This window comes from Xiphophorus couchianus, chromosome 1, assembly GCF_001444195.1.
Source record: "Xiphophorus couchianus chromosome 1, X_couchianus-1.0, whole genome shotgun sequence".
In the NCBI taxonomy this organism is placed as follows: Eukaryota; Metazoa; Chordata; class Actinopteri; order Cyprinodontiformes; family Poeciliidae; genus Xiphophorus; species Xiphophorus couchianus.
The window spans coordinates 4,619,880-4,691,968 of NC_040228.1; the positions used below are offsets into that span (position 1 = coordinate 4,619,880).

Genomic DNA, 72,089 nt, shown 5'->3' on the forward strand with positions numbered 1-72,089 from the left:
CAACAAGAAATAAACAAGAAACAACATTTTCCCATGTTTGCTGTAGATTAATGGCTAATCCTGTCTGGCGACATAAAGAATTATAACAATGGAGTAGCCAAAAAGAATTTGGAATTGAGAGAATGAAGCATTTGCACTTTGCAAAGCCATTGATAAATTTCAAAACTACAAAAAATAACATACTTTCTGTTTATTAGTATTTTGTATAAGTGGCAGTCCTAATCGTAAGAATCCCTTCACTGTCGCAACAGGAGGAATTCTGTCACCAGAATCTTTATAACATAAAACGATTGAGTGAATTGTTATTGCAGAAATACTCAAGCTGCAAAAATTGTTTGAATGCTGGATCTCATTCTTTTGCTCATGAGCTATTGCTTCTGACCATAGATGAAGGTATGAAATTGGTCTGGTAAATCTTGAACTTCACATTTTGGCCCAGATCTTTCTCCGCCCCAACAGACTAGAGTAGCATTGGCCTTCTCCTGTTCAAAGGATTTTTGTTCTGTTTTAGCCAGAAAAACATGGCTTCAGATTGTGTCAGACAAACTGAAGTTTCCTTCTGTATCCTGTGTGAAGAAAATAGGAGGAAAAATTAGGAAGAAACTGTAAGATTAGAAACAGTGACTTACAATATCAGTGACATGAACAGAAAGTCAACTTCAGGCAATTCATTTTTTGAGAACATCAAGAGAGACTTGACTAACTTATTAAAACGTACAACAATAAAACTTACATTTGCTTTGATTAATCGAACTGAACACTATAAATTGTACAATCAATTTGAGTGAATTCAGTTAGTGCTCATGGTCAAAATTAGGTCCATTGTCTTTTCTTTCTATTTTTTACAATTTGCTCTTTTAAAGACACTGACCATGCGAGCAACTATTGTTAAAACACAATCCAGTAAGTATTAGACTCCAATAAAACTCTTGACTCTGTTATTAATGTTTTCAGAGCGCTTGTTTTTGCATCATCGGTGAGTACCAACAAGTTGATAAATACCATTGTAGAAATTAGACTTTATGCCCCAACTTTCACTGTGCAAAGCAACTATGAACACTTTTCCTTGACACACTGCATGACTCTGTCCTGACTGGTTTTAAACAATGACATCTGAAACAACACCTACATAAAAGTCAAGTTAAAACATCCTGTCATTTTTTTTTTATATACTAGAAGATATGTACACTGAGTAGGCATACCGTTATGATCAGTGATAGGCACATTTTCGCTAATAGTGGAACTCATTTTTCATTTAGAGCTTTGGTGATTTTTGCTAACATTGAAAATATTGTGTAAGTGTCAAGCAGCAAAAAGAAGCTAACACCTAGTTTCCACTAAGCGGTATGGAGCGAGTCAGTACTGTACGCTGTTTTGTCCATCTCCATTGTAAAAGCTGCCCATACAACTGACCCGTACTGCAACATTCTAGGTCCATAGAATAAATGTGCAGTGCAGTCAGGGAGGAGCTACTGGAGTAGCACAACACAGCCCATGGACTGAGGTACAGAAAAACATCACTGCTATGGCAAGCAGAAGACATGTTATGCTTGTTGTACTAGTATGACACAACGTTAGGCCCTTGGGTTTTACCCTGTCTGCCTAATGAGAGTCCAAATGGGGAGAAAAGCTCCTCTGAATACACCAGCCTGCGAACTGTGCTGCAGCTCTCAGTGGAAATGAGGTGCATGGTGATGTTCAGAATACTGCATGTGGAAAACAATAGTAAAACTCAATGTTTGGTTTCACCTTACAAGATTACCTGCAATTAATCACTTCAATTATTATTACTCCAGACTTTAGAACTTTGTGAAAAACCTTCACTTACTCACAATCAGTGGGTTGCTGGTTTGAACCCACATTTCATCCGCCTCAGTTGTTGTGTCCTTAGGCATGAAACTTCAGCTACCTTGCCTGCTGGTGGTGGTCAGAAGGCCTGGTGGTCAGAAGGCCCACTCAACATATAGGTTCACAAATGTGACACACACATTTGGGGTCCTCTAGACTTGATGACTTTCTAAATAAGTACAAGCCATTTAACATTTATCTCCTCATTGAGGAATAAGGACTCTGTCAATAGTCTTATATTTGTTTAGTTATTATTTATAAAGTTACAGCCCCAGTAATTAAAGTGTTAAATGTTAATGAATCCTTGAAAACGCTCTTCTTCTAAACTGTTACAGAATGTTTGTGTGGCCGAGAGCCAAACTGTAATTTTTGCCACTTTTCTCATAAGCAAATCTCTCTGATTGTTTTGTCATAAACAAGCTGCTGATTTGCTTGGAAAATAAATGTAAAAGAAAAAAAGAAATCACACTAGTCTGAAAACTCTGTGGGTCTCTCAGCGCTCCCTCTTCCTTTATCCTCTGTTCAAATTATTTTGTGCCTTAGCTGCAAAGTAGCCCAGTTGGTTTCAATCCTTGCTTTGCTAAAAAAGAAGAATCCAGAGATCTCTGCACATCTCTCCAGCAGCTGCCTGGAATACTCGGCAAGAAGTGCTTCACTTGATTTAACATTTCTTTCAACAGATGCGGACATTTGAGTTTAGGAACGACTTTATTTCCAGAGTGTATAATTTCTGACATGGCTATGCATAAAGTACAACAATCAGTCACAGCCTCTTTTGTTCAGCTATGCTTTCATAGGTTTTTTTTTCATGAACACTGAAAAGTGTCAGAAATGAACATTCTCCCTGTGAGTGTATTTACAAAACCCTGCTGGAAATCAGAGGGTGAGCTGTACAACAAGGACCTCCTACAGGCTGAGCGCTGGGCAACAGAGTTTTGCTTGACCAAAACCAGGACATGCAGGACGGGTAAAGAGCCTATGATGAAAGGGGTTTTCCTCCACAGACTTTACGCCCCTTTACCCTGCTTTTCTTCATCTAACATCAAAGTCAGTTTTATCCACAGACGCTCACAGAAGATGGTTACACCATGGCTGCCGTTGCACTGACAGTATTGCCGAAGGCCGTGTTTACAGAGTCTCTGAAGTTTATACTTAACATCATAAGAAACAAAATGTTCACCTTACTGAATGATTGAACCAGTTAGTATCTCTCACTTCTTCTTCAAGTTTTATGCTATCACGTTTTTTTTGGCACAACTTCATGCGTTGCTGGATGAAGTCACGAGACATTGTGCAGTTGGAGTCAAATGACAGTGGTCTCTGGGTGGGCACTTGGTTTACCAGGACAAATGATGATCACCACAGTTCCACGAAGAGCACCGTGACCCAACGTCTAACAGAGGTTTCCTTCTGTAGCCGCAACACGGCAGCGAACAGTTCCGCGTTGTCAGTACGTTGTTTCTTTGATGATGTTGGTGGAGAAGGTGTGGTTGCTGGAAATGCTGATGGAGTGGCGGGTCAGGGGGTGCGGCTGCTTCCTGGGTGTGTGGCGGCAGGGCATGAAGATGTAGCGCAACGTGGTGAAGAAGATCTGGCGGTAGGTGGCAGACACCAGGTTGTAGAGGATGGGGTTGATGGCCGAGCTGACGTAGAACAGCACGTTGGTCAGCATGTAGAAGTAGTGGTAGAAGTCGTACATGTTGCTGCAAGAATAAACAGAAGAGAGAAGGAAGGAAAGCAAAAATGTGAAATGTTTGGTTTTGACGCACCAGTTGTCCCCCTTCTCACCCTTTGCTGAATGACATTTGACCTCAGGTGCACTTTTTGAAGTTTTTTTGGGAACTAACGGTCTGCCTGAACATTCTCTCACTTCACCGCCGTCCGACCATGATGTCACTGACCGTTGTGCTAAGAGAATAAACATGCTAAATATTTAGCTTTAAGCTTAAAGCTAATAGTTAGCGTTAAGTTGAATATTTTGTTTGAAGTCAAATATTCATCAAATATAGAAGTCAGCTAATATTTAGCTCAGAGCAAAATATTCAGCCAGCTCCAACTATTTAGCTCAGCGCAAGCTTTGCATGCTAGCTATTCACTTAGAGCTAAACATTTAGCTAACATGCAAATTCACTTGCTGATGACTGGAAGTGGACTACCAAAATAAAAGCTGGGGCTTGTGAACCAGAGGTAGGCCCAGCCATCCTATGCCAAGTGATTGCTTGTTCCCATAGGGAGGTAACTTACCAGTGGAGCACACCTCTGGAACAAGCAATTTCTGTCTTTAGTGAAATCATTTCAATGCTCTGATGAAGTGGCTCTGGTACCAATCAGTTGGCCCTGGCTAAGTGAGCAACGGTCCCAGCCTGACCACTCCTGTGAACATTATCTGGCTCCACCGCTGGCTGGTGAAGAGTTGCTCATGTCATGTCTTCATGATTGTTCCATTTCCTCTCAACATTTACAACATTTCAACTTAAAACATAGCATGAACCGTCTTAATGGCGGTACAGATTTTTAATTAATGGATCTCTATAGCAACAGTAATTACACCAGTCTGCCAGCAGGAGTTTGTATGAAGGTTTGTAAGACCTAGATTTTATTTTGATAGTCCACTTCCATTTGTTGGCAAGCAAATTTGCATATTAGCTAAATATTTTGTTTAAATCATTTGAAACTGTGACATTTCTAAATGAATCAAAGACCTGGTAAAAAAAAAAGACTTTGGCAAATGAACTCCCATTACAGGCTAAATAATCCAAATTGTTGTTAATATTTGACTGTGTATCTTTTGTAACACCATACATGATTCCTAGCTGAAATATGTATGTCATTAACAGACTTCTGTACAATCTAGTGACAAACTGATGACATGATCAAACTCATGAGAGTACATCTGATGCGCACAAAGAATCATTAACGGCTCGCCTTTGGAATTTCAGTCTTTTTGACAAAATAGCTGAGAGACCTAAAACACAAATGTATTAATATAATTACCAAAACTAATTATCTTTCAAGTGATCTTTTTGCTCTGATTACCAAAGAGATGACGCTGCGTAAACCAAAAATGCACATTTCTAAGCCCGTGGTCCACTTCCAAAAACACAAGCCATTATTGAAAGGTTTTCAAGATTTAGCCTTGGGATTCCTGCCAGCCACTAACTATATTAATGCTGTGAAAGCAGGAAACCAATGGCAAGAAGATTCTGCACGCTGGAATCTCACAGATACACAGTCACGTACGTCAGCTTTCCAAATCCATGTGGTACAAATCTAATCTCCAGAGGAATGAAAATAGCAGACACATCCTCTCTGTGAGGATCACGGTGAAAGTGTTGTAAAAGAAGTAAATTCATTTGATGCGATCTATTTATGTTGTACCTTATAAATGCTACAAAAAGGTTTAAAAGGAATGGAAAACCTTTAAGTGACTGAATGTATCTCCGATAGAGACTGATGATAAGGAAGCAGGAGATTAAGCTACAGAGAGAAGGGGAGGACATTAATGGAGGAAAAGTTACGTAAGCCCAGACGAATGCTGAGAGATATCAGTAAAGAGAAGAAAATATCATGAGAGTGTAAAATATGATGATAGAGTACACCGTTCACATTTCTTTTTAATTTTGTTCCATTTCAGATCATCAAACACATTTGAACATCTAATAAAGATATTGATGATTTGATTGTATTGCTGTCTGGCTAATTGCAATTGTTCTGTTATGTCAGCTAGTCCTGGCTGTGCTACATGCTGTATGGAGACGTAGAAAAAAGAAACGGTTTTAATGAAGCTGATCAGTGACGTAAGGTAAATGTCAGAATTTATTCTGCAAATGTGTTTCCATCGGCCTTTTAGAACATTAACAACATTGGCTAGAACATTGGCTTTTGGAAAAGCCAAAAACCACCTCAAGCTCACATAAAAACGTTTTGCAAAATTGAGGAGGTTATTTTGAATTTTACCATTTCCCTCGACCCTTCCTAGTGCAATACTTCGAAAAATGTGCATAAAGAAAACTTCGATGGAAACACGGTTAATGACATCTATCAGTCTGGAAGGACTACAAAACCAGTTCAAAGGCTTCACTAGTCCAGCAATTCAATTCAATACGGTTCGCTTAAGTTACAGAGCACTAATTCACAAAAGATAGTTGCCTGAAGTCACAAAAACAAAGAAAAAACATCTAATTTAAATTCAAATAAATACATTCAAACTTGATCTTTGTTTTGAAAAAATGCAATCAGGTATAGTTTATCACTTCAACTGGTAATGAAAGTTTTGCAAAGAAAGCTAGCAGATTGCATTGAGACTTGCGGCAATCATCCCTTCTGTATGAGCATGTGGCCGCAGTAGACAGTTGATTGCATCAAGACATTAACTGTATAGCAATCAATCATACTGAGCGCGCAAGACATGATGATAGAGAGAACTCCCCTCTAACAGGAATGGACCTCCAGCGGAATCATGCTCGACGTGAGCGGTCGTCTGCCACCAACGGCATGGCAAACGACCTTCCAGATAGAAAAACAGAGCATAGACACAAAAAAACACAAGCACTCAACAAGGATGGCCTTCTATGCTAATGAAAAAGTAGAGAGGTAGTGGCAGGAGTAGCAGAGAAACACAGACGCAACAGAAAACTGAGGAATGAGACAAGGTTTAACAGTGAAAGACAGTATCACAAGTCATGGATGCATGAATTATGTAAATAAATAATTACTGTCTCAGCCATGGTAAATACCTTCCACCAGCCAGTGAGAAAAACACAGTTTTGTCAGGGCTTTCCCAGTAATCTGGCTTGGCAAAGCACAGACACAGTGGGTCCGTCTGGCACCGGTCTGGTGTTGGGTCAGTCTACATGTGCAGAGGGAGTTTAGCCACTTCTGCTCAACAATGGTAAGAGGAAAGGGTGAGAAATTTGGACAAAATGAGAACAAAAAATTTAAACCTTGAGAATTTTTAACATGATGTACAAAAACATCTAAAAAAGATCCTTGTGTATTTTACCGTTTCATGGTCATTTATGCTTTACGTCTATTGCTTCTCTTCACTGTGTATGTAAGAGCAGATGAGAGTGACTAATATTAATATTCTCAAATGCGCTCCGTTTGATTTAATCAGACAAATTATATTTTGATGGACTAAAACTAGAGAGAAAGAGATGGAAAAGGCAAGTGAGAGAACAAGAATTGAATCTAATCAATAAGATGTAGCTCTCCTGCTTCCATTTTTCAGACGCTTTTAACCGATGACTCTAAAGGACTTCTTTAGTCAATACTTAAGTTCATTTGTGCATATGTTCTTTTAAAATTATGAATATAAGCAAACATACGTGGGTCTAAAAACACTGATGCCCTGTTGGCGAATAAGCTATTGGAGATGGAAGCAAAAGAGACTGAGGAAAAAAAACCCAAACCAAAGAAACAAACAAAAGACTACTCACTCTGACCAGTCGGAGATGTAGCAAAACATGAGGCGACGAGCGTGATAGGGCAGCCAGCAGACCACAAAGGCAACGACCACAGCTCCTGAACACAGGACAGAGTTGGGGAGAATCAGATGCCAATAAACAGAATGCATACATAAATCTCAAACGACAAAGTGAAAAGTCTCCCTTTTAAACTATGAACAATGTTCGGATGATTGGAGTAACAGTGTTCAAGAATCAGCGATGAGCAAAGCTGTGATTGAGGCAGTAATAATAGAGATAATTATGACCTTCAAGCGTTTGATTAAAAAGAGAAACAGGTCACACCCCCATGTCCAGATGCACCAAAAACCCCGGAGCCTGCCCTTCCAGAAAGAAAATTACTTGTAATTTGTATTTGATTGTAGATTAGCTCAAAAGGCAAAGTAATTTGAAGCCAGCCGCTATTTTTGAAGTTTGAATGCTATCCAGAAGCACAGTGCAGTGATGTTCACTTATACCCCTCGAACAAAAATAGATTCAAGTCAGAAAAAAGTTTCAAATTATGATGGCATGATAACTAGAAAGGATTACTGTCAAATGTATTTGATGAACTGCAAAGAGCATTACCGTCATTTTCTCTTGTTCCTCTTTTTATTATTTAATACAAGAATGTTCTGCCAGTGTCAACCTCCTGCGCCACTGACAAAAACCTTTTTACATCAGCATTCATTAGGGATAGGGGACACAAATGCAACTACTGTGATTTTCACAAACATATTTTGTACAAAACTTCATAAACATAAAACAGAAATATATAAAATGTACTTAAATTCCCAGACAAATCATCCACTAATCCAAAGGTGTCCAAAGATTTTCTGGGCCTTCTATGGATTACAATAAAATCCCCCATGAATAAGAAAAAAAAAAAATCAACTGGGCACACACATCGTTCAACCAGACATAACGACATTGTTCAACTTTGTCTGGTCCATTTTGTACTTTTATAAAATATAGGTACAAAATACCTATATTTTGTATTGGTTTATACACATATTTTGTTTTTAAACTCCACTGAAGTTTATTTCACACTTCAGGTTGCAACAAAACACACTACAAACCATCTTTACAGTGAAACACTTTTGTGTAACTGTTTGGTTTTTTTTCCCCATTCATCCATACCGCTCCCCACGCCCTCCTGCAATGGCACTGCGCCACACATAGGGGGTGCGCCCCACACTTTGGGAACCACTGCACTAATCTATCCATTTATTGTCACCCACTTACCAATTGCAGGTTCACAAGGAAACCTTAGAGATCTCTTTTCCAGTTGACAACTTCCCCTACACCTTTCACTTTCGTCACCAGACCAGACGGTACTGATCCACATAATTATCTTTCAGTCCATTCTACTTTCACTCACAAATATCAACGTCTTTAATAAAAACACTGATATGTAACACAAATAAAATTAGGCATGGAGGAAGTAGAGGGAAAGTAACATACCGCGTATGATGCTGCCGTATGAACTCCACACCATTCATTTTGGCATGCATAATGTCCGTGCAAAAACATCAGCACTGACATCGTCACATCCTGAGCTTTTATAAAGATTTATAAAACCCATTGGAGATGCAGCAATATAAGGGGTTTGCTCCACAAACAGCTTAGCTTCCCCACCTTTAGACTCCACCTAATACCTGTTAGGTGAAATTCCCTGGACATCCAGCCAGCAGTCTCTGTGTGTTCTCTGGCCTTTCATGTCGAAATAACAAAAAAGATGCACTGCGTTCAGAACTCAAGTAAAGCAAAGAAAACAAGTTCATATTGGTTACGGCTCTGGGCCTTCTGGGCTGGGTTGCAGGTGTCTTGTTGTCTGTCTTTGTGCTCCTCCCCTTTATAGGTGCTGCTGATTTGTTCATTTGGAGCACAGAGCATTTAAACCTGGCCGTCTCCACCTTCTGGGTCGCCTTCGGTGTCCACTCTGTTCTTGACGCTTGTGGTGTTTTGTTGCCAGGCCTCAGCTCCCCATCCTTTTGCACATTTGCGTTTGTCTTTGTTTTTGCACCTCAACACTTGCATATGCACTATAACACATCCAAGCATTTGCATTACGCCACTGATACTGACATCCACAATCCATTGTTGTTTGTCTTAATAAATATTCCTTTTTATGCACTTTAACCACTGCATGGTCTCCCGTTTTGTTATGACTTTGAGCCAGTCGGAACAATATTCATTTAGTGACATCAATACTAATGTTTTAACTCAGGAAGAGTTCAGAATATATATAATATAATATTTTGTGGAATAACCATGAGGTTTTAAAAGGGGTTCAGTGCAGTCATCTCTTAATTTCTTCCAGAATGTATCATATCTTTGTCTAGATATGAATTAAAGAAATAAAATGGCACAAGTCTTGCTGGACGTATCTGCATCCTATCTGATTTATTATAGCTGTTACTCTGAGTAGCCCGTCCTTCCAAAGCAAATATCCTGGGACTATTTAGGATTTGAGAGCCAGTAATCACTTAAACATTAAGCACTCCATCTCCAAAACTTAATAAAGACAGTCTCTAAGAAATCAACTTCCCTGCCTCAGCTTTGAAAGCAGCTATGTAGGGGGCATACACTCTAAAATGTGTTTTTGGTTGCAGCTCATTTTATGGACCTATTTACATTAATCTCACTTTATTCTAAGTTTTGCTAACTTTATTCATTTAGTATGTTTAACAAATTTGGTTGGTACATTTGATTATATAAAGTGATTTGCTAGTAAAAATGAAACAAAAACGTATAAATTCAAATAGGGAAATAGTTGAATATGATATAACGTTTCCAAAGTGTTTTCCAAATGCCATCTCTGTAATAAATAGGTAAGCATGCCATATGGTGGATCCACCCATTAGAAGAACTTGCTGTCTTTTGTTTTACTTTAAATCACCTCTCAAATTCAGTCTTCTTTTTTCAGTAGGACCCAAAATCCCCCCCTGAACAGAGCAGCGTTTCTCAGTTCCACTGGTTCTGCTAGCTTCCTCTGGCTCTGTTTTTGATACTCCCTACAGATTGCAAAGTCACAGCTCAGGTAATGTGTAGCGCTTGCTAAAATGTCAGCACATCTCAAAAAGCCAATTGCCTCTTTTTCTACTACCTTCAAATACCAAAGAACATGAGCTGATAAACGTAGCGGAGTGCTTGAATAAATGCTCCTGAGGTAAAAGCAGTGGAACCTGAGCAGCATGAATACCGAACGTGCTTCCATGTGCAGCCCATCAAAAAAAGGGCAGGAAGTAAATGTTATTTCTCAGGATGCTCACAAAGAGATTGAGATTGGCAGGTCACACCTCAGCATTTGGTACGTCACTATCATTCCCCACCAATTGGTCTCAACTGGATATTCAATCAACACATACAGAGTAAATGATGTTGAAACTATGGCAACCCATGCTCCAGTCACACATCTATGTCAAAATTACGAACCTCTTGATGCACCAGAACAGCTTGTCTGCTATTCATTGTGGGGTTTTTGTACCATATGGCAAAAACTCCAACTTGGTTTGAGTAAGTGTTGAGTTAAGAGGTTTGATGGCTCCATTTTTGTAACTGGCACTCAAAGCAATTTTATGCTTCAGAGCTTAACAGCTGTCCCTTGAAGAAATTGAACAGCCTGTTGGTAGATGAACCTGACATAATAACTATTACCTTCTTTCTCTCTCTGTCTGCTGGATGTGTTGGTTTATGAATAGTCCGTATGCAGAATTGCACTACACAACTTGTTGGTCTGCTAAATTAGAGGCATTTCAGGGTTTCCCTCCGTATATTAAAAACTCAGTGGGCTTTACTTGCCCCCCACCAGGCTAAGCATTGTTTACTCATTTTAAATAGTTTTTTTTTATACAGTGATAGCAAAAACAGGTGGAGCGCTAGATAGTGTGGAGGTTAGAACGTCAAAAAAGTAACCTTCCATATACGGTGTCATATTTGTCCCACCAAATAACTGATGTGAGTGCATATATTTTTGTGTACAAAGAGTAATGTATCGCATGTGGATTCACATCTCAAGCGCTTGCTCAGTCACAGGATTCTCTAACAGGAGTACATCAGAAATAAAGGGACTGAAGAACTGGGGGTGTTAATATTAATGTTAAAAAATTTCTTTAATGTTTTTTTTTTTTAAATGTATATCTAAGAATGCTGTGTGGGAGAAAGAATTACAATTTCTGTGAGGGAAAACCCCGAAGGGATTAATAAAACTTTGTGTCTGCGCCTGATAAAGTTTGGGTCAGTGAGCGACACCGTTATTCAGTAACAGACAGAACTCTGTTAGCTAGTCAGAGTATTCATCGGCAATAATGCTTTTGCTGTCCAACATTGATCAGCTCTCTACACGCCATATAAAAATACTGTTTCATGTTGTAGTTTTGGATTTAATCATGCCTCAAATTCATTTGACTCGCATTCCCTATCATATATTTTTCTAAAGCACATATAAAACTAATCCACTATTTTTTTTGTTTTGTTTTTTGCAAAATCCACCCAAGTCACACTTGAAATTTTCATTAAAAGGCTCCAACTTGTTTAATCTGACAGGAATCTTAGCAAATCTAATGTAAATTCAAAAGGATAGAAAGAAAAGACGTGTTATGAAAGCTCCATAGCTAAAATTCAGACGTCCAGCTTTATTATTTTTTGTGAAGGGTTTGTTGTGATTGCTTGGCAATTAAAAATCCAAAATGTCCAATTGAATCTAGACAAACTGTCTTGATACAGGAGACAGTATTAGCAATTATAAAAAAAAGTTAATTATTAAGATCACTCAGGAATATATGTTCATGTATATATATATATAGTTAAATTCTCATAATTTAGAAAAGATTTTTAGCAAACACTGTGACTTTTAGTTGACAAAGATCCTAGCTGATGTTATAGGTAAATGTGGAAATTGGACCAAAAGGTGAATAAAATGACGCATTTGCATAAACACTTGCTTAACTGGGAGGTCACAGCATTTTTTCATTTTTATACCTCTACTCGCAAAAAACAAAAATATTTATTTTAATTGCAGATAATATATGTCACACTGAAGGAGACAAATGCTTAAAATGTTTTTTCTAATGGTCTCCTTTGTTGCATCCCAAAAGCCTGATATTTAGTTGTCTTCATAATATCTGTAGACCGGTAAGAGGGTAACTGTGGTTGGGACAGGAAGCAATACTCATCCTTAAGGATTTCCTCCATAAATTAGCATGTGTTTGGATTTGAGGACACAGGAAGAGGCAACTTCCCTGCAAACAAACACAGAGAAAGTGCAGCTGAGATTGTCTTTCTAAAGCTTACGGGCATTGATATCATTTTCTGAACATGTTTATTATTGTCTCAGATAATGAAGTAAATGGGGACTGTTGCTCCACCAAAGACATGTTTCTCTAACATTACCCTGGATATTGAAGTAACTGAGAGGAAGTGAGGCCCGACCTGCTCTGAGGACAGAACAACACACTTGTTTTCCAACACAATTATCTCCTTTTCCTAATAAAACAATTAAAATCCATCATAGATTGACGAGTCCATCAATACTTTTCTGACTGGTGAACATACTTATGTAGCCATGCTCTTAATTGAAAACTAAAAATGTTAAAGTAAGGAAACACTAGAGACAGGATAGCAATCTGGATTGACAACAAATGAATAACAGTAAAAAAGGCACTGCTAAAAGATAATAGAATAAATAAATGGAATTCTAATTAATTTGTATTCAGACTAAAACTAACATAGCTAATGTTATAAATAATAAGAGTGAATGTAGTCCTTTAAAAAAAAAAAAGAAGTAATAATGTAAAAAATTAATGGCTTTTGATACAAAAATATCAAAAATTGCTGCAGCCGTGACTAGAAGCACAATAATAAAAGTATGCTTCATTGTGTGTTTTGTTCAGAAAGCTGTCTGGGAAAAACCTGAAGGGTCAGCAAAGTTTAAAGGATAAAAGCAAAGGAAGACCATTAACACGTTTTGAAATCCGTAAAAGCATCTTCAAATCAATCCTGAGACAAACAGAAAGGAAGTGCAACAAATTGGTAAAAGGTGCAAATATTGTTTGTTCTCTGTGGTGATGCTCAACATTGATTTGGCCGTGGTTTGAAGTGAGCTCACTATGTTTTTCTCGGAAAATGAGACAAAACATGGGCCAGTCCATTAGGTAACACACTCGTGGTGCGACCGTGTGTGTATTACCTAATGCAGCTGCTTCCCTGAATCATTAGGAAGCTATGAAGTAGGTTCACTTGTTCATAAAGCCATTACTCATAATCTTTGCATTGATGCTGCTGTAGTTTTGGCAACAGCACAACATAACGTGCAAGATCATTGTTTTCTCATTAAAGTTGAAAATGATCAGGAAAAAAAGCACCAACTCACTGCCACAAACTTTAATAAATGCATGTTTTTAGATCTTATTGACTTCTTACTTCGGTTAGTAAGAACTGAGATAAAAAGCGCTATATACTGTAAATAATATTCCCATTCTAGTTGACGACTGGAGCCCATTTTTACTGTATTTCTGTCCTAGCCAATAATAACAATAATACTCAGTTGAAGCTGTGAGAGTCCATCTGAAATCACCCATCAATCTAGAAAGCAAACTGATTGCTTTAAAAGAGGGAAAAATCAAAGTGTTCTTGTGTTACCAATGGTTACCTCCAAGAAAAAGCATGGAGCTATAATTGGTTTGTATCAAAACTGCCTCAGATGAAGGAAACTGCTGCAGATTGTACTTCAGCTGAAAGTTTTCTATCATCAGGAACTATAAGTTAAGGTGTTTGCTTGACGTGAGGAAGGATTCAGAATGTCCAAGAGAATCTGTGGGGAAACCTTGCTTGAGAAATCTAAAGATAATCATTTGTCTTGAGATGAATAGATGACATCGTCCACGCAAACTGGATTGAGCCAAAGTGTAACTGATGAATCTAAATGAACCGTCCGGCATTCCGGGTTATTAATTTAACCAGTTCATTGACATTGATCAACTGCTGCTGATTGAAGTTTTGCTCTGCCTCTCCAACAGTCGGGACACTAAAAGACTAGACACGGTCAAGCATGTGAGGAGAATGAATGAGTTTAAAAAAGAAAAGTACATAGATTCCATGAAGACAACCAAAAGGGAAAAAAAAGGAAAAAAATGACCTCAATAATTCAGACTGTTTTGTCGAAAGATGACTGATCGGCAAACGCAAAAGACCAAGATAGAGAGACTCCGGTTTCTGTCTGTCCTTGTAAAGAATGAAAGGAAAGAGCTTCTGTAATAATTCTATTACTTTCTTTTTCTAACAAATTAAATTACCTCTCTTACAGGTTAGAAAGAACTTGGCATAATTTCCTGGAAATCATAAGAAGATATTTGGACTGGTCTACATTCAACTGAGACTCAAAGGTCTACGCTAAGAAAGTCCTTGATTAACTTAAAGGTGCTCATTTAAAGAGGACATATGCAAAATCCACTCTGTTGTGTACTTTGAATATCGAGGAAAGCAGAAAAAGTTTAATTTAGTTTTGTCTAGATGCTGTGTACATTTCTTTCTATTCTCTTTTGGGTCAATCCATTCAGTTTTCTTGGTTCTCTAATATTCTTTGAACTATTACGTCTCCGTAATTGAACTATTCCGCTAAGGAAAATAATGGACTTCCGGCTAGCCAATTTCACAAATCCGTCATTTTTGTTTCTCCCAGTGATCGAAGTTCAACGTGTTCTGTGTCTGCTGTTTTTAATTTTCTGTCACACTGAAGTGTTTCAGATAAAAAAAATCACTTAAACATAAATATGTACAAAAAAGCAAGTCTGTTCCAGTGTACAGCAACAACTGCAAGTGCTGCATCCCCAGAACTAGAACCAAACTTGGAGAAGCAGCATTCAGCTTCTTTGCTCCACAAATCTGGAACAAACTTCCAGAAAACTGCAAAACAGCCGAAAAACTGAGTTACTTTAAATCAATATTAAAAATCCTACCTGTTTACAGCTGCCTTTGAACCACAATGAATGAAATGAAATATTCTCCAACAAATATAATGCTTATTGAGGATTTTGATAATGGCAATCCTCTTAATGTAGGGTTTACAACTGGTTTGCTCAGTTGTTGACTGCATGGTGTCTTTTTTGACTTTGTGTTTTTATGATTCAAAGCACTTTGAACTGCCTTGCTGCTGAAATGCGATATACAAATAAACTTGACCGCCGGCAGCATGCATGCTTTTCCCGCTCAGCATGCGCAGAGTTTATTCCCCTGAAAGTTTTGCAGCTAAATTTGACTCCTCAATCAGGCACAGCTAAAGGAGCAGTCCGAGTAATGACGACCACGACTCGCTGTTTGAGACATTCTAAATGCTGTGAACAGAAAGAGAGAGGGAACAGAAAGCAAAAGTGAAAACATTTTGACGGATACTTGTTAGTCCTAAGAACTGCACAGAACTCTGCTCTTCAGAAGCGTACGTTTTTGTTTTTTTCCCCCCACATACAGTCATGTAGCTTTCTTTACGCAGTCGAATCTTTTCTCATCTACGTCGATCATGGGAGAAGAAGTGGAGGTGGTGGAGGAATATAAATACCTCTGTGTTTGTATGGGCAACAGACTGGACTGGAAATGCAACCGCAAAACTGATGGGACAACGGAGATTGTATTTCTTAGGAACACTTAGGTCTTAAAAAGGCTAAACAACCTGGTGACAAATACTGGTTTGGTTCTTTTCTTCAAACTACACCGGAGCATCTGGAGATTATTGTGCAAAGAAGAATTATTTATGAAATTAAGAAAATTACAGTCAACCATGAGCATCCTCTTCATGAGATTACAAAGGGAGGCACCGATCCATTTTTCCGTTGAGTAAATCTCTGTTCAGCAACAGGGGAACATTTCATCCCTTTCCTTTTCTATCCAAACTGATTGTAAACACAGCATTGCAGGGAGTGAACATAGGAAATAACATTCCAATACTCTGTCATTTAGTCATTCGCAGGAACAAGATTCTGTAGTGGGCGCCTAAGCCTCACCGCTAACAGCATCATTAAGATATGCACAAGATGTTGTTTAATGTGTGTGTGTGTGTGTGTGAGTGGGGGGGGGAGGGGCTGTAGGGGTGTGTGTGTGTGTGAACAGATGCAACAGCTGGGGCAAAACCAACCGATCCATCAATATGCAGGTCAGCAACTGCGTTTCCAACATTGATCAACACATTATTCCCAATGTGCCAACAGACGCAGGGAAGGTTCGTATTATTTCATTTCATGCAAGTGTTACAGTTTCCGTTCACTGTGTTTACACAGCGTGCGGGGGCGTGCATGTGTGTGTGTTCATGAGCTCCACTCAAAGACTTTGTAAATACACTTCGCACGTCCCGGTGGGAAGAACACACAGCAAGCAGATTTAAGCACTGACTACACACATGCATCAAAGCAGAACAGAGACGAGACCGGTGAAGATAATTACTCGATTGGGCAACAGCTAAACACGTCATTTGGGACAGTTATTAATCTGCCTGTAAATGTGCTGCTGATACATTTCTGAATAGAGTCAGCATCTGTGGAAAAAACAGAAATATAACAGCAAATAAAAAAAATTACTAAGAGTTCAGATACCAAGAATGTACCAAGAATGTTATCTCATCCTAATTAGGTGACGACATTGGTTCAAAACAGAAAAAAATGAAGAATTTGTTTCCTACTGTTCTTGTTTAGCTATTTTTCTAAGCTGACATTGCATGATCAGGAAGATACAGGAACTAAGACGAACCTGAAGCTGGTCTCCAATTGCAGCTTTCGATTTGGGAAATGGCTAAAGGGCGACTCCACCTAATTTTTCACTACCTTCAGCATCTTTAAACTACTCTAGCTAAAAAAAAACTACAACACTTAGACCCTACAAACCTGCACTGGATTATTCTCAACTAACTTTTTTCATTTGCTGTCATGTTGCAAATGGCAAAGCTGTATTTTATAGAGATTTCTTGCCAAAAACCAACTTAAAGCAGAACATAATGGTAGCCTGGTAAAAAAAAATCCAAAAAAACCTTGTCTTAAACTTCACTTCATCCAGAGGCTCTCAGCAGAAACGATTGTGTCCTGGAAACATAGACTCTGTTGGAGTTTGAATTTTTACCTAATTGCTAATGTGACGTATGTGATGCACCAGTTCGACGTTAAGAAGCTTACTATAAATTGCCTGCTCTGTACACAACCCCCCTCCACTGTGAAGAGAGAAATGGCAATCTGAACGAGGCGGCTCTTGATGATAATTCAATATTTGGAAGCGTGGCCAACACGGACTGAATGGCTTCGTTCACTTCCTCCGCTGCCATTGCTAAAGCTACAGGCAGACTACAGTTCTAAAACAGTGCAGAAAGTTGATGTCATCGTTCATGACTTCTCCTTCTGTTTGCTGATTGGCTCGGTCAAAAATCGACTGAAGACGTCCGAGTCAAGGGGAGAAAGCCCAGACTGGGCTGAAAACCAGAACTTTTTCTCGAGCGTAATTGCACAGGGCACAACAATGGTCATGCTAACATAATGGTGAAGTGGATAAAAAATATTACATGGTCTCTGACAAGTGTGCCGTCTGCTAAATTCAGCCTCCCTGGGGAAATTCATGATTGAGCCACATCTAGTTGCAGCTACAGCTGCAGGTCTTGAGGGATGTGCCACATTCAGAGAGATGATTTTTGCCCACATTTCTGTAGAAAATAGCTCTCACATTTTCAGCTGGTCATTTAATCATGAGAATACATTATAAAGTACAAATTGTGCAGTCACCAAATGGCTCTTAAAGGTCTTATATTTCCGAACAAACACATTACCTCTAACAAGGTAACCAACTGGCTGGTTGGCTAATGTGTTAGTAAAAAAAAAAAAAGTCTTCCTCTGAATAAAATTAAAAGATTAGACCCTTTCAGCATGTTCTATTTCAAACTCTACCTCACGTCTCCTTGAGGTAAATCCTTTTAACATGGACCTTAATTTTGTTCCCACTTCTTATGCAAAACGTGTTTTAATTTGGTTTAATTAAATCACAGGAACAGCATAAGTGTGAGGCATTCAAATGTCGTTTCCATCTCATTTCGGTGTCGGTGTTGATGCGAGTCCACAGCTGCTCGGTGAGGTCAAACAACCTGAAGTAAATTATTCTAAGTTTGTTTGCGGTAACAGATTAAAAGGAAATTTTAGAGTCGTCCGTGATTGCTGGGATTTTGCAGGAGATAAGTGTACTGCTGCCAAGGTGAGATTTGAACATCAACATATTTCACCATAGATAAATTGGACCCTTACTCACTTTTACTTTACAATCTCAATCTTAATACAATGAATGTCAAAGGGCTCCTTATGAGCCTTCCATGGCCTTTGCTTCCAGGTTTTTTCTCCAGATTCGTCCTGTATATGTCGCTTATTCCTTTATGACTGATAATGAAAACTGAGAAGCAGAGGGTGTGCTTGGCCTTGTACATCTTCTCCCAACCGCAGGAAATCAATTTCTCATTTCACTCTGCAAATTTACAACCCTTTTTTTTTTGTTGGCTGTCATTGTTGCTAAATATGCAGCAGTTACATGTTAAAGTATTCTCACTCGGACTAAAAGAACATTTTTGAAGAGCAGATTTAATTATTTAATTTCAAAAATACAGTTGCAAAACTAAGAAAAAAAAAGGTTTTTTTTTTGTTTTTTGTTTTTTCATTGACATAGATGGCCAAATCCAATCCAGAATTTTGCACAATTGTATGCAAAGCACTTTCTGGGGGTTTTTTTATTTTTATTTTTATCAACGCATATATAATCAAAGTCTTTCGAAATAAAGATTTGTCTCTCAAACGGTGCTGGCAAGCAAACGTTACATCTCTGTGCTGTTTAGCTACATTTGAACGAAGCATCTTGATTGTGTTTTGTGGGGAAACTATTTTTATGTCTAGGTTTTAAAGACACTCAAAAGTGATATAGTAGAGTAATAAAGATTAAAAACAATAGTTGGGTCTTGAGTAGAGATTTAAAAGTGAGTTTATAAAAACGCCTTAGTTCCTCTGCCAGAAGACAAACATTTTTATGTTAGCTTGCAAGGTAGACCATATTTAGGTTGTAGATTTAGTTTTGGATTGGTAAGAGACAAATCTACAATCAGAAGCCAAAGAAGTTGTGAAAGCTGCCATATACATGAGAATGTCTTTGCCCTGGTCTGTTGTCAAAGCTAACTGCTTTGTGAACCAAGTGCAGACATGGAGCAGAGAGTAGTTATTACAAAATAAAAAAACTAGTCCAATATGTTATTAGCATCTTAAAGGAGGTCTGAAGTCTTTGTGGATTTTGGCGATCAGTGGTTGTGGTCTCTTCAAACACCAGCGATCCATAGAGGATTCCTGGTCTGAATGCAGGTTGAACAGTTACTTTCCTGTGCCCAGAATTTCAACAGGGCTTCTCTGCAGACAATACAGAAAATATAAAAGGAATTCATGGGCCTGTGACAAGGAATCTTTGACTGCTTCGTTTTCACCCACCTGTGAGAGTAGCGATCACACAGACATAGACTTTATTGTTATTCAGCTGCACATTTACAATATATGTGTTGAGAGAAATTTTGCTGAATGCCAAAAAATGAAAATGCCAAAGATTCATTGTAGAGCCAGTTCTTACCTTACTTACATTTCAAATGGCTCCCACCATTTTCTCACACTTTGATTGCGAAACATTTTCAACTAAAACTTGTTATACCTTAAACTTATGATTTGCTTTTGATAACTAAAGGTGAGCACAAGAATTCAAAAAGACGCAGTTGCAACAGTTGAGACTTGAAAGGAAGAAGAAAATCTGCCACCTGACGACAAAAGTATTTTTGATGTATTCAAACGACTTTTTTGTGGATTTTTAAGTTTTAGCAGTTTGTACTTACGGAGGACGAGAACTCCATGGCGAAGCGACTGAGCGCGGTTGGATTCCACTGTCATGTTCAGCATGGTGGGATTTCCTCTGGTGATGGACATGCGGTGGTCTTGCTCGGCTTCCTGGAACATCCGCAGCAGCTGATTGGCTATGACCCCATTGAGCACGGAAATGGCAACCATCGGCAACACAAAGGACAGGAATGCATTTACCTGTTTAGGAAAGGGCAACATGTTAAAGACTGGTTGAGTTAATCTGGACAAATACTAGGTGACGTTATCATTACTCAGATAACAGTTAAGACCACAAGTTTGACATTAAATAGGACAAACCTTTTTCAGTACCAAGTCAGTAAGCATGATCAAAATAATCTATACTGGCTATAAAAGGGAGAATGGTGAGGAATATTTTACATACACCAACACATTTACATGCACTAAAAGTGCCATGCCTTTAATCAAATGCTGGAAGTTTGTTGAAAATAAGTTGGTCTTTTCAGGTCAAATTAATGTTTCGAACAGACAATGGCTCTGTGTATACAGTCAAATTAGTTTGCAAAGTGGCTTAAGGACAACAAAGTTAAGGTTTTATGAATAGTCATTACAAAGCTCTGATTTCAGGCCAATAGAAAATTTCTGGGCAGAAAGCAGGAATCTGGAAGCCAGGCGGCCTACGGCGACTTATTTATTCAATTCAATTCAGTTTATTCGTATAGCGTTAATTCACAACAAATGTCTCAAGGTACTTTACAAAAAAATACATTGCTTCAACTCAGTCATACACACAGTCCAAACAGAGCAGTAAGCTATCAAAGTAGCTTAAAACATTTCTATACAAGGAAACGCAGCAGATTGCATCGAGTCACTGACCGTTACACCAATTGTTTCAGGAGGAAAGAGTACAAATTACAGCAAACTACTTTACACTGTGAAAGGATGCCCAAAATGTTTAACACAAGTTATTTAGTTTTAAAGGCAATATTATTGAATATGAAAGAAATGTACGTCGACTTCTGACTTTAGAAGATAGCAATAAAAATAAACAAAAAAACCCAACATGTCTCTTTGTTTTAGCATTTAGCTGAATGAAAAAAACAAATTTCTTAAAAAATTAAGAAATGTTTTTATTGGTTTTTCTTCTTGCTGGCTCCTTTTCAATCAAGTTTATTTGTGTAGCACATTTCAGCAACATTGAGGTTTCAAAGTGCTTCACATAATAAAAATCACAAATATAAAGTCAAAAAATATAGCATAACTAACCATTGAGAAAACCAATAAACATTACATTTTGATGAGTGCCATTGTCAAAATCATTAACACACATGAACTACAAAAGGTTCCTTTTATTTCTGCCACTGCTGAAGACAAAACCCCTGATGCGATCAAATACAATAACCAATGAAGCAGCGGCTCATCACGCTTTTATTTTGAAAACCGACACGCAAAATGAAGCAGTCACTTGACCCATGCAATGCGAGGCCTCGTTTGTTGCCAGTCACGTGGTTTTCAACGAGACAACACAAGCCTCGAAACGGGGTTTCATCGGACACGCCCCCTTATTACTCGGTACAAGCCTCGAAGCCTGGCTTCAGATAGCCCATCACTACAACATGCTGTACACGCTCTCATTTTCAGTATTGCTATTGTCATTACTATAATTATGATTTTTCTTTTCATTAGCCTGAATTTTTTTTGCCCCCCTTTTCTCCCCCCCAGGTTCTTGGTGTTCAGTGTAAATGACCTTACTAGTATTTTGTGTTTCCTCATGTAAATAAGGAGTATTTGTTGACATGACAGTCTATACTTTTATTGTGAAAGGGCTTGGAACGGAAGGTGACAAACTAGACAATTAACCGCTCGGTCATGGCGGAGAGAGAGCGCGCGCACGGGTCGGAGCGAAAGGGAAATAATTACGGAGTAATTCCAACTTAGGTGTAGACAATCAGTTAATAGGCGCTTGGTTGATGAGGGAACAATGTGAGTGTTTTGTTGTGTAAATATATGTTTAGTTTTCCTGCGGAACTTGTAGTTCGCTATTGAGTGTGACGGTTTTGTTTTGCCACTAGATGGTGCTAATATTCTTTGGTCAACGGTCAACAGTTGAAATACGTTGTATTTTATTTCATGACACAGGGATGTTAAGAGTTTAATAAATACGTGTATTGTAACACATAATTATAGCATGAAAAATTACATACATATTCATTGTTAAGGTAAAAGGTTAGAACAACACTGTTTGAGTTACTAATGGTATTTTATTTGTATATTTTGTAGCTCTTACGGTGTGATCACACACAAAGGCTGTAAAATAAAGGACTGTGAACCATCAGTTTGAGAGACCATCCTTTCAACCGGGACGCTACATTCAGTGTGTGATCAAGGCAGGCAGGACAAAAAAATATATACATTATGTTACACAACGTCAAGTTTTGATTGCATTTTTTTTTAATCCTTAATAACTCGGCCTTAGTGTTGTGGAGTTGGGTTGTTTCTGACAGCTGACAATCGTTCACTGGTGAAAGGCACCAGCCCTCCATGACCCTGGCAAAGATTAGCAGAGTGAAGAAAATAAAAAAGCAATTTCAATTTTAGAGGGCGTCTGCTTCAGGTTTGATCTGCAGTTTTTAGCAGCTGTAGGAGAGGTGGGTTGGTTATTAGCAGATTATTTCTCTGAAATAAAGACTGGTGTCAAATACAACTTATACATCAGTAATGTTTAATGTATTTCGTGGAGAACAACAACAAAATACATTAAAGATTGAGGTTGTAGTGAGTCAAAGTGAGAAAAAGCTGAAAGGCGTTGCTGCTGATGGATACTAACAAAGGGCATGTGCAAAGGAGATTAGTGAAAGCCAAGAAAGAAAAAGGACAAGAAGGGGAGGGAATGAGGAGGTGAAGCCAGACAGGAGTTATGGCAGCTACGATGAAGCTGGCTGTCTGATTAAAATGTGTACAGATGTGTCAAAATTAGATTAGGCATCTGCGTAATCAATGCACCTGTAATAGAACTTCCCATCATTCCTTCCCGACAGCATTCCCTTAAATACATGACTCAGGCGCACGCTCAGACGGACTGATGGTGTTTTTCAAGGGGATAATCATGGATGAAAAATGTTAATGGCCTTAATGAACAAGGTGGCTGACTTCAGAAGTTTTCCTTTCCTCCTGGGCTCTGATGACTGATTGAAGCTGATAGAGAGAAGAGGGGGACCTGCAAGGTGAGCTCTGGCTTCTCTGCGAGTGCCAAATTCCAGATGAGTGGGAAGAAAATCGCAAAAAAGCAGCCAAGAAAGCTGATAGATGTGGATAATTAGGAATGAAGTGGAAGAAAGCTAGGATTAGACCGATTTAATGGGTGGAGGATGAAACAGCAAGCAGCGAAAATTAGTGTTTTTTTTTTTTTAGATTTTACATTCATTAAAAGAAAAAAGTCAATGGAAGGTCAAAAAGATTTGAAATGGACCACTACTGGTCCCATTAAGACTTGAATGTCACTGTCACTGAGTGCCAGCAGACATCTGGGAGTCATAAACACCGATTACTTTATGGGTTCAGGAACCATTGGTCTGATCTGTCACTACAGATTTATAAGGAACTGGTTGTGGGTCATCATGTCTTCTGTTGGTCTCCAACAATAGCTGCATTTCCACTGACCGTAAACATGTGGAATTACGAAAATAAAACACAACAATTTTGAAAAAACTAAAGTTTTTGTGCTAGGATGAGGCGGTTCTTTTGGCCCTATCGAAATGATTGTCTTTTGCAAAACTGCAATGGAAACACATTTTCCACAGCATGAGGCACATGATCAACATGCATGATTTTAGTTTAGATTAGTTTCTTATTTACTTGAAAAAACGCAATTATGAAATTGCATTTTGTAGACTTCAGTGGAATAGCAGTAAAGTTTTGTGCACATTGGAAATGCAAACTATTCTTTAAGGAGAAGGAAACAGTTGTCTTTTACTTAATAAAACACTTTGTATTTAATTATTGTTCGTTGGAAACAAGAAATAGACATAATTAGAATCACCAGTGAAGAACAGATGTGGAAAACAAGGCAGAATTAAAAGGAAACAACTAAGGAACAATAAAAGAATCTGAGGAGGACGCCGGCGGAACAGCAGCCTTGGAGGACACCGGCAGCGTAGCAGACACCTAGGAGGATGCCGACGACAGAGTAGAAACCTTGGGGGACACTGGAGGTAGAGACGGAATCTTGGGGATGTGTCCCATCCTGGCTGACCTCCAGAGCCTTGTCGGAGACCAACGGGCCTCACTATTTAGTCCTGAAGGTCAGCCAGGAGACCAACGGGACTCGCTAGGAAGCCCTGAAGGTCAGCCAGGAGACCGACGGGACTCGCTAAGAAGCCCTGAAGGTCATACGGGAGACGAAGGGTACTCGCTAAGAAGCCCTGAAGGTCAGACAGGAGACTAACGGGACTCGCTAAGAAGCCCTGAAGGTCAGCCAGGAGACCAACGGTACTCGCTAGGAAGCCCTGAAGGTCAGCCAGGAGACCAACAAGGCTTGCAAGGAAGCCCTAAAGGTCAGCCAGGAGACCAACTGGACTCGCTATGAAGCCCTGAAGGTCAGCCAGGAGACCAACTGGACTCGCTAGAAAGCCCTGAAGGTCAGCGAGGACACCAACTGGACTCGCTAGGAAGCCCCGAAGGTCAGCCAGGAGACCAACAGGACTCGCTAGGAAGCCCTGAAGGTCAGCCAGGAGACCAACAGTACTCGCTAGGAAGCCCTGAAGGTCAGCCAGGAGACCAATGGGATTGGCTAGGAAGCCCTGGAGGTGAGCCGGGAGACCAACGGTACTCGCTAGGAAGCCCAGAAGGTCAGCCAGGAGACCAACGGTACTCGCTAGGAAGCCCTGAAGGTCAGCCAGGAGACCAAGAGGACTCACTAGGAAGCCCTGAAGGTCAGCCAGGAGACCAACTGCACTCGCTAGGAAGCCCTGAAAGTCAGCCAGGAGACCAACAGTACTCGCTAGGAAGCCCAGAAGGTCAGCCAGGAGACCAACGGGATTCGCTAGGAAGCACTAGAGGTCAGCCAGGAGACCAACGGGACTCGCTAGGAAGCCCAGAAGGTCAGCCAGGAGACCAACGGGATTGGCTAGGAATCCCTGGACGCCAGCCCGGAAACCAAAGAGCTTCGCTATGAACCCATGGAGGTCAGCCAGGAGACCAACTGCACTCGCTAGGAAGCCCTAGAGGTCAGCCACGAGACCAACAGTACTCGCTAGGAAGCCCAGAAGGTCAACCAGGAGACCAACGGGATTGGCTAGGAAGCCCTGGAGGTCAGCCAGGAGACCAACGGGACTCGCTAGGAAGCCCTGGAGGTCAGCCAGGAGACCAACGGTACACGCTAGGAATCCCTGGAGGCCAGCCCCGAAACAAAGAGCTTCGCTATGAAGTCTTGGAGGTCAGCCAGGAGACCGACAGGACATGCTATGAGTCTCGGAAGGTCCTAAGAGGATGCCAGCGGCAGAGTAGAAACCTTCGGGGACACTGGCAGCGGAGCAAGTACCTTGGTGGACGTCTTTATGCAGAGTGGGAACCTTGGGGGACGCTGGCAATGGAGGAAGTACCTTGGTGGACGCTGGAGGCAGAGCGGGAACCTTGGGGGATGCTGGTAGAAGGGCAAGTACCTTGGGGTACGCTGGGAGCGGAGCAAGAAACATTGGTGGACGCTGGAGGCAGAGTGGGAAACTTGGGGGACGCTGGAGGCAGAGCGGGAACCTTGGGGGGTGCTGGCAGCGGAGCAACTACCTTGGTAGATGCTGGAGGAAGAGCGGGAACCTTGGGGGGTGCTGGCAGCGGAGCAACTACCTTGGTAGATGCTGGAGGAAGAGCGGGAACCTTGGGGATGTGTCCCATCCTGGCTGCCCTCCTGAGCCTTGTCGGAGACCAACGGGCCTCACTATGAAGTCCTAGAGGTCAGCCAGGAGACCTACGGAACTCGCCACGAAGCCCTGAAGATCAGCCAGGAGTCCAACAGTACTCGCTAGGAAGCCCTGAAGGTCAGCCAGGAGACTAACGGTACTCGCTAGGAAGCCCTGAAAGTCAGCAGGAGACCAACAGGACTCGCTAGAAAGCCCTGAAGGTCAGCGAGGACACCAACTGGACTCGCTAGGAAGCCCCGAAGGTCAGCCAGGAGACCAACAGGACTCGCCAGGAAGCCCCGAAGGTCAGCCAGGAGACCAACAGCACTCGCTAGGAAGCCCCGAAGGTCAGCCAGGAGACCAACGGGATTGGCTAGGAAGCCCTGGAGGTCAGCAGCAGACCAACGGTACTCGCTAGGAAGCCCAGAAGGTCAGCCAGGAGACCAACGGTACTAGCTAGGAAGCCCTGAAGGTCAGCCAGGAGACCAAGAGGTCTCGCTAGGAAGCCCCGAAGGTCAGCCAGGAGACCAACAGGACTCGCTAGGAAGCCCCGAAGGTCAGCCAGGAGACCAACAGTACTCGCTAGGAAGCCCCGAAGGTCAGCCAGGAGACCAACGGGATTGGCTAGGAAGCCCTGGAGGTCAGCAGCAGACCAACGGTACTCGCTAGGAAGCCCAGAAGGTCAGCCAGGAGACCAACGGTACTAGCTAGGAAGCCCTGAAGGTCAGCCAGGAGACCAAGAGGACTCGCTAGGAAGCCCTGAAGGTCAGCCAGGAGACCAACTGCACTCGCTAGGAAGCCCTGAAAGTCAGCCAGGAGACCAACAGTACTCGCTAGGAAGCCCAGAAGGTCAGCCAGGAGACCAACGGGATTTGCTAGGAAGCACTACAGGTCAGCCAGGAGACCAATGGGACTCGCTAGGAAGCCCAGAAGGTCAGCCAGGAGACCAACGGGATTTGCTAGGAAGCACTACAGGTCAGCCAGGAGACCAATGGGACTCGCTAGGAAGCCCAGAAGGTCAGCCAGGAGACCAACGGGATTCGCTAGGAAGCCCAGAAGGTCAGCCAGGAGACCAACGGGATTCGCTAGGAAGCACTAGAGGTCAGCCAGGAGACCAACGGGACTCGCTAGGAAGCCCAGAAGGTCAGCCAGGAGACCAACGGGATTCACTAGGAATCCCTGGACGCCAGCCCGGAAACCAAAGAGCTTCGCTATGAACCCCTGGAGGTCAGCCAGGAGACCAACTGCACTCGCTAGGAAGCCCTGGAGGTCAGCCAGGAGACCAACGGGACTCGCTAGGAAGCCCTGAAGTTCAGCCAAGAGACCAATGGGACTTGCTAGGAAGCCCTTGAGGTCAGCCAGGAGACCATCGGTACTCGCTAGGAATCCCTGGAGGCCAGCCCCGAAACAAAGAGCTTCGCTATGAAGTCCTGGAGGTCAGCCAGGAGACCGACAGGACATGCTATGAGTCTCGGAAGGTCCTAAGAGGATGTCAGCGGCAGAGTAGAAACCTTGGGGGACACTGGCAGCGGAGCAAGTACCTTGGTGGACGTCTTTATGCAGAGTGGGAACCTTGGGGGACGCTGGCAATGGAGGAAGTACCTTGGTGGACGCTGGAGGCAGAGCGGGAACCTTGGCGGATGCTGGTAGAAGGGCAAGTACCTTGGTGGACGCTGGAGGCAGAGCGGGAACCTTGGGGGATGCTGGTAGAAGGGCAAGTACCTTGGTGGACGCTGGAGGCAAAGCGGGAACCTTGGGGGATGCTGGTAGAAGGGCAAGTACCTTGGGGTACGCTGGGAGCGGAGCAAGAAACATTGGTGGACGCTGGAGGCAGAGTGGGAAACTTGGGGGACGCTGGAGGCAGAGCGGGAATCTTGGGGGGTGCTGGCAGCGGAGCAACTACCTTGGTAGATGCTGGAGGAAGAGCGGGAACCTTGGGGATGTGTCCCATCCTGGCTGCCCTCCTGAGCCTTGTCGGAGACCAACGGGCCTCACTATGAATTCCTAGAGGTCAGCCACGAGACCTACGGAACTCGCCAAGAAGCCCTGAAGGTCAGCCAGGAGACTAACGGGACTCGCTAAGAAACCCTGAAGGTCAGCCTGGAGTCCAACAGTACTCGCTAGGAAGCCCTGAAGGTCAGCCAGGAGACTGACAGTACTCGCTAGGAAGCCCTGAAGGTCAGCAGGAGACCAACAGGACTCACTAGAAAGCCCTGAAAGTCAGCGAGGACACCAACTGGACTCGCTAGGAAGCCCCGAAGGTCAGCCAGGAGACCAACAGGACTCGCTAGGAAGCCCTGAAGGTCAGCCAGGAGACCAACAGTACTCGCTAAGAAGCCCTGAAGGTCAGCCAGGAGACCAACGGGATTGGCTAGGAAGCCCTGGAGGTCAGCCGGGAGACCAACGGTACTCGCTAGGAAGCCCTGAAGGTCAGCCAGGAGACCAAGAGGACTCGCTAGGAAGCCCAGAAGGTCAGCCAGGAGACCAACGGGATTCGCTAGGAAGCACTAGAGGTCAGCCAGGAGACCAACGGGACTCGCTAGGAAGCCCAGGAGGTCAGCCAGGAGACCAACGGGATTCGCTAGGAATCCCTAGACGCCAGCCCGGAAACCAAAGAGCTTCGCTATGAACCCCTGGAGGTCAGCCAGGAGACCAACTGCACTCGCTAGGAAGCCCTAGAGGTCAGCCAGGAGACCAACAGTACTCGCTAGGAAGCCCAGAAGGTCAGCCAGGAGACCAACGGGATTGGCTAGGAAGCCCTGGAGGTCAGCCAGGAGACAAACGGGACTCGCTAGGAAGCCCTGAAGTTCAGCCAAGAGACCAATGGGACTCGCTAGGAAGCCCTTGAGGTCAGCCAGGAGACCATCGGTACTTGCTAGGAATCCCTGGAGGCCAGCCCCGAAACCAAAGAGCTTCGCTATGAAGTCCTGGAGGTAAGCCAGGAGACCGACAGGACATGCTATGAGTCTCGGAAGGTCCTAAGAGGATGCCAGCGGCAGAGTAGAAACCTTGGGGGACACTGGCAGCGGAGCAAGTACCTTGGTGGACGTCTTTATGCAGAGTGGGAACCTTGGGGGACGCTGGCAATGGAGGAAGTACCTTGGTGGACGCTGGAGGCAGAGCGGGAACCTTGGCAGATGCTGGTAGAAGGGCAAGTACCTTGGTGGACGCTGAAGGCAGAGCGGGAACCTTGGGGGATGCTGGTAGAAGGGCAAGTACCTTGGTGGACGCTGGAGGCAAAGCGGGAACCTTGGGGGATGCTAGTAAAAGGGCAAGTACCTTGGGGTACGCTGGGAGCGGAGCAAGAAACATTGGTGGACGCTGGAGGTAGAGTGGGAACCTTGGGGGACGCTGGAGGCAGAGCGGGAACCTTGGGGGGTGCTGGCAGCGGAGCAACTACCTTGGTAGATGCTGGAGGAAGAGCGGGAACCTTGGGGATGTGTCCCATCCTGGCTGCCCTCCTGAGCCTTGTCGAAGACCAACGGGCCTCACTATGAAGTCCTAGAGGTCAGCCAGGAGACCTACGGAACTCGCCACGAAGCCCTGAAGGTCAGCCAGGAGACTAACGGGACTCGCCACGAAGCCCTGAAGGTCAGCCAGGAGACTAACGGGACTCTCTAGGAAGCCCTGAAGGTCAGCCTGGAGTCCAACAGTACTCGCTAGGAAGCCCTGAAGGTCAGCCAGGAGACTAACAGTACTCGCTAGGAAGCCCTGAAGATCAGCAGGAGACCAACAGGACTCGCTAGAAAGCCCTGAAGGTCAGCGAGGACACCAACTGGACTCGCTAGGAAGCCCCGAAGGTCAGCCAGGAGACCAACAGGACTCGCTAGGAAGCCCTGAAGGTCAGCCAGGAGACCAACAGGACTCGCTATGAAGCCCTGAAGGTCAGCCAGAAAACCAACCGGACTCGCTAGGAAGCCCTGAAGTTCAGCCAGGAGACCAACGGGACTCACTATGAAGTCCTAGAGGTCAGCCAGGAGACCTACGGAACTCGCCACGAAGCCCTGAAGGTCAGCCAGGAGACTAACGGGACTCGCCACGAAGCCCTGAAGGTCAGCCAGGAGACTAACGGGACTCGCTAGGAAGCCCTGAAGGTCAGCCTGGAGTCCAACAGTACTCGCTAGGAAGCCCTCAAGGTCAGCCAGGAGACTAACAGTACTCGCTAGGAAGCCCTGAAGATCAGCAGGAGACCAACAGGACTCGCTAGAAAGCCCTGAAGGTCAGCGAGGACACCAACTGGACTCGCTAGGAAGCCCCGAAGGTCAGCCAGGAGACCAACAGGACTCGCTAGGAAGCCCTGAAGGTCAGCCAGGAGACCAACAGGACTCGCTATGAAGCCCTGAAGGTCAGCCAGAAAACCAACGGGACTCGCTAGGAAGCCCTGAAGTTCAGCCAGGAGACCAACGGGACTCACTAGGAAGCCCTGAAGGTCAGCCAGAAAACCAACGGGACTCGCTAGGAAGCCCTGAAGTTCAGCCAGGAGACCAACGGGACTCACTATGAAGTCCTAGAGGTCAGCCAGGAGACCTACGGAACTCGCCACGAAGCCCTGAAGGTCAGCCAGGAGACTAACGGGACTCGCCACGAAGCCCTGAAGGTCAGCCAGGAGACTAACGGGACTCGCTAGGAAGCCCTGAAGGTCAGCCTGGAGTCCAACAGTACTCGCTAGGAAGCCCTGAAGGTCAGCGAGGACACCAACTGGACTCGCTAGGAAGCCCTGAAGGTCAGCCAGGAGACCAACAGGACTCGCTATGAAGCCCTGAAGGTCAGCCAGAAAACCAACGGGACTCGCTAGGAAGCCCTGAAGTTCAGCCAGGAGACCAACAGTCCCCTCGCTATGAAGCCATGCCTTTCCTGCCAACAACTTTCAAGTGTTAAGCTCTTCCGCCAATGGCCCCATGTGTCAAGCTCCTCTGACACCGCTGTCCTGTTGTCCGTATCCTTTTCTGCCACCGATAATCAAACATGAAGCTTGGAGCCCTCATGACACTTCTTTATTTAGAAGTGCCATCTTTCAAGCCATTGCCTGAAAGTGCCTCTTTGGAATATATTCAGACGTCTATTGATCACACGTCTGAATACAGACGGCCGAATCTGTGGCTGGTCTGAAACCGACTGGCTGTTATCGTGGGTTTCCTGTTCAGATGGCTGCTGGTTCTGTTGTTCCTCTCTGTCCCTCAGCCTGTTGTTCAGCTGGTCCACTTCAGGTTGCAGGTTGGTGTTTTCCTCCTCCAAGGCGGTGTTTATATGCTCCAGGGTGGTGCTTTTCAGCTTCAGGGTGGAGTTTTCCTGCTCCAGGGCGGTGTTTTTCTGCTCTAGGGTGGTGTTTTTCTGCTCTAGGGCTCTTTTTTCCTCCTGCAAGGCAGCGTATTTTTGCCGCAGGGCGGTGTTTTCTTTTGCCAGTGTACTTTTTTCCTCCTCCAAGTCTGTGCTCGTCTTCTCCAGGACAATGCGTTTCACCTCCAGAGAAGTGACTGACAGCAACAGCTTGGTTTTTTCACGCTCCAGGGCCCTTCTTCTCTGATTCAAGTCGTCGACGTGCTGCTGCAGGTCGTTGTTCTCCATCTCAAAAATGATGTTGTCCCGTTGCAAATCTTGGTTTCTCCGGTCCAGGGCGCGATTTATCACCTCCAAAAAGGGGATTCTCTGCTGCAGAGTGGTGTTTTCGTGTACTAAGGTGTTCCAATTCTCCTGCAGGGCGGTGTAATCCTCTGCTAGGACGGTGAAATCCTGTTCCATGGCGGCATTTTCCTGTTCCACGGTGGTGATTCTCTGCTGCAGGATGGTGTTTCTCTGCTCCAAGGCAGTCTTTTCTTTCGCCAGTATGTTACTTTTCTCCTCCAGTGCGATGTTTTCCTGCTCCAGGGTGGTGATTTTCTGGTCCAAGACTGTGCTTTTCTGCTCCAGGGTGGTGTTTTTCTGACCCAAGGCAGCTTTTATCTTCTTCAGTGAGCTGTATTTCTGACCCAAGACTGTGTTTTTTTGCTCCAACGTGTTGTTTTTCTGCTCCAACGTGGTGTTTTTCTGCTGCAGTGACGTGTATTTCTGCTTCAGTGTTGTGTATTTGTGCTTCAGTGTGGTGTTTGTCTGCTTCAAGGAGGTGATTTTCTGGTCCAAGGTAGTGTTCATCTGTTTCAATGTAATGTTATCCTCCTTTAAAGTTTTATTTCGATCAGACAGTTTTTATAATTCACTGTCTTTCTCCTGAAGCAGCTTCTGTATGTCATGTGCAGCTTTTTGAATGTTTCTCGCTTGCATCTTCAGGTCCTCGTTTGCTTTTATCAGTGACTGTCTCTCTGCTGACATCATGCTGATATCTTTCAAGATGTCACGTAGCTTCTGTGTCTCTCTAGCAAGTTGGATGTTGTCATTGCAAGAATGAGAAGACGATGCTGTGTTGCTGTTACTCATTTTTGATTCTTTTTGTCTGGACAAATCCAAAAACTGCTCAAACTTGTTAGGAGACAATCCTTCTGCTTGCTTCTCTCTCTCTTCTGCAGTGGTTATGACGTTTTGACGCAGCCTAGCTCAACAAGGAGAGTCACTCTTTGTGACGTCAATGTGCATGATGTCACAAACTGATGTCACTACCTCAGCAGAAACACCAGAAAACTGCTCAAGTTTGAATAAAAAACCTTTATGGCTGAAAGCAGCTCGGCTTAGCTGATGGCTATAGACCTTTTTCACGGCAACCGGAAGCTGCATCTCAAAGGACTGCGGCACTTCCGTTTTGGTGACCGTAATTGAGTTCCCTGAAAAATGTCTCTCCTCCTCCGGTCCTTTTCATCATCATTACTTAATTTGCCAGCACTTTCTTTCGCTGATGCGGAGGAAATCGCAGCGGCGAATTCGCCCACCAACAAACGTGTGAAAGGATCAAGTTCTTCCACGAAGAATAAATCCACAGCTATCAAGGTAAGAAAAGACGTAGCTTAGCGAGCTAACCGCTAGCTACAAGATATGAACACAAACATCGTAATGAAGCCTAACTTAGTTTGCTAAATTACGTGGAATATTGGCGACAGACATAGTTTAAACTTTTCAAATATATTTTGACATTCTGAAATGTATTTGCCAGTACAGTTTGTGAAAAACAGCTAGAACTTAGCTATGAGATACTAGATGAGGCTTGATGTTGAAACTGCTTTTCTTCTGCAGCCTGTAGTGTCAAATATTGTCGAGGGACAGGAAGTTGTCAGAGCTCGATGCTTCAGATCCATGAAGAAAAATGAGGAACCGCACAAGCTGCAGGTTTGAAACAGTCAGAAAGCCGGTTGGCTCTTGTTCGTTAGTTCGAGTTCCTGTTCTATTTGACAGCTGGAGAACTTTAAGTACGATTTCTGGACTCAGAGCTTATTCTAACATCTTCCAGTTCAGTTGTTACTATTTGTTTTCTGTTGCGGTTGCAACATAGTCTGTGTTTTTTTTTCTACTGTTGTTGAACCTTACCTTCAAACTAGAATCTATTGTTTAAAGCTAAGCATGCCATATGTATTGATGTATATATGTGTTGCTAAAACACTTGTCTATTTTAGATATCACTGGGTGTTGGAAAAGAAAAGGCTGAATTATTGGATTATTCCTGTAGCTGTGCAGCTGGTAAAGGTTTTTGCAATCATGTAGTTGCACTTCTTTACCAGACTGCACACTACTCCCAACTCCAGCTGCCAACTGTTCCTCCTGCACAAGTGATTTACAAAGATGGCACAGACCAAGAACACAGGTAAGAAAAAAAGAGTGGAACAGTTTGTCCTATGGTATGTGATATCCTACCATATACTAAATATACTACATATACTAAATTACATATACTGTCATGTGTATGATCTTAAAATAACAGTACTATAGTTATGTACACAATTTATTACTCCTTTGATTGTGTCGCACAGCCATTTAGGTTCCTTTCCCACTTGTATTTTATAATTGCCATATAACATTTGTTGCAATCTCAATATTACTTGTGTCAAATATAATTTCTCTCATAATTTGTTTGGAAAATGTCTTTTTTGTAGGCAGTGGAAAAAAAAATACAGGCTCAACTGCTGTCAATTAGTTTTATTTGCAAGTTGGGTAAAAATCTAAACTGTGCCAAATCAGTCCCATTATGTGCTAACAAATTGCTCAACCATCCCTTTATTTGTTCTTTAGTTTGACATCTTTCTGTGTATTTCTTGTAAGGGGAAACATCCTGAACTTGTCAGCAAAGTGGTGGTGAGGAAGCCCAAAACTATGGGGAAAAGATATCTGCACTCCACATTTTACAGAGCTTACACAGGTATAACGTTTGGTTTATTTTTTTGTACCTATGTTTCCTTTGTCAAAACTTATTATGATTATTATGATTTTGTCACTGATGTTTGCAGGAGCACTTCCAGATCCCGACATTCTGGCATCAGGAGAACAACTACGCCAGCTGGAGTCCCAACCACTTATGGCTCTTGTACTAGATGGTCTTTTAAATTTGGAGCTGGTTCCATCCAAACTTGGGCCTGTGCCACAGGGCTCACCAATGTTTTATCAATGCCCACCTGAGAAGTCATCTGGTAGCATCATTTTGCACCACATGGCTCCAGACTTCCCTTCTCGTCCTTTGATGCTTCATAGTCTTCCGAATATGTGTTTTGTGCCCAAACTCGGTCAACTTATGCATCTTCAGTCTCTGCAAGTGTCACTGGAAATGTCTTATGAAATAGAGGCCAGAACAAGAGAGCAGTCCAGATGTCCTGCATGGGTACAACTTCAACAACCAAGACTCACTGCCAGCCGTTTCCGTGATGCTTGCAGAGGAAGTGCAGAGGTGGAGTCTGCTGCCACAGCACTGGCATCTCGGATGATCAGGGGGTCCACTAGACAAACTGCCGCCATGAAGCGTGGTCTGCAGATGGAGTCTGAGGTGCTTGCAAACTATGCTGAGATGTTGAGGGTCAATGTGCTCCCTGTGGGATTCATGATTTGCCCTGACACATCATATCTTGGTGCAACTCCAGATGGCAAAGTGTGTGACCCATCAGAATCCCCCCGTTTGGACTGGTTGAGGTAAAAAGCAGCATGAAGAATGACGTATCTCAGGTTGCTCACCTCAAGGTTCAGGATGGCCAGGCTGTTTTGAGGCATTCACACGCACACTACTGGCAGGTAGAGGGTCAGCTGGCAATCAGCGGATTGGAATGGTGCGATTTTATCACGGACACACTAACAACAATAACTGTTGAGCGGGTGTGGCATGATGAGTCTTTGATTGATCAAATGAAATCTAAACTGGACTTATTTTACTTCAACACCTTCATTGATGTGTTCATGTCAATGCAATAAGAATTATAAACTTAATTATAACTTATCCTTTTGTTTCTTTGTATTTCAAATATCCAATCTCAAGCTGTGTGTAAATAGTTGTTACTCATGAAACGTATACAGATGTGCAAGTTTCTTTAAAAGGCAGTTGCATAATTTATGAAAATTTGTTTTCTTAACTGCAGTTGTCTTGTAACCTGTGTTTTAAAATAGCTTCTTAAGGTTTTCTTAAGTATGTGCAACTATTGTTAGTTAGATTTGATATATATTAATTGATTTGTTTTCCTTGCAATTCAACTTAAACAAGAAAATACAAAAAGAATAGTACAGTATGCTGCTCAAGTGTGTTTTAATTGAAATTTTTTTTAAAGTCTAGACATTTAAATAACTTTTTACACAGCACTACAACAATTAACCTACAGAAATAATTTAGTCTGCAACACAAAATGGGCCTTGATAATTTGCCAAAACACAACAGTTGTGCCAGATTTGATTGACAGTTCCTATTAAAGTGAGAGGCACCGGAGAATCCCAGATGTGGTAGCACTTTACTCTGGCGATTGCTCGCTCTACAGTGATTCGCAGTGGATCAATGGTCTGGGTCTCCTCTGTCTCTTTCTTGCTGAACTGGCCAGGATGCCTAAATGGAGGAATGGTGAGTTTGGCTCCAACTTCATGAAGGAGGTCTTGAATGAGGAAGCCTTTATCTGCCATGACTTCATCTCCCAGCTCAAGCAGAGGAAGGATTCCACTAACCTTCGTTATTTCTTTGTCTGAGATGCAGCCTGTGTACAACGCTGAGACAGTTCAGCTGGTAATATATCACCAAGACTGAAATCCGCGCTTGGGAGACGGCGGCTCTTGAGGACAATGGACTGGCACAGCAGGGTGCGAGGACCAACGGTCAAAAGGAAACATTGTGCCTGAAAACAGAAAAAGGGGAAACTGGCGGGCTGGTTGACCCAGCTGATGATTAGGACGCCACCAATTCCGAATTCCTTACAATATGTTTTTCAATTTGTTTTCCTTTTTCTTGTAAATAAAAATTAAACTGGACAAAATTCTCTCCTGTAATAAACCATCCCCCAGATTCAGGTTATACTAGCAGATCATTTACAGCATAGAGTGCTGTTAAACTACAGCTAATGTGTACGATCATCTGCAATTTCTGTTTTGCATTTTTCCTCTTATAAGTTTACTCTAATTCTGTACTGCTGCAGAAACCCCCTGCCCCCTGAATGAACCAGATTTTGAGAGCCCTGCTGGACTGGAAAGAACAAATTTTTTCTTCAATCACCAACTTTAGCCTTCCCTGACCTTTAAAACAAAGGTGTAGTTCAGTCCGGTTAAACCAGCCAGCTCCACAAAGCCTGCCAGTAGAATATGATCCAGGGTGCAAAATTAAGTCCTCAACTCAGTTTTTGCGCTTTGGTGAGTCTTTTATTGATTGTTTTTTTTCTGTCCGCTATATAAATTCTGAGCAGATACAGGGGATTCCCCCAGAAAACCTGCTAAGCCCGATGGTAGGGCCGCTAGGGCAGTCCACTAGCAGCCCACCATGTTCTTGTGTTGAAACATTTTTAAAACATACAAAAATATTGAAAGTACACGAGAAGGCATCATGTTTTGGAAATAATATTGTGTGAGGACAGGTAAAGGGATGACGCAATTGGTGCACAAACCCCTCATGTCCAGTTCAGTGTGTCAACTATAAACCTCACTTAATCTGTTTTTACTGTTACTGCTGTAGAAAAAAAAAACAAAGGACACTTAGTTTGAATAGAATAGAATAGAATAGAAGTACTTTATTCATCCCAGCAGGGAAATTACTTCGCAGTTACAGCATAGAGACAAGACACAATAACAACTACCACTGAGTAGTAGTTGTCTATAAATTGTAAAAATATGAAATGCTGTTAATATAAAAAGCAACTTAGAGCAGTCCTTGCAAAGATTAAAAAATTGCAGATATGTATATGTAAATATATGTACAGCAAGTGTGCCACAGTGCAGTTGTTCAAAATTGGACTGATTAGTGCAGAACAATGATTTAGCTTTTATTGTACAGTGAGATGGCATGTGGCAGGAAGGATTTCCTGTATCTGTCTCTACGACAGCGGAGCTGGAGCAGCCTATGTGAGAAGGTGCTCCGCTGTCTGTCCACTATCTGGTGGAGAGGGTGCTGTTTATTGTCCATAATAGACAGAACCTTCTTCAGTGTCCTCCTCTCCACCACAGTTTCCAGGGACTCCAGCCTTAGTCCCAGTACAGAGCCAGCTTTCCTGATGATTTTGTCCAGTCTATTAGAGTCGCTGATTCTGATAGACTGGGTTGCTGCAGGTAAAGCCTGCTGGCTTTATGATCACACCCATGCAAAAATCCTTTATGACTTAAAAAATATAAAGGCACAACTCACATTTGTCAAACTACATCATAAAGGCCCTGATTTACTTATTTAGACGCCATGTGATGGGCTGGCGACCCGTCTAGGATATACCTCACCTCTCACCCAATGACTGAGACAGGCACCAGGCCCAAAGAACCGCCAAAGATAGCCATATATATATATATATATATATATATATATATATATACACACATTTTTTTTAAATATAAAAAATGTACCTGAAAAACTTATTTTCATTTACAGAAGCACTAATTTTGTTGTCCACTAGAAGATCCTAAAGGAAAACATTCGTCCATATAAGCCTGAGTGCTGTAAGGTTGATCAGCAGGAAAATGATTCAAAGCACACCAGAAAGTTCACTTCTGAGTGGTTCTGACAGAAATCCAGCAAAATGAAGGTTTTGAAGCGGCCAAGTCAAAGTGCAGACTTACATCTGATTGAGATACTGTGTTGTGACCATAAATGCACTGGTCATATTATGAAAACCCTTCAGTGTGGCTGTACAGACATTTTCACAGAACTGTTTATCTCATTGTAACGTATCCCCGGCAACAGCCCGGAGAATGGATGTCCTTTACTGCCGCAACAATTTTCTGAACTATAGACATGCAGAGTGAAAGAAACAGACCAGTTATTGAGTTTTACATGAATACTGAAGTGTTTTAATGGATCGAGCTTTTGAACCATTAGCACCATTGCCAGCGTCTTAACACTACTGTTCTTATTTGTCTGTGTAACATTAACAGAGTTAATGAGTTGTTTACAGATGTTCACATGGTTCAAAAGAGTCTGCATTTAATACAACAGGAGGCTTTAACTATACAAATTTAATACAAAATATGGAGATTTTATTTAAGATTTTACGGGTAGTGGCTCCTCTGTGTTGATGGGATGGAGGTAAATTCTTAGCTTTGTTTTAGTGAGTGGTTAATTAGTGCTGGAAATGCAGAAATTTGACTTTGGGTAATGATGTTGATATTGCTGACTGTTGAGACACTAAGTTCAAAGGCCGTCAAACACCATCAGAAGAAGCAATTATTGAAGACGGAGTTACCGTCAGAGTTAAGCTCACACTGCTGTTATGATGGTAAAACAGAAAATGCAGACAGAGCTAAACAGACAGAATAATGCAGACATGTAGACTTTGGATTTGATTAGGCCAACAGATTCAATCTAAGAGGTAAAAATGTATCAATATTTTTGGTATGATGAAATTTAATGAACTACATTATTGTTTTTTTCCACCAACACCTGAAGTCAGGGACCTCCGTTAACAAAAAAGTTGAAGTTCCTAAATTGGTCCAGCCTCATTAACAGAATTAATGAGTTGCTACCAAGACAGCATTTAACAATGACAAAGAACTTATTGTCATTACAAAATAATAAAAAAAGGAAACTCTTGTCAGAGCAAATTAATATTTAAAATGAGCAAATGCACCAAATACCAAAAACATCAAAAATGACTTGGTAGAAATGAAAAATAAGTTAACAGTCATGAAGCATCTTACTGCAGAACACAGGATTCCTACCAGAGATGTATATATATATATATATATATATATACACTGCTCAAAAAAATAAAGGGAACATTCAAATAACACATCCTAGATCTGAATGAAAGAAATATTATCATTGAATTCTTTGTTCTGTACAAAGTTCCATTTGCACAACAGCAGGTGAAATTGATTGTCAATCAGTGTTGCTTCCTAAGTGGACAGTTTGATTTCACAGAAGTCTGATTTACTTGGAGTTATATTGTGTTGTTTAAGTGTTCCCTTTATTTTTTTGAGCAGTGTATATAAAATAATAGAAAAAAAAACTTTAGCTACACTTAAATACTCTAAGTTTCAGTGTAACTGAAAATGAAGTAAAATGTGTACATTTGTTTTACACAGAAACAAAGTCTCACTCGTCTCCTCCTATGACTAAATTTACTCACTGGACTTCGATTTCTTTTTGATTGTGTCCCAACTCAGTTTCAGCCTGGATCAGCATTACAACACATATGAGACGGTATGTGCTCTGTTGGTGTTAACAGTCTGGGAGCTGCCTGTATGAATGATGAAGCATTAATATTCGTCTCTCAGCAAGAATTATTCTCAAGCGGTCCTTTCTTTATAAGATCTACAGTCAGTGTTTTAGCTCAAAACAAAATGTTAAACATCGTCAGGTACAACGAAATAACTCAAAATACGCTCATCTTTTGGCTTACCGAATAAATCTAAGGTTTGTGAGATGTGAAATCTTTACATAATTGTGGATGAATCACATATTTGAATCAATCTTTCATGCAAAATGCAGTCTGCACTTCAAGTCAAAGTGCAGACTTATATTATTGCCAGGATTATGGTTAGAAAAGGATGCAAGTGCAGAGAGTCAGACTTCCAGGCATTTGGGCCATGCAGACTGTTTCTCTTAAGCCTTTTAAATACTCTCTTACATAAATCTTGATGAAAGGTGCTGTTCAGGATTGCCACGTAATAGTAGCTTTGCGTTTCGTTCCTCTCTGCTTTCTGTGTGCACATTGTATTCCAGTGGCCCTGACAAGTCCATGAATACCTGCAATCCTCATGTCAAACAGGAGCTGAGAGGCAAAGAACGCAATACGTTCAAACCTGAGAAACATTCTGTTCTGTAGGATTCAAGGATTTTTTATTGTCATACCACCTCAGCTTGTTTGACTCAAGTCCAAATTTTGAACCAAATTGGTACCGAGTATTGGATTTTAAGACACTAATAAATAATAAAGTAATTTATGTGATATATAGCTAGGTATATTTTAAAAAGTGTGTGGGTGTCTATGAAGCTGAATTAGATGCAGCTTGAGTTCAGTAGTCTGACGGCAGAAGACAGGGTGGTGGTCCTTCTCTGGATGCTCCTCAGCCTCCTGCCTGAGGGGAGCGGCTGGAACAGTCCTTCATGATGAGGAGCGTCCTCCTCCTCCTGCATCGTGCCATGTAGAGGTTCATGGTGGAGGGAAATCTGCTCCCCACAGTCCTCTGTGCAGCCTTGACCATCCTCTGCAGAGTCATCCTCTCAGCAGCAGTGCAGCTGCCGTGCCACACGGTGATGCAGCTGCAGAGAATGCTCTCCACCACACAGCGATAGAAGCTCCTCAGGAAGTGTCATTACTCCAGTTGAGGTCACTGGTACCTGTAGCTGGAGGCCACCTCTACAGCTGCTCGTAGATATTCACATCAGCCTGGTGTGTGTTTTAAAAGGACACAACAGAACTTTAACTAGAACTAAAATATTTAGCATAGAAAGTCCATGTTAAGCACGCTGCAAGGCATATTTGACAGAACTTGTAAGCTAAATGAATAAAAAAAATTTAAAAATCAATTATCTCAGCCATCCAACATCTCCCATTAAGTTCTTTATTTTTACTAATGAATATATTCCTGCAAATAGAAAGCAACAGACACACGGTCCATACTAATCATTTCAGTCACTGCTAATGTCTGGCTCCACCCACAATAAACCAGCAACAAATGATGTATTTTCCATCGTTAATTACATCTTTGATGTAAAGACGGTAATCAGAAAAAACACCAGAGTGTCTGTTGTGGAATCACATCAGGAATATTACCATTAATTAATACAAATAATTATTGATAATGAATGATACTAAGCAAACTGCAAGAATGAAAGTATAAAAATACATTTTAGGAATATTATATTGTTAGCAGCGCTTCAAGATATTTTTACTCAAAAAAAAGTGAGAAGCATCCATTGAAGAAATAAGAGTAAAAGCTTTTCGTAAAAATATTACTCAAGACCTGAGAAGTTGATGAGAATGTCTGATTTAATACTCAGAAATTATAGAATCAGACAGAGAAAAAAAGTATGAAATAATGTTCAATCTCTGGTACTTTAAAGACAAAAATAAAGAAATGAATAAACATACATAAATAACATAAATACAAATTCAAGCAGAAGAAATAATTTTTCAAATCAATTATTTCCTATATAACATTCATCAAACCAATACTTACAGTAGGTGATGCAAGCAGTAGTGGAAATAATATGTACTTGATTTAGGAAAACACAAGAAAAGTGAAGAAATAAATAATTTTCAGTAGAGCATACAAATATGCTCACTCTTTATTTATTTTAATTGTATGTTTTGTTTTGTGTTTGCCTTAAGACTCTGTAAGTCGGTTTGTGAATAACATAATTACCAAGTCAAGTTTCCTGGGGAAACTGCAAGTAGGGGAAACATTTCCTAATTCTCTTGATGTGACAAACATTTTGAAAGCGTTGTCTTCAGTTTTTATTGTTTATTTATATTTGCAGTTTTCTAAACATCCAAATAAGCAACAAATACCCAGACTTTAATGTTGTGTTCTGGTTCTTTTTTTTTTTTTTGACACAAAAATGAGACGCTGCTTCATTTACTATTTCTTCATGTCTGTTTATTTTTTGAATCTTTACATGCCTGAGATGTGTCATAAACTAACATTTTAGATCATTAATATGAAGAAACACAAAAAATTAGGAAGTGCCTAAAGCGTTAAAGCTAAAGTCGTCCTAAACATGTGGAAGTGTTTTATTAAAATATCTGTTAGACAACATTTTCTTCTCCTGAGGATCTCGTCCCTGGTGATCCGCCTGACCCGGGTCTTTGTGTGTAAATAAACGGTATTCATCACACTTTCAGCAGGGAATAATCCAAATATTTAAACTTTTCTGACAGTGTTTAAACCAAAGTCTTCCCACAGCTAAATACAGGGTGTCCTGTGCTGTTCTACAGTTTCCAGCAGAGACAATCAGAGTCGTAAATGAACCTGGTTCCTGTCTGGTGTTGTGTCTAACATGAACAACACAGAAGTCGATGCATTTTAACAATATCCATACGAAGCTTTGCAATCCTCTTGTTAACCTGTTAAATTTGAAAGCCAGACAGGTGAAATAAGCAGCAATGAAAAAAAGCTTACAAACAAAAACTCACTGGAGAAAAAGTGGAAGAAAACAAATAAAGCTGCTCCGTTCTCTGTTCTCTTGAAATTGAAAAATCAATTTCAACTGTTTTCCCAATCAGAGTATGAACGCAGATCTCTCCTTTTGCAATGTTTTCTTTAAGCTCTCAGAAAATACAATTCTAGCAAGCATCCTTACACACTATTTCAGAAAAATGATTTTATATGTATTTTATATTTATTATAGGTGTACTTGTCAATACATTAAGAATTAATAAGGTATTTTTCTCTATGTTCCAACATTTTTGGCTTTTAAACATTAACACTGTATTTACTGCATGGGTTTAAAACTGGAAGACATGATTCATTTCACTATTTGACATTTTTTATGTGTATATATGATTTTTAAATAGGTAGTTTTGAATTTCGGACTTGAACTTTCTGCTTTTCGTGGAGACTGCTGTTTAGTTCATACTGCGACTGAGGGCTTGTTTTTCCATGTCTGTATTTTCTGTTTAAACTATTTGAAAAGAAGTCCAACGCTTGTTTTTTTTTTGTTTTTGTTTTTCTTTTGCTGCTGTGACGGCCATCCTCAGACGTGACTTCAAAACCGAGGTATGTCTAGATGTCTAGAGCTTCCACCTTGTTAGACTGCTGGAACATGTGAACCAAATTTGTTCAGTATATTTTGAAAACAAAACAAAATGCCAAACGCCCAAGGGTGTTGTTTTACGAAAATACCTTTTCAAATTTTCAGTAAGGTGTCGACGGTAAACGTATGTATACGCATACACACGTGTGGGTGTTTTTATTTTAGGCATTTTGTTTGGTGTGTTCTGACGAAGCAAGAGCGGACTAGTTAGATCTGAAGAGCTTTTCTGAGGCCGTAAAAAAACACAATATAATGGATGGTGAGCATGATAAGAGACATATAATGGGCCTGAAAACAATTTAAAATCATACGTTTGTAAGAAAAGCAGTCGAGAAGAAAAATCAATTTCTAGAGATGATACACTTGGTCCTGTCTTTATGCCAGACAAGCTAAATTGCTTTACACAAATCTATCTATCTATCTATCTATCTATCTATCTATCTATCTATCTATCTATCTATCTATCTATCTATCTATCTATCTATCTATCTATCTATCTATCTATCTATCTATCTATCTATCTATCTATCTATCTATCTATCTATCTATCTATCTATCTATCTATCTATCTATCTATCTATCTATCTATCTGTCTATCTATCTATCTATCTATCTATCTATCTGTCTATCTGTCTGTCTGTCTGTCTGTCTGATGAAACTAGATAATTTTTTTTTAAGATGTTTGCCAGAAAACTACTTTAAAGGAACGTCAAAATGCCCAGAATGTGTTTTGTTTTTATTGCAAAAATACAACCTTACATTGGACTAGAATGAGATATGAACTTAATGTGCTTCTTGCAATAGAAAAGTAATTTATTTTCAAGCACATCATCTCGGCCTTTGTTCCTATGTCTCAAAAACATGATCAGGGTTTAGATGCAGCTCATCCATTCAGTGAATGTGCTGTTTTCCTCTCTGGCTCAGATTTGAGCTGCTTTTTATACACACAGCCTTTCTGTTAGGTAGGTGAATCAACCAGACCTTGGCCGGGCCGTCTCAGTAAGACCATAGAGGAGGACGGTGAACTGACTGCAGCCCTGGCGAATCTTTAAAGAAAAGTCTCAAGAGTTACTGCATTCTGTCACAACTGACATAACTTTGATATTTAGCAGATCCCTTAGAGTTGAAATCACTGAAGCTGTAAGGAGACAACTTTGGCTCGGGCTTAACAGCGAGGAGACACTCAGGGGTTCAGCCCACCAGAACTTAAAAAAGGACAAATTGAAATAATTAATCTTACTTAAAAATAGCTAAACGACAACTTTGGCTATTTTCAAAAGTGAGTATAACACTTTTGAAAGCACAGAGCATGTCAACTGGAAAGATGGAAAACCAAAAATAGGACATAGAATTAAAATTAAGTGGAATTACCTCCAATTGACACAATCAGCATGTTTAAAGGTGGGGTACACCACAGAGAGCTCAGCAGTTCAGTGCAGCGACAAACATCCACAGTTGCATCTCCTACTAAGGTCACTATACAGTCACCAAGCAACCGGTCATGACTGCTTTTTGGCTGCAGGTAGATGCAGGAGTACAGAGAGAAAAACCAGACATGCATGAGGAAAACATAACATTACACACATCAAAACCCCAGCTCACACTAACACCACCTTCCCTCACCTACAATGCTTTGCAAAATTATTCATGCTTCTACATCTGTTCACATTTTGTCACAGCCACAAAACTTCAACGTATTCAGTGAAATCTGGTATGTTCTCACACCCAGTGGTCAGGTAGACTTAGTTCGATTTTGACACTGCACTGTCAAACCAACCAAGCTCTCTGAACAACCTGGACCCGCCTTGTTTATAGTGGCGATGTACCAGGATTCACTGACAGAAATGACACAAGAATCTGTGAAGAAGTCATTAAGCGCAACTTCATTGTTCACAAAATGCAAATGACAATGAAGTGGTGTCAGATTTAAGCAGCTTAAAGATTTCTCTTTTGTCCTAAAGCTGAAAAAAGAAGAAGAAAAAAAACAGGAGCCATTTTACCTGCAAATGTTTGACTTACACGCTTGTTTTAGTTGTATTTACACAGAATACCCTGTGATTTAGTTCACTTCCTGCTTTTGGAGCGGTTTCTGATCCACTTGCCATTCTCATAAAATCAAACTGCACCAGAAACAACTTCAACTGAACAGAGACCCAGGTTTGTAAACAGACTAAATTTAGCTTTTTTTTGCCTGCATCGGCATATTACTACGCATTGTGTAAAGCAGGTCGAGTTATAAAATGGTATTCCAAGCTTTTAGCATCTCACAGAAAATCAACCACCATCTGTGAAAGAGCCTAGTGCAACAGCAAGGAAAAGTTCCCTCAAAAGTTTGCTACAGCCATGAAGCAAAAATATAGAGGAGGACGCACACCCGTGAAACAATACATCTGGACGTTACACATTACCCCAAAAACCATCACAACTATGAAACATGGTGGTTGAATCATGCTCTGGAGAAACTTTCAGCAGGAACAAGGAAATTGTATATGTATAGAGCTAAATACAGGAAAATTCTGAAAGAAAACCTGCTGAACTGCAAAAAACCTGAGACTGGGCCAGACTGGGACACTCCAGTATGACAACAAATACGGGTTTCAGTTGAATGGCTTACACCAAAATACACTCATTACCTTACAATTTAGTCATTAAATTGTAAGGTGATTTAAGTATTACCTTACAATTTGATGTAAGGTAAAATCTAGACCTAAATCCCTTAGGCTGATATGTGACAAGATGCTTTTAGTCAATACTGATTGAGCTTGAGCTGGTTTATACATGGATATGGACTAAATTTCAGCCTACAGATTACGTAAATCCGGTCCCAAGTCCCAAGAAGACCTGCTGGAAAAATGCTAACACTGTTGAAACTAACGCCACTTGGAGAAAAAAAAAACATGCATCGTAACCAAGCAAAGAAGGAATAATGCAAAAGTCTTTCCTCACGAATGAACTGGAAGGTTTGCAGTTCAAACTCACCATGCTGCACAAACAACTCGCCCCCTTGCATCACAGCATGAGGCCACTTAATGTTGCAAAGGCAAACAAGCTCAAAAGTGCACAGGCTTCCCTCTAAGTGCTCACTGAGGTGACGGAATAAAAAACATTTATCTAACAGGAAGATATACAGAAACTATGGGAACTGGAGAAAGTTCACTTTCCTCCAACGGCGTGATCTTTTCAATAATTTCCACATATGTAGATCATAAAAGACAGCTCCACAGTTTCTAATTTTCTGGGCTTGACTGTTTTCTTATTCGGGCTGTAAAATTTGCTACTGAGTTAAAGCAGGTCTGGTTACTAAATCTGAGTCCATATTTTTCAAGAAGATGTTATTCATCTGTCAAAATAACATGTACGTCATGTATGTTTCTTCAAGAGTGAGAGGAAGTCAATACACCAGAAAAGCCTGCACTCATGCCCAAACATGGAAACTCCAAGCACAACAGCCTCGGTCAGGAAACCAGAGCCTTCTTCCTGCACCACTGAACTGCCCAGAGAAACATCAATACATTCAAAAGACAATTCTTCTCTGCTGTTAAGATGTAGAAATGGAACCACTTGACATAGATAGTCTACTGAAGTCGCCTTTTTGATGATGATTCTGTTTACTTTTAAGGCAGTATTCCTGTTTGTGGTGCTCTGACCGAGCACAGACATGTTTTCCCAGAAAGTCTGAAGATTTTTGTAATACGTTTTATTCCCACCTTCACTGTTGTCACAATAAAATACCACAAAGTAATGTGTTTACATATTAAGACCATTTTCCTCAATCTTCAGCAGACCAATGTTTTGCTCTATGGCACTACACCAACACTTTTAAGCTGCTGAGGGTAAACATTTAGAAACTGTCCCGTCGTCCAGACTGGACTCAAGGTGCAACACCAAAAACATCCACAAGAAGTGGCAGAGCACACGGTGCTTCTTGAAGAAGTTTAGATACTTCAGTCTTTGTTGCAAACATCTAAAAAAATGTCAGATTTATCAAAAAGAAAACAATCTGAATAAAATGTTTAAAATAATAATAATTTTAAGCTGAGGACAGGACACATAGGAAACCCAAGACAAGGCCACAGGAAGAAAAGACATGAGATAACTAAGTGGAGAAAACCATATAGCTTCTGGAGTCTAGACCAATAGAGAGACGAGAGTCCATTTGTGGAGTCTGGGTTTGATAGTTACCAGGACAACAGTACTTCTGACTCGTTTCCACTAGTGGCTGCTCGGCACTGCTAGATTAAACTGTACTGAGTTATATGGGGTTTCCATTAGTAACAGCCATGGGATCCCAGCCCCTTTATTTGAAACTTTTGTCACTTTGCTTCCAAGCGTGCTGGAACTAGGGATGTGACATCAGAAAAATGTCGGTCACTGATTGGCTAGGGGCTAGGGTCACTGGTTGCACCAAAAGGGCAAATGCCATACAAAAATTTGACCCACCGTTTGTCGAAACTGTCTCCCTGCTGGCAGTCTTTTCTGGCTCTCTTCCTTGACATTGACATTGTTTGGTCGTGTTGTGTTTGTATTACATGCAGATCGCATTTAGCTACTTTTCTGACGCTGGGACTGTTCATCTAAAAGACAACCCCACCCAGCAGAGCAGTAATTAAAAACCACCAGAGCCCCACTGTGGGAATAGGACTTTGGGGACTTCACTGGGTCTAGAGTAAAATTTGGCCCAAATGGGATAATGATGTAGAGCCGTTCTTCAGGAGTTGAGCTCTGACCATTAGTTCCAGAGAAATGAATTCTTAATGCTCCAGCATAACAATACATATTAGGTCATTTTCATCCTCCTGCTGTGAGATGAATAACCTTAGTATGGAAAAAGTTGATTGGCCAGAGTCCTAACCTCAAACTGATAGAAAACATCTGGGATGAATTAGGGGGGAGCTTGTGACAGAGTCCTTCATCAGTGTCTGACCTTACAAACGCTGTTCACGAAGGATGACATTCGACATTCTCCTAACCTTGCAGACATGCTTCTGGGAAGAGCTGAAGCTGTCAGACCTGCAATACTTTTGGCAAAGGAGCATAGGCATTTATCAACATCAACCTGAGAGGGGGCAAGCAGATCAGTATCAGGCAATGTGGTGAATCCACATTAAACGGCACTGGTATTTCATGAATTGATAACACATCTAATTATTGGGAACAGACTGAGGAAGGATTAATATATTAGCAGCAGGTATTAACTGGCCAGGCAGGGACAGAAATCATCACAGCCAGGCCACATATCCAGTCAGCTTTCCACTGACTGACTGCATGATAATGATGAGAAATGTGGGGGTGTGTTGGCGTGTGTACTTGAATTTACTACATATAGAAAACCACTTTTACCCACAAGGGGAGGTCATTTGTGGAATGTAAGATCCTGTTCCTGGATCTCACTTTTTTTTTGTTGCAGTCCTGCTGCACTCTACTAACTAGTAGTAGCTGCATTATTTATTTTTGCCATTTATGGCGCAGATTAAGCAGCGAAAGAATTCAAGACGGCTGGACTATCACCCCGAGCAGAGTTCCCTCTGTGCTCCTATTAATCCACAAAGGTCCGTCCTCCATCTTCCTCCGTCCCCTCTGCACTTTGTCTTTCCAAGCATCTACAAGCCTGGTGAGGCACACATGTACCGTCTCGCCACTCAAAGTTCCTGATTGTTGTGGAAAGAGGCTAAATGCGTGGAGCCTCTGGTGCTGAAACCAACAGGCACAACCTGTCAGTGCATGCAAACATCAGAAACACATGCACTCCTAGAAAATTCTGTGCAAGGTATTGGCTTGTCTTGGTCACTGATTCTTCTGTAGAATTAATGTTTTGGAAGAGATTTTCTTCTGTGAAGCGAAAATATATGCTTGTGCCTTTTCTATGTATAAATTTAACCAAAGCAACCAAGAATACAATCTTTCAGCAACGCTGCAGCTCCAGTTGGTGATTATTATGTAGGCATGGCGAATAGAAGGAGAAGAACAAAGACGAGACAGAGGGTATGAGGGGACGAGGCAAACAGCATGTTGATGCAGAGGAGCAAGTTGGCACAGAGTAGCAAAAAAACCAACTGTGGCAGTATTTTATCTAGTCATCTCGGCAATTTCTAATCCAGCGAAGCAAAATTCAGTGTTTCTCAGCTAATCTTAAACTATCAATGACAAAATAAGACATCAAAGAGAGACAAAAGCAGCGGAAAGGCTCCATTACAGTGTGACAAACATTTGGGTTAGAACTATAAATTGGTCACAGATGCAATAGATAATTATTCCTGTCATAAAGTTATCAAGACTTCCAGTCTCAGTACTGCCATACAGCCTGAACTCTAACCCTACCTGGGTGGATGTGCCATAACTTTCTCCAGCTGAATAGAAACTAAATTGAAGTTATTGTCTTTGGAGCAAAAGAAGAACAATCAAAAGTCAATTAGAGCTAGAAACTAGCGATCAGGCCTGAAATCTGAGTGTAGTGATGGACTCTGACCTGAACCTTCAGAGACAAATGAAGACAGTTAGGTCTGACTAACAAATCAATCCTCCAGCTGCAGCAGATCCAGAACGCTGCTGCTGCTGCTGCTGCCATTCTGACTAAAACCAGGCAGATAGAGCACATAACACCAGTTCTAAAGGCCTTCCACTGGCTCCCTTTAGCTCAGAAAATAGACTTTAAAATATTGTTGCTAGTTTATAAACCACTGAACGGTTTAGCACCGCAATACATTAAGGATTTACTATCACTCTTGCCTTTAAGTCAGCGCAATGCAAAGATGGTAGGAAGAGGAAACAGGAGAGGAGGAGAAGCAGCTGCAGCGGCGGCATTAAACAGACAAAAATGTGAGACCAAGAGAGGGAGATGTGAAGACAGGCATGAATCAAAAACTCATTATGTGCCACATCTGTTACTCGGTGGCCTCCGAAGCCACCCAAAGGTCAGTGAAACCTACTGAATTTTTAAAGTGGAGTTCTTTAAAAGCAGAATGGATTTTATAAAACATAGTAAATTTGAGATATCTTTACAAACTCCTTATATCTTTGATCTTAGCATACTAATGTGTGAGCAAATTTGTTTGTTTGGCCAAAACAACTTGGGTATTATTAGTTGTTTGCAGCATTCCTAATTTATTTTACACAATAATTGGTAACACTTTATTTGACAGGTCGTGAATAAGACTGACATGACGCCGTCATAAACATGAGTAAGTCTTCATGAATATTTATGACTGTTGTCATAAAGTGTCATTCGATAAATCATGACACTTTTAATACAAAGTTGACATTATTCAAAATGTCTTTGTTATGACAACTTGACATTAACCAAGAAATAATGATCTGTCATAAATCTATTTTAAAAGTATTACTGATTTGGTGTATACTTTTGCCATCTGGTTGAAAATATCGCTTCATTAGATAAAGAAAAGACAAAATGTACATTAACATTCATTCACCATGGCAATAAGAACATTAATTACACAATAACAATTCGGTTACAAAAGAAAAGGTTTTCAGATCTCCAAACCTAAATATGTTGTTATTATTAACATTAGTTAAGGATTTCTTAAGTGACGTTCTATTTACAGATTCTAATAAACACCTGCAGGTCATAACTTTCTGCTCACTATGTGAAGCTTGATGCTTAAATTCAGACTTTCTTATCCAACTGGTGTCCTGAAGAAACCTGTTTTAAAACAACAATAGAGAGTATTGTATACAAAAGAGAGCAGTTTAAAAAAAAAAAAAAAACTTTTTTATTATTACAAAAATACAATCAAATTTTAACTCCTTATCGCCTAACCCTAATAAGAAGTGAACAAAATAGCTTTATCACACCTCTAGCATCCCTTCAGCACTGATGGATTTAACCTTAAATCATTTTTTCTTCACTTTAGATGAAAATAAAATCATGACTTTTTTTTATATGTTGATGAAGTTTGAAACAATGTTGATTTATGATACAGTTAATGTCAGATTTTAACAAAATAAACCCTATTACATAACATTGTAAATTCCTGTGCAGTCTTCTGACATAGGAGCGCAAACTGGAATCAGACACACAGCCGTGCGTAAAGCCTTCACCCCACAGTTTAACCACACATTTCATCATTGGATTCCTCCATCTCACGCAACACACACTCCGTCCTTTCACAGCTGGTTATTCTATAAGTTCTGATGTGTGAATATTTGCAGTGAATATCTCGGGCTCCGTAACTCTCGCTGCGCGAAGACCAGCAGCTGGAAGCACACACACACACACACTCACACCCCCGCACACGCACCATCTCCACCCACCTGCAGCACGGTCTTCATGGTGACAGCGGAGACGATGGTGGTGCAGATCTTCTCCCCGTTGCGGGTCATTTGGCCCATGGTGAAGAGCATCGGAGTGGCGAGCGCGAAGGACGCGATCCACATGGCGCTGATAAGCTTCTTAGTGCGGCTCCGGGACATGATGCTCTTCGCTTTGAACGGGTGGCAGATGGCCATGTAGCGCTCCACGCTCAGGCTGGCGATGTTGAGCGCGGTGGCGTAGGAGCAGCTGTCCCGCAGGAAGTAGTAGCCCCTGCACACGGCGTCCCCGAACACCCACGGGTGGTGGAACCAGATGAAATTGTAGAGCTCGATGGGCATGGAGAGGACGAGGATGAGCAGGTCCGACACGGCCAGGCTGGCCAGGTGGTAGTGCACGGTGCTCTGGAGGTTCTGCAGGCTCTTTTTGGTCAGCAGGGTGTACAGGGTGATGGAGTTCCCCAGAGAGCCGACGGCGAACAGAGCCACGTAGATGACGGTGACTATCACCTTGGAGTAGATGTCGGTGTTCACCTCCAGGTCTTCTTCCTCGGGTCTGGGAGCGCCCGTGTCGTTCCCGACGGGAGACAGCGACTTGTTCCCAAACAGCCGCTGCGCCAGCGCGCCAAAGCCGGCCAGGTTGCGCTCCGAGAGCGTAAAGTTTAAATCCATTCTGCTTTTAAATTTGAAGCATCCAAGGATCGTGATCTGTGCGCTGATCCGCGAGCTGCTGCTGCTTGAGAAAAGCCGAACCGATGCGTGGAGGTCGGAGCGCAGCTGCTTTTATATTTGGCACAGCAGGGAGGCGCGCTCGCTATTGGCGCCGCTTTGATGACGCTTGGACAGTTAGTGAGAGTTTCATCTGTGAACGGGCAGATTATCAATACATTTTATGAAGTTGCTCCCAGTAGCGGAACTAGACTTTTAGCAAGAGGTGGCCAAAGGGGGGATAAGACTTTATTTGGGGGGCTAAATACTAATAAAGGAAAACTATCCAGTTACTCTACGCTGGTAAGTAAAGAAATAAACATTGAGCTTTAAAGTGGATGTTGCAATTTTGCATTTTTTATTTTTTAAATGTGGGACTTTAAAAAAAAGCACCCAGGGTCTTTGATGCCCTACTTTTAATTATTTAATTACATGGATTTTAACACGTTCAAAATATGAACACCATTATTTGAGATTCATAACAACACATGTCTTAGTTGAGCTCATATTTATTCCATCCTTTAGCAGCAAAGGGGTTTTGGAACTGAAAATGTCTCTCCTTTCATTCATAAATGGCTTTTGATTAAAAATGTGATTTCAGTTAATTAATTACAGACCCTGCAATTCACTTGATTAAAAATCTGAACCCAGTCCCAGCACTAAAAAAAAAAAATGAAATAAAAATTAATTGAGTTCTTTTTCAACCCAACATTAGATTATGAAGAAGCAGAGAACAATCCCAAGCATTTGAAGACATTTGCCCTTTAAGATCTTTCTCTTCTCATCTAAAAGGATTTAATTTAATAATGCAGACGCATTTTAATTAAGAAGGGGTTTTGCAGGGTATTCCTCTCTTCCTCTGTCACAGAAATGCAGAGAAATAATGTCAGACGACAACCGTAGAGCTCACCTCAATGCATCACAATGTGCTCAGGACTTCATTTGTGGCTGGGTCTCCTTTGCTAATGATCCACTCACAGCGTGCAGAGATATTATCGCTGGACGGGAAGAGAGGAATTGTTGCTCTAACGGTTACTTGGCAATAGCCGGCACCGTTCAAACCAGTGTTGCAAAGCAGCTCTGCCTCTTTATTGCCAACAAACCCAACAGAAAGCAGGTTGTTTTCTTCCAAGCTCTTTAGCAGCCAGCGGTGTGTCTGCAGCTCTTCCCATGCCGTGGATAACTCCATTTCTTTTACTGGGCAGGACTCTGGCCTGCCAGCACACACTTAATCACGTTTATTGCATCCACACACAAATGGTTCTCGTCCTCTGTAAGGCACCTGTTTGGGTGCTGCAGGAAACGTCTTCCGAGAGATTCGCGAGCGCTGATATTTTTCAAACTGATGCATAGTTAAACAAGACATCTGTCTACCTGAGGGCTTTTGTTTATCACTGGGAAACGCAAATACACATGATGTTGAAAGACACTGTTTCCGGGATAGTTTGTGGTTAAAGAGCAGTCGATATTTTTGTCTCTCAACACATCTTCACAGTTGTTCAAGGTCCTTTCATTCTCCCTAAATGAAAATTATGGCAGCGAAAAAGAAAAATAAAGCATGTTGGGTCGAAAATGAAATTTTAAGGCTTACAAAAGGTTGATCTGCGCAATGTGTTAATGCACAATTTCAGTGCAAGGTTAAAAACAATGTGGATTTTAAAGAATAACTGCCTTGGTATGAGTTGAGAAGAAAGTTTTTTTTTTCACTTAAGTGAGCTGAGAAATTCTGTTTTTCCAACTGTCTATGAGGAAACACCGTTGTAGCAGTAACACAGATGCAAAGAGAAAAGTTCTTAGTTTATTTCAAATTGAAATTTTATGTACATCTTATTTTTTCCCCAGGCTGCTGGTGTACTGTTCCTGGCCTTGCAGTGTGTGATGGTGTAGGTGGTAATACACACACAATAAATCAATAATTTATTGAAGTGCAAAGTCTTTCTCCCATTTAAATGTGTTTACTGGGATGAAGGGTGTAACGTGGACAGTCTGCTACGGCATCAGGACAAGAGAAAGTTTTTTGTTGGAACTGCAGTCTACAGATGCTCTTTGTGATCAAATGTGTATGAGTTGAATATGAAGTCGGCCGAAAATGATCATCGGAAAGTAGGTCAGGCTGTGCTGCTGTTGGAGCATCTCTGAGCGTTTAACCTGCTCAACTGAGGGAATCTTCATCACAGCAGACAGTTTCTGTATTGTGCAGCATAAGACAAAAGTGCACCTAATCCCCCTTGAAAGCGTGAAGCAAAATTATGAAAAACTCCAACAAACTGGGTGGAACCAAGAGGCGGAGAGGCACGGCCGAGTTCGGGGATGAGTGGGAGGGCTAAGAGCAGCTGGAGGAAAGAAGCACTTAGAAACTTTATCGTTATATTTTGTGATTTTTCAAGACACCTCTTAAGACTTTGTGTGTGTATATAGCCTATATATAAAATAACTGGTGATGAATCAAGCAACATTTGTCTGTTTTGCTGGAGACTTAGTAATATTTAGTGTTTTTGCATTGATTGGGGATAAAAACAAAAGGAAGCACTCAACTACTGCTACAGGCGATTTTTGTATGCATCTCTCTTTAGAAACAACAAAGTGTGGCATTTAAAAAAGATGTGGGGACCAAAGCTGCCTGTTGTGTATGAGCTCTGGGGACGTCAATTACACAGCATGTGCTAGACATTGGAACGGACTTAGGTTTTTAAGCATACACATATAATTGCATACCTTTTTGTGCAAAAACAATTATGCTGCCCACAACTTACATCCGGAACAAAACATCTATACATAGAAACTACTTTGGCTCGAACTTATTGAAATACCTGGTTTAAAACTAGATAATTAGTCATGATGTATTTACTTTGAAAAACTGGCTGGAAATGTACAAATCTAGCAAATTTAGGTTTAGAAATGTCTTTTTTTATGTTGCTTTGCATCCCCCTAAATTGTTATAGGAGAAGCTAAAACGACTTAAGCTTCGTGACGCATAAAGCTGAAATTGCTTGAATAAATAAGCAATAGCTTCTGTGTGAAATATTGAAATGCTTCTTTGGTAGTCACTGTCAAACATGGCCCACTAATATCATTTGTAGCGATCTGACACGTGGCATCGGCCATGTCGGTGGTGGCAAAGCATGCAATCTGCTTTACCAAAATAATACGAAATTAAGATAAACATATATTAGATAATTATTAGAAACATCATGTTCTATTCTGTAATGCTCTTAAAAAATATGGTGGGGAGGCTGTTACAAATTCTTTATAAAGAAATTCAAAGAACAAACATTCATAGCTCTGGAAAATGTTTGAAGCCAGTTGTTGCCTTTTTCCAGCTCAAACAGGACGGACAATGCTCTACAACACGAGACCCCAATGTACGCTAGATATACTTTGCAGAGTGTCATGTTCTGGGGAAAGCGTTTAACCCAACCGAACACACACATAAAAGAGTTTATTAAACTGGTAATTCATTAAATGGTTTGTTACAAAGAATGTTCACAGTGGAGACTTCTTAGGAGTCATGTGTACTACAACAGACCTACAATGAAGATAACTAACTTTGGCTTCGTTTTTCCTGAAGATGTTTCCACACCCGTCTTTGTCTGCGAGCCTCCAGGTTCGACAATCTCCTGGATGTGTGCGGAAACGTTTCCAAGCGGCGCGCCTTCCCTTTTATTCCATCAATCCAGAAACCTAACTCGATAATTTGCTATGCAGAACACATCAAGCAGTCCGTCTGATGCAGCTGCTTCTGTTCTGCTGTCGCTGTTCAGCAGCAGGGAAATCAAATCTACAGCTGTCTTCGACAGACACCACAGGAAAATATGAAGCACCCACACATGAAGAATCTAAAAGTCTGTTTTTATTGTGCCAACAAAATGACTGAACCTTTAAACTTTTCAAACACTCTACTGAGACTAAGGAGGATATTGCTACATTTTGCTTTTCAAGAGGACCCTGTTTGACAAAGACCCTATCTACTGGTAGACAAATGTGTATGTTTTGGTTGTATTTTCCCAGAATGCCATGCACTTAAACAGCTCTGCATGGTCAAACCGAACTGTCAAAATCAATTCTCAGAATCAGAATCTGTTTGAACTTGAGACACACATACTGTTCAGGGACAAATTGACCTTGAACAAAAAATCAGGGTCAATTTTGTTGACTGATAAATCTGGTTTATCAGTCAGAGCAGGAGCAACAGTTTTGAGGGGCAAATGTCCAAGGCTGTGGACTGAACATGCAGGGCCCTTTGACCTGCTTCCTGATTTTTGGAGCGGTCTCTGTTCCACTTGGCATCCTCATCTGCATTCAAACCACAACAAAGTTCACTTGAACTGAACCAAGACTTAGTGTGAATCCACACCAGGCTTGTTTAGTCTGCTTTAATTGAACTCTGGTTCATTTGTCTAGAAAGTCCAGTTCATTTGAGGAGATGTGAATGCGTAATCAAACTCTGATGCAGTTGCCATCACTACAACATGCTATCTACTTGATATTCCTACACATTTTTGATATTCCTACACATTTTTGATGTGTAGGAATGTCACATCAAAAATTGGCATTGACGCTCAAAATAGTGTTGCAGTTGTAGCACAACTCTGCACAGCTGAAATGCAGCAGGCAGGACTTCCAGAGTTTGTCTGTCCTGTTAGGTCCTCTGTTTCGCCTCCATCATTTCTGCTGAACTGGAGAAATTCAGCAGCACAGAACAGCAGAAAAAGACCCAGTTTTCTAAACAAGCACATAATCCCAATGTTTTATATGAACAAAATGCTTTTTATTTTGCCCACCCAGGTTCATTTGTGCCATTTAACACCTCAGCTATTACATAGGAATCATTGGCTTTCTCTCTCTTTCACCTGTGATGTCAAACCAACATCTCTGCTTTCTGTCGCTTGTTTGTGGCAGAGTTTATGAAATGCATTTATTGCGAATGATTTCAGTATTGCTGCAGCTGATAACTTGCGTGTCTCATGCAAAGAAGTAAAGGATCCCCCACACACCAGTGAGATCCATCTTTCCCGTCGACGTTAAAAGATTGCTTTGCTGGCTGGACATCTGCAGCAGAAGAAAAATCTCATATCTTACTTTGGAGTCTTTGTATTCTTTGAAGTTTTCACTCTTAGATTAAGACTTCTCTGCTGAGAGCATGTGAAGAGCTCCTTCCTGTTGTTTACTGAAGCCTGCACATGATGTCTCTGTTTTCAGAAAGATACTTAGACAACAAAATCATGTTGTCGTGCTGCAAAAGTCCAGCTTAACATGAAAGCTAAAGACTTTTTGGGAAAAATATTTTATACTTCCAGTGTTACCTGCTATATGTTCACAATTAGACCTTCATCTTGTATTTGGTAGAGTTTAAAGTTTAAAGGTGTGTAAACAAAGCTATTGTCACCTTGACTCTGGTAGCTGTTCCCTCTGGCACAACTGATGAATATGTGGGTAGTACCAGCTTTGGATCTTGATTGAACCAGCTTGAATGCAGAAAAGGGAACACAATGTAAACTAATTTGAGTTTACAGACAGAGAGGTTAACTGTTAACATCATTGGAAGTGTTTTATAAACGGATTTTAATTTAGCTTGTACCAATGTTTACATACGGATGTAAACATTGGTACATTCACATTAATAAATTCCAAGATATTATAGGCAATAAAGTGAAGTCTTCTTTTATTCCTGAACATAAAAGTGACAGGGGAAGCAGAGTAATAATTTTCATAATCAATGGCATTGATAGGTTTCAGAGCAGTGCAGTTGGTAGCACTTGCATTTCCATCTCTAATGTGCGCAAGTCTATTTTCCACTAATGATGAAAAAACACAATTTCCCACAAGGGAAAGACCACAGTTGTGGTGTAAATAAGAAATTTAATTGAAATCACACACGAATAAGCTTGTTCACACCATGAGTCACTAAAAATCATGGCAGTGTTACATACATAAGCTGCGTTTTAGAGAAATTGTTGTTGCGGTTTTACATAAGAGCTATGGCTTCGAATGACACAACTTTCAATGAACTGTGTGAGCGTTAGTGGAACCAGCTGCACATTGAAAAAAAACAAACACAAGCCGCCATCCTCCTACCACTTCCTGTCGTCTTCTTTGTGGTTTTTGCCAGTGGTAACATCCACCTGTTGATCATGTGACTTGTGTGATGTGAAAAAACTGTTTCCATAGCAGTTTTGTGAAATGCATCTATTCTCATAAGGCCAATAAAACACCTCATCCTAAAAACCTTTATCAAAAAATATGAGATTATTTTTTAAGTTGGCTTGTTTCCATTAAGCAAATTTGTTTGTATAATTTCAGTCTGCGCATGGAGTTTGTATTTTCTCCCTGCACTAATGTGAGTGAAGACTAATACAAAAAATGAATAAACTTAGGGAACTGATTCAAGCCAACAAATTATAACTACTGCATAAATGTTGAAGCTAAAACATTATTACACTAAAATGTTTCAAATTATTAGTATGTTTAGCTACTCCAGAGAAAAGTTTCTTGCTTCTAGCAGCCTATGGGATTCCTCCACTTCCTGGTGTCGCATCATAAAAGGTCCTCTCCACCAGCCAGCTCTTTAAATCTCAGCAAAAATCAATGAAGACAGTTAATGATCTGCACAACCATGAAAGGTGTTCACCCGATGTGTGCAAGCATATCAACAATTATAAGTCAATATGAAGGAAAGAATGAAATTATAATTATATGATGAAACAAATACTAACACTGTGAAATGACTGAAACCTTTGTGACAATGTTTAATCTCTGTTAAACGTGGGGAATGTTAATCTGTGACATTTATTCCGCAAACATCTGAAGGAAGGTTTAGATCCAGAGCTTGAAAACGAATTAATTTTCAAAACTCTGCACACATAGAACATTTTTTCATGCAACTTGATGAAAGGCAGAATATAAAAATGTAAGGCACCTGAAACATTAGATGAATAATAATAATAATAATAATAATAATGATGTTATTTTTATACATTACTATGTATAATAATAATAATACATTTAGAAAATGTATTATTATTATTATTATTATTATTATTATTATTATTATTTAATATTCAACATTAATGTTTTGCTTATGTTGTCGTGGACCTGTCTACTTTTACTCATTACCATTTTCCAGTAATGACTTAAAGCTGAGACGATACACTTCACTGCACTCAATAAACTATGGGCTCTCAAAGAGAAGCTTATTATTTTTACATTTCTGCGTGTTCCAAGCCCCCATCCTTGTCGCTCTCATTTTTTTATTTTTTTTCTCATTTCAATTATTTTTTTTAGACCCACTCGATTACTTTTGCAAAAATCAGGAGCCTAAGTCTCCCTCACCCTTGGCCTCCCCACTGGTCTCGGCTCTGATGAAGTATGACCAGAAGACCATAATAAACCTCTCAGACACAGCTGCCTTCGCTCTACCGAGGAGTAAAAGTACTTGGAACTCCAGATTAGCAGCAAGTGGTTAATGGGTAGAAGTAAAAAAAGAGAAAGAAAACATTAAAAAAGCCAAAATTAGGCTGCAAAGAAGTTAGAAAATGAGTGTAGTATTGCAGAATTAAGCAAATTCAGAGAAAAGTCTGCAAAGCTAAAATAACCAAAGCAAAGTTTGTGAGGTTTAATAAACCTGTTGGTAGATGCCAAGGTCAGTGTGTTTCATTTTGGTCTCTCTTAGCTTTTATGATCTCCCAGTTCAATTTACTGATATGGACTCACCAGCCTCTTCATTAGGTACACCTGCTCTTCTTTTTACTATGTACAAAGTGGAACAGCTAATCACATGGAAGCAAAGGGGCAGTATGACATCAACCAAGTACCTACGTGACCTTCAGCTGTCATAAAAATGCCAAATATATAAAATATTACTTAAAAGAAATTTGACTTTGTAATTTCATGCCTTGAAATTGGGCCTCTGTCTCTTTCTCTGCTCTTTCTGACACTCCGCCTTCAGAAAGTCATCACAACAACTCTTCTCTATTAACCCCTTAACGGTTTTACCAGCGTTGCACTGAGAAATAGCTCCTTTAATGAGCTCAGCAGATGCACAGTTGCACCAGGTGTTTGCTAATTGCTGCTGGCTAGTCTGAAGGAGCTGAGTGGGGCGTTGTAGGGGAGGGATGCTCTTTGAGCTTGGAAACCCAGAAACCTGGAAACTCCTGAGCTTATCTTGGCAATGTAAAAGACAAATTTTTCTCTTTCTTTCTGGCAGTGCGCTAAAATTACAGTTTTCCCTCTGCTCTGTGTGTGCATGACTGTTTGTCCTGTCTGCCTCCGTGTTGCCCTGTCCCAGGTTGTATCTCGCCTGTTGATCGTTGGAGATATGCTCCTGCACCCCTGGCGACCCCACTAAGGATAACAGCCAATCACTCTTACTCTGTAAGAATGGTAGATTTGTTAAATACTTATTCTGCCTTTTAACATTGCTTGAAAGCACAGTTATGTAAGAGCTTCTTGCTTTGTATCAGGAAACAAACTTTAAAAATATGTTGTAACTTGTTTGATGAAGTTTTTATACATGCAAATCACACACATGTACCCTCATTTATGAAGACACAAACATAAAAATGTCAGTCATTTTATTTTACAAGATTACAAAGCTTTATTTGCAATGCGGTCTGATTTACAAGCTCCAAAATCCATATGACTCAAATTTGTGCCCATATATAGACAGAATATGCTTGAAACATGTATGAAATATGTAATCCCAAAACTGCAAAAACATCAACATTGAGTTTGTAAAATACATTTTACTGATGAACTTCTGTCAGACTTTGCTAACTTAGGTTCAGAGCTGTTTCTCCATCTCCACACATCCTCCACCCAACCCACTGTGGTAATGACCTCCTCCTCTCATATTCAATTATTTTGACAGAAACCAATATTGTGTTCCTTTGATGTTATGCTCCTTGAGTGTCTCAGATGCTATTTTGTTTCATTTTACCACGCTCAAGTGTTAACACTGCCCCTCCTCCTCTTAAAGCCCCCCACCGTGACCTTCAAAGGTGCTTTGAAAGTCTTGCTAAACCTCCAGAGATACTACTTAAAGTCATTTTACCTGATGTAGCCAAGAAATAAAGAATAATAATAATAATAACAGTCATTTCTTTTTAATTCACCAAAAAGTCACTTGAAAGGTTGCATCAGCAAATTGTGAATGCGCGGGTGTGTGTGTGTGTGTGTGCGTGGGTCTGTGTCTGTGTGTGCCAGTGCTTGGATTGTGCAAATTTTTCCTATTCCTGCACTAATTCCATCCATATGAGAGCAATGTCCTCCACGTCTTCTTTCTCTCCTTCACTGCAGGTAACATGCAATGCAGTTGAACTCTGTCTCCAAACGTACTGGCGGCCCTTTTTTTTTTTTTTTTTAAACAAAGTACGTTGCTGAATGAAGAAGCGAGGACAGTTGTTTCACCAATACCTTTTTATATGCACATAAACTTTAATCTTACCTGCTAATAATTAAAGCAGATCTTGTCCTTGCAAACTGGAACCACTGAAATCCCAAATGTCCTCCCTGACTGTCAGTGCTCAGTTTTTTGTTAGTTTCTTTAGAGGATTGCTACTATCCTATAAAGAACAGGACTTCAGACAGCCCAATATATAGATTCAAGAAAGAAAGAAACAAAGAACGAAAAAAAAGGCCTGTGCTCCATAGTTTGTCTTCTTTAAGTTGACCTTCTGGAACTGCACAGCACTTCAGTCCCACGAATGTTCTTTCACTCACAGTACTCTCAGTATATGAAGAATAGCTAATGTAATGGTGTGTCCATAGCAACAGTAATGGTAATGGTATTTGAACGACAAATGACTAATGTCCCTCTAATGGAATGTTGTAGTAAGAGTATGAGAAGTTACTGATGGGAGATAAACAGCAGGGGTTATTTTTCCATTTAGAACCATTAAGCAAAAGAACAGAACAAAACATGAGGAGGGAAAAATTGTAAAAATATGTAGTTTATGTTCATTTTCTATGTTGTTTCCCAAATGGTTAGACCTTCCTTCCTTTAGTGCGGTGAATTAAAGACGGTGTGAGTGCCGACCTCTGCATTTGATTTTGCTTTATTTTCTGCTCAGCTCTCACTCTCAGTGGATCCGCCTTGATCAAGGCAGAACTTTGTTTTGATTTGTAGCATGTCAACCTTGTGGCCAATCAGATGTGAGGACATGGGCTCATACAGCGATGTGAGAATCTGTCTACCCAGTCTGTCAGTAGACAGTGGTGAGGTTGACATTTCTTATGCAAAAACCCACAAATGTAAATAATACCAGGTGTAAACGAAAAACGACTGCAGTTTATACTGAGAATAGCAGATGTTATGATGTAGCACGGTTACTGAATTTGGTTCTGCTTCTGATATGGTTATGTTAGGTAGATTTATTTATATTTTTTCCCTCATTTGTTCTTGCATTGAATAAAAAACTAAAGGCTTAGTTCAAATTAAATGGCTCCTTTTAAAACAGAACAAATACATAAAATTAAGGAAGCATGACTCTTCCCATAAAAACACAAAACGGCTTTATTATCATGAGCTTAAATATGAGGCAACAAAAGATAATAAAATGTGGGAGCTATGCCAAATGTCCCATCACTGCCTTATATCAGTTCAGACTTTTCCATATGAATTTATTTAGTAAAATAGACGTTTGGATTTTTATTTGAAAATCTTTTTGTGTCTGCACAAGATCGAGCCATTTTTTCATCCGTCAGTCAGATCTGTCAGATGAAAAGTTTCCATTGTTAAGACACAAAAGCCAATCAGCAGATAAAACTTGACTCTGCTGAGGTATGCAGCTAAAGCGTCTGACTTTCTCCTCATAAAGCTTGTTTTTCGGAAGAAGCTTGTTGAGCTGCAGCGGTTACTAAGGATGGATGATCCAGTGGGAACTGAATGATGTAGACAGGATATTTTAAAGGTCACAAGCTGTGGTGTCCAGTAGGCATTCAGAATTTACTGATTTTTTTTCTTCTGCACTCCTGATAATTTGCTTGATGGACTGTAAACCTGGACCAACTGAGAGCCACTGCTACAATACACCCAAATATACCTTCCACAGTGTTTGTTGGGGCCACTGTTACATCAGGCTTGTTTAAATTTACTTATCAGGACGTCTTTTGTAACACAAGATAGAGTTTAAGCACCCAGATGGTCTGGTTCGAAATGAGAGTTTTATGTTGAAAAAAATGGTAGTTGGACGGGATGATTCCAATCCAGATCTAATGAATTACATGGTTGGCAGAAGAGAAAAATCAAGGGTGGATTTTCCGCAAAATGCAGACATCTGCTCTGAGTTGCACTTCATGTATTGTTCTTGCTCGTTTATCTTTTGTTTCTTTTGTAATTTGTTGGGGGGGGGGATGTTAGCTTGAGTTGTCTAAGGAAGAAATAGTTAAACATTATAATATAAATATAATAGAAAGATAGCTATCATAAAACTTCAAAAATACAAAACCAATAGAAGCAAGATCAGCTCTGTTTATTCTGCTTTAATCAAAATCTGGTTTGTTTGTCTAAAAAAAATCTGGTTTGCTCAGGGAGGGGTGAATGAGCAATCCAACTCTGATACAAACCAAAGAAGCAAAATCAGGTCCGCCTGCGAACCTCAGTCTTGGTACTGTTGAAACGAACTCTATTTTCGTTTACATTTAGCAAAGAAGGAAGTTGCACTCGTGTCTTTTTCAGAGGTTTTCGGATTGTTTCAAAGGTTTTTCAAAGGGTTTGGTTTGTTTTATGTGTAACAAATGTTGCAGTTTTGGCAGCCAATTGAACCGAGTCTACCGGAATACAAGGTGTGACGTCAACCTGCGTCTCCAAAACGCAACGAGTTTTTTCTAAATTGGCGTTAAGCAAATTTCTTTTCACAATTCATAACAGACAATTTTACAGTCAATGGAAACATTACTACTGTTAAAGTCAGTGGGGAAGGGATGAAAGGGGAGCACACAAAATCTGAAATGTCAAGAAATCTGACTTTTCTCTGAAGTTTTAATGGGCCAAAATTATTGTTCATGTGACTTGTGCTTTGTTTCCACCATAAACTAATTAATTCCACAGACAAAAAGTATTTTAGGGCCACTTAACCCCCTAAAAATACAGAAGAATGAAATGAGAGTTGGTTATGCTGTGACATTTGAAATAAAGAAGACAGAATTTCCCAGGATCCTCCCTGCCACTCGCAGGACACAGGAAACACTTCCCTCAATACCTTGGGAGGATAATTACATTGATGAATGAATGTTCTGTATCAAAACAAATTGATATCTTCCACCCTTATTAGTGCCTTTGGTAAAGACGTGTCTTATCAGCACTCATAGGAAAGTGTCACTGCAACATCACGTCGCACAGCAAACCTTTCAATCAAGCCTGGATGCTACAGGTTGGCATGAATAATTTAGAGAGTATAACTGTCCCTCCAGAAGACCTGTCACTGTTGTCATCTAATATAGCTTTGGTTTCAGTTAAGGTTAAATTTATTTCTATCTGTATCATTTGGTTTTAATTTTTGTATGTGCTCCATTCTGAAAGATCTGACAATGAAGCCATTCACTAGCAGCGTTAGCAGCTTTGTGCCTCTCATTTGTGGACTGAGGGAATTCTGGGTCGGGTTTTCTGCACACGCAGTCACTTCTAGGCTACTAGTTCTACTCCTGTCACCTGCAGAAATACTCAGAGGATTCTGCAGTCGTACGATTCAGAGATGGACTAGAAGCTGAGTACAGAGAGCTGGTGAACCGCTTTGGGAACAAACAGCTTATCTTGAATGTAAACAATAGATGTCTTAATATAATATAAAAAGTAAAAAGAACTAAACTGCCTCTGCTGCATTAACCTGAAGACTTTTAGGGCTAAAGCGTGTCAAAGGATAGACTCACCAGCAATGACCTCTTGGACTTTTGATTCTGTTATTTCCTTGTGTTTATGTCTTAGTCTCATTATTTTCCCTAATTGTAGTTTTCCCCCCCTATTATTTCTCATTTGAATTTTAGATCTGTTCTTTTGCAATTAGTACTCATTTGGTCCTCCCATGTTAGCTTATTCCTTCAGTTAGTTTAGTTATTTCTTGATTTATTTTTGCTAGATTTATTATTTTAATGTGTTACTGTTTGGGTTTGCTTCTGGTTCCATCTTCTCATTCAGTTTGTCATCAGATGCATTTCGCAAAACTGCAATGGAAACACTGTTTTTGCGTCACGGGAGTCACGTGATCAACAAGTGGACGTCACTACTGGCAGAAAAGACGAAGAAGACAAACAGTAAGTGGTTGGAGGATGATGGCTTGGCATGTCTTTTTTTAACGATTTATTGTGTGTGAACAAACTTATTCACGAGGAATTTTAACTGTTTTTTATTTAATGGAAAAAATTATGATTTTTTTTTCATTGGTGGAATATCACTTTCCACAAAACTCTGTGGATATTCCATCCATCCCTCTTCCTCTCCTTCCCCAGCTGTAGTCAGCTCCCTGTAATTTGGTACATGTTCCTCCCTGAACTCACCACTGGTTCCTCCTGTAGCGCTTTGTCTCCCATCGCCTCTTAAGTAACTTTTGTATTTTTCATCAAATAATGTCTCACGCACGTGACAATTCCAGTTGCTTCTCTGCATTTTGAAATTGCTCCAAACACATCTGTCATGACGTGTTTTTTTTATATATATATATTTATCATCATATTGCATCATAGAATGGAGTTGCTCTCAAAATCCCTGAAATGTGCAGGCCAGACAAAACAGTGAGATGTAAAACCGTCGTGTTTAATGAGCCGTGAGAAAATAGACAAATATGTAGTTCAAATGTAATTATCTTTTCACTCCGCGTTAGCTTGGGATTGAAACCTTTTTCATTGCAATCATTTTTGATTTGCCACCATTAAAAATAAATAAATAAATGGCGCAGATGGATTCACAATGGGTTGGTTCCATTAGGCTCTCCGGAATGTCAGAGCTGGACGCCGACGCGGTGCAGCTGCCACTGGAAGCTGCTGCTCGGAAAGAGCTCTGTGATTATGGCGGTGGAGCTGCTGATGAGGGAACGCATCACAGGCGACAACGAATGACACGCACATCGGTTAATCACTCGGCGGTTCGTGCAGACAGCTGTGTGTGTGTGTGTGTGTGGGGTGTGGGTGTGTGTGTGTGTGTGTGTGTGTGTGTGTGTGTGTGTGTGTGGTCCGTTTTCAAAAAAAGGCAGCCGAGGTTTGTGCGGCTGTGGCGCCATGCTGGGTGATCCATGGATGCATCTCACAGCTTGGAAAGACAAACCCCGCTTAATGCTGCGTGAATTGATCATCACGTAGCAGGATTTTGTGGAACGGGTTCCACAGGAACGGCACCATTTTAATATAACTAATGCCAAATGCACGTATGAAAAAGAAACTGTGGTTACATGAACACCTGTCAGTTCTTTCGTACGAATTTACTCACAAACCAAAAGATTAAAAAGAAAAAGAGTTCAATACAGACAGATGGAGAAAAGAAGGAAATGCTACATTTCTAAGTATGAAAGGTCAGCTTCAGTAAAGCCAACCGAGGGCTGTGAAGTTGATAAATCTCAATTCATTTTAAAGACAAATGGTCAGAGAGAAGCAACCGATGGGAAGAGAGAGTGAAGTAGCAAAATGTGTTGAGGCTTTTCCTTTACTAAACTATTCCAGAAGATGATTCTGCATTACAAACAGCAATAAAAAAATTATCAACATTTTATTCCCAAAGAGGCTAATTAACTTAATTATGTTAGCTGATGATTAAGAAGATAACAGCAGTTGCCAGTGAGCTCATGCTGCTTTCTTAACTCTCCTGCTGTCATGTTTAAAAACAGCCTCATAAACGGTGAAATAAGGGAGTGATTTTAAATATGAGACCTCACCAACTTGAAGCGTAAACAAATTAACAGTACAAAGAATAAATGTTCTCAAAGCAGCTGTGAGAAATGACATAAGCCTGAATGGACTGTGGACATTCAGGTGTTTGAAGAAGAAAGCAGAATCATGTTCTGGTTTTCTGTCTGACTCTGTGTGTGCTACTCTGTCTTGTGCTTCTGTTTTACTCTCCTATGACGAGAGATCAATAACATACTGTTTATTGTATCTGTAAAATGCATAGAACAGATAACTCCACTGAAATCTATCAACCTACAAACCTGGATCTTATTGTACGCAGCTATGAAAATGTATTTGTCCATATACAAATGTCCTCTGTTTTGTCGCTTAAATGTTTTCGAAGATGTCAGATATCTAAGACTTGAGCTTAATGTTTCACTTATTTATTTCCCCCCTTCACCTGACACACTAACACCCAATGATTGCAGAGGCAGGCAACCTGATTAATTACTTTAACGTCACTGTTACTTTGAAATTTGAAATGTCAAGGTACTAGTCTGAAATTTTGACTGCTGGTTAACCCTTTAGAAAGTAACTTTACTGATTGCTTGATTAAGTTAAATTGCAAAATACTTTGTTCACCACATTCAGCAGCTGCAGACAAAAGCCCCTGTCCTGTCCTCCCACCAATCTAAAAATGACAGCCAATCTTTTCAATACTTACTGTATTGGAACAGTATTTTTAACAATAATCTGTGACGTAAAACTCTTTGAAGGGAACTGAATCGTCAGGAGCTGTTCACTTCAGAGAGCCATTCAAATGGGTCATTTCGGAAAATGAACATTTTAAAAGAACATGCTTCCATCCGTCCATCCATCCATCCATCCATCCATCCATCCATCCATCCATCATCTTACAAGCTTATCTCTGGTGATGTCTCCTTGAATATACTTTGTTAAAAATTCAGAGAAATCCACAAAAAATAGAATCATTTGTATAAAGTAAAATTAATATGTATTAAAAAAGTGCAGAATCGAACCACACTGTGGTTTTGGAGATTTATTTATTTTCATAAAATATACAATTCAAAATAGAAACGTCAAATACGCCTGCAGTTTTTTTTTTTTTTTTACTTTAAGTAAACTAACAATATTTTATTTAGAATATTTTAGTTTTTGTGTCATTAAACACAGTAGTTCACATTCCTTTTCCCAGCCTTTGACCCCGGCGTGCTTTAGGCGTAGGGTCGCACCAGCTGTAGTTTTTAGGCTGATCGCCGATTACTGATCTTCAAAAAGCCTGACTTGCCGATTCCGGTTTTGGCCAAATACCAATTTCTTTTGTCTGAAATGTTGATAAATATACCAAGATTGTCGCAGAGTTGGTAACAGTTGAGTGACTATCATGAACTGCAATATACAGAGATGACCTGGAGAGCAGGGCTAACAATCAAACTTCTCTCATAGCAGAGCAAACGTGGACAGTGGCTTTAGACCTTTGCCGAGGAAGAAAAGATCAGCTTTTACATTTAAATATTGTCAATTACTGATCGCCCAGAATTAAGGAAATTGGGGCCGATTTTTCAGCTGGCAGATTTATCAGTGCACCGATAAATTTGCCCATACTTTTAAGTATGGGCAAATTCATTGCTTGGTTGCTCAAACTTGGGGGTCAACTGTCTTCTCCCTCTGAACATGTCAGAGGTGCTTCTTTACTTCTAATCTGAGCTTCTAATACTTCCCCTCTCTCCCACATTTCACTTTTCACAGATTGAATTCATGACTACCTCTCTTTTATTTGGTTCACTGCAAGTTTGTCTTCATACTTGCTGCCAAAGGAACTCAGCCTCTGAACCACCAAGCTGACATTTGGTCAGCTGTTTGTTGTTTTTTCTGACTGTTTATCTCTCCAGCATCATCTGGCATCAATAGCCTTTTGGCGGATGTTTTTTTGTGGTAACAGCAAAGTTATTGTTTGAACGGTTCTCTGGGATTTTACCATCAAATAATAACAAACTGATTTTTATTCATTAAAACCTTCAGTTTGAGATTTATTATCAGTAAATGTCAGTGGAATGAAAGAAAAAGAAAAATTATCTACCAACCAAATTGCAAGAAAGAGAGAATAGGGGTTATTATGACATATTCTATGGGGTGCCATTTGTAAACAGTGTCATTTGGTTGCTGAGGCATGATTGGCTAATTAATTTTTGTTTTAAAGAAAAAGCATCTGGACAGATGAATCTGGCAACATGGCTGATGAGTGGAGGTTCCGTTTATTGACCATTTGCAAAGAGGTTTGAGTTCTTAGGGTGTCCATGCCTGAACTGTCTTAATGGAGAAATGTTTCACTCATTTTCATTTTGGAGGATCTGGGTGCTTTAACCAGAGACAGGACTGAATTTCCCATGTAAAGAAAATGTGCCTGTATCAGTGTTTGGATTTCACTCTAACTGAATGAGCATCAGCAGCTTGTTTTTTTTTCTCATTGAAGTCCTTTGTTCTAAGAATTCAAACATCATGCATTGATTTGGAGAGACTGCAGTCATTGTTTTACATTCATGCCATGTTGTTGAATAAACTCCTTTGCTTACTAATCCATCTCTGCAAATGTTTCTCATTAAATGTCTTTTGCAGCTGCAACTTTTCCTTTTGATTTCATCTTAACAGTTACATACCATGTTAGATCATCAGCCTTCTGAATAATACTATTATGCCATGATAAATTGAAATTCTAATTTATCCTGAAACAATTACAGTTTCTAGTTCACTTTCTGTAGTTCATAACCATGGTTATCTGATGAAAGTGAAAAACATGCATATCTAATATGTTGCAGAATAAGTTAACCTGGACAAAAATTGCAGTCTGTGAAGTCTAAGTGCATTTTGACTTCACAAAAATTTGATAATTTTTAACTCAATTGTAGGTAAAAAGTGCTACCTCCCACACAGGACCTTTTTCTGGGGTTAATTTCCACCCTGGTAATTTCTTTCTAATCTGATGAAAGTAGTTTGAACAGAGTGTGTGGGGTAATAATGACCCATGAAAACCAGTAGTTCTTGGAACAAGTTCTGGTACTGGAAATGGGCACAAAGGATTGTTGAAAAGCAGACCCCGAAAAGGGACTGGAGGTAAGAATAAGGACCTGGAAGAAATGATGACACAAAGATGAAACAGTTGTTCATTTGTTCTCCATGAAGCATATTCAGGTGTTCAGATTAGGAAAGGGTACAAATGTAAACGATGAGCTGTGGAAAATCAATTTAGCATAGCATTTGTTGTGGTAACTATTTTGATCATTTTTAACTCAAGAACAATCACATCTGTCAAATCTAGTAGTTTTATGTAAAGTCAATAATGGCAGTTTTGAAAAACGGAAACCCGACAAAGTGCTGCCGCAGTTGGATTTAATGGATTTGCATAAGACTAGGTTTCTATGAAACTCCTGCTTTTTCCTCATCAACTATGAGTCCAGCTTTGTGTTCCTTCAGTGTGAAGCTGGAATTCAACTGGGTCAGTTCTTTAAATAGTGGAGCAGATAGCTTAGGAAAAAAAAAATCTTTCAAATGCAGATTCAGAAACCTAACTTGTCACTAATGTTCCTGACAAATTCTTTTTTGAAAAAACAAAGAAAAATAAAACATTTAGCCACTGAAAATTTAAATATGGCGACCATGATCATCGAGGAAAAATCATTTTTGCACTAAAACTTAAAATTTGTGTTTTAGTGCACTAATTGAGTTTTTTGCACTAAAACACATTGAGTTTGCAGCATTGAGATCAATAGGAAGATTACTCCATGCTAGTGGCTGGACAGGTGCTTTGGTAGATCCTTTAGGACAGGTGACTCATTTCTAACAGCTTCGAATGTCACCAGGATTCGCAAGGACCCGCCAAGTGCACCGGGTTACAGCATGTACTCTGCACAACCTTCTGAGGACGGCCTGTGTGAGCTACACTACTGATACAGCCGAGTTGCAGGTGCTCAGCTTTGAAAACTGGTGCGAGATCCTCAAATAGATAAAGCCCTCAGTTTCAATTGGCATCTGATATTTGCCTATGGAACTAACTGTCTTCCTGTTCATCATATTCAGAGAGTACGACTTTGAGTTTTACTGTCAGTCACTGACTGAGCTCAGGCGGTACGGTTTTCGCAAACAACAACAGGAGCCACGCACGATGGCTACTACTTTCACCCGACAGACATGGTTACACTGAGAGAAAATCCATGTCAGACTTTCCAAGACAGAGATTCCTCAGCAAGACAAAATCTAGAAGTCCAACACGGCTGCCCCACGTATAAAACATGTTAAACTATTTACTTGTACTTCTGATAGTATATATCTATACAAATCATATTATTTAAGCCGTAGTGGAAATTTGGTTTACCGAAATGTAAGTCAAACATGATTAACACAGTTCTTATTCTGCGATTCAGTATTTGGCTTTGGAAGTGACATGATCAAACTGTACCTGATCACCTGATCTCAGAGAAAAACTCGTTTGTAATGGCATTAGGACCACCCTAAATGAACATTTTCCTAATGACAGTCCTCCAGTTAGCCCTGCTTGTCAGCACTGACCAATCCTGACACCAGCTATGTGAAGACTTACTGAATCAAAACTGTGACGGTTCATCTCAACGGGGACAATAAAACAGCTGAAATGTGCTGAGGCTGTGTAGAGGGCAAGCCGGTATCTAACGGCTTACAGAAGGCTCAAGCTGACGTAACATTTCAGGGCTGCCAAAAGTTAGACTTAAAGAGACACAGTGAAATTGTGTGTGATCATGTAGACACTGGGGCTGAAAATATACACATTTACTGCTACCAAAACAAGAGGGGCTGACCAGTGAAAAACGCCAGCATTAAAGAAAAAGTAAAACAAAACCCAAAAATTTTAATTGTGGAAATTGTCTATTCAGGTAATTCCAGGACAAGTTTTTTTTAAATTATTATTATTATTATTTAGAATGCTGGAGAAAATTTCAATTCAGTT

General features: G+C 40.7%; 2 protein-coding genes across 4 annotated transcripts; both read right to left on the minus strand.

Annotated features, from left to right (window-relative positions):
* Window positions 1–2,537: 2,537 nt before the first annotated feature.
* Window positions 2,538–52,556, minus strand: ntsr1 (neurotensin receptor 1 (high affinity)). Of its 2 annotated transcripts, none has more exons than XM_028024022.1 (4): window positions 51,578–52,556; window positions 20,164–20,275; window positions 7,287–7,371; window positions 2,538–3,551 (listed from the first exon to the last, which is right to left on the minus strand). In XM_028024022.1, exons 1-4 carry the CDS (start codon window positions 52,244–52,246, stop codon window positions 3,296–3,298), a joined length of 1,122 nt encoding a protein of 373 aa, XP_027879823.1. In that variant the 5' UTR covers window positions 52,247–52,556; the 3' UTR covers window positions 2,538–3,295. The 2 variants fall into 2 exon arrangements, with proteins under 2 accessions (XP_027879823.1, XP_027879816.1); XM_028024015.1 differs by having other exon boundaries at window positions 20,164–20,365; window positions 51,578–52,525.
* On the minus strand, window positions 28,572–29,620 carry LOC114148625 (myosin tail region-interacting protein MTI1-like). Of its 2 annotated transcripts, none has more exons than XR_003596314.1 (2): window positions 29,140–29,167; window positions 28,572–29,078 (listed from the first exon to the last, which is right to left on the minus strand). XR_003596314.1 is itself a non-coding variant. In XM_028024036.1 (2 exons), the coding sequence occupies exons 1-2, from the start codon at window positions 29,486–29,488 to the stop codon at window positions 28,891–28,893; spliced, it is 357 nt and encodes a 118-aa protein (XP_027879837.1). In that variant the 5' UTR covers window positions 29,489–29,620; the 3' UTR covers window positions 28,572–28,890. The 2 variants fall into 2 exon arrangements, 1 of the variants encoding a protein (XP_027879837.1); XM_028024036.1 differs by lacking the exon at window positions 29,140–29,167 and adding an exon at window positions 29,320–29,620.
* Window positions 52,557–72,089: the final 19,533 nt, after the last annotated feature.

Bases quoted from the DNA above. Each gene is read 5' to 3' on its own strand.
- ntsr1 (XM_028024015.1), bottom strand. From the start codon at position 52,246: ATGGATTTAAACTTTACGCTCTCGGAGCGCAACCTGGCCGGCTTTGGC. The intron at 20,366-51,577 runs GTGGGTGGAGAT...TTTCCTAAACAG, and splicing joins CCATGAAGACCGTGCTGCAG to GTAAATGCATTCCTGTCCTT. The intron at 3,552-7,286 runs GTGAGTAGTCTT...TTATTCTTGCAG, and splicing joins TACATCTCCGACTGGTCAGA to CAACATGTACGACTTCTACC.
- LOC114148625 (XM_028024036.1), bottom strand. From the start codon at position 29,488: ATGGGACACATCCCCAAGGTTCCCGCTCTTCCTCCAGCATCTACCAAG. The intron at 29,079-29,319 runs GTACTTGCCCTT...ACGTCCACCAAG, and splicing joins CGCTCCCAGCGTACCCCAAG to GTACTTGCTCCGCTGCCAGT.